The following is a 72,089-nucleotide window of genomic DNA, read 5'->3' as shown; positions in this document are numbered from 1 at the left end:
GATGAGTGGAGTTTCCGGGTGGACGCTCGTGACGGATGGCTGGTCCAACGTTAATGGTGACAGTATCATTAATTTTGTTTTTGTGAATCCTAAATTTCCTCCTGTCTTTTGGAAATCAATTAATACGAGAGCTGAGGTACACACCGGGCGTTATATTGCAGACACTATTCTATCCACTATCCTCGAGCTTGAAGAAGCGGTCGGAGCTGGGCCAGTTACCGCCGTCGTTACCGACAACGCCGCGAATATGAAAAAGGCTTGGAAGCTTGTCCGGATGGAGCGCAAAGGTATGGTGTGCACTGGGTGTGCAGCACATGGAATGAATCTGCTGATAAAAGACATCTTTAAAATGAAGTTTTTTAAAGACGTCCTCGACAAGGCACAAGCCCTAGCTCGTTTCATCAGGGGTCGGCGTGGCCTGTGGTCGCGTTTTCGGGATACTCAAAAACAACTTAAGAAGCGAGGAGAAAAACGCCGTCGTCTCTCGCTGACGGTGGCAACACGCTGGTACACCCATGAGAAATGTATCGCCAACGTGGTTCAAAATCGAGATGTCATTGCTGCTATTTTTTCCGACACAGCCTTTCTAAGGAACTACAAGGGCTCAGACCTGGAAGAAGCGACGAAGACCTTCAAGGATGAGGAGTTCTGGCAAGACGCTGCTGTTACAGTCGCTATAATCCGGCCTATCAACACGAGCCTTGCTGCCTTTGAGCGTGATGATTGCAGTATTTCGCTTGTTTACCACCAATTCAGTTGGCTGCGAACTCACGATGTCTACACAAAATCCTTGGATGGATGTAGTACGGAACTTCAGCTGCAGGTGCTTCGCGCAATCGAGGACAGAAAAAAGAAAATTTGCTGGAAGCCACTGGGGATTGCCCATATGCTGGACCAAACAAAATCGATGGATGGGCACGACTCAAAAAAACTGATAACTGATGCTACTGAACTTGCCAGGAAGCTAGAGCTTGTCGATCGATCTCAGGAGGATACGTTCCACAATGAGCTGCAAGAATTTGTTCTGGAAAAATGTAGCTGGAAAGGGACGGAGCGCTTAGACAACAATCGGTTCAGCCCATTGAGCTGGTGGTCACTTCCTGATACCAAATACCGTCTGGTGCAGTCGTTTGCGAAGCTACTATTATCAATACCGACATCGTCAGCTTCTAGTGAGCGCAGCTGGAGCATCCACGGATTTATTTACACTAAACTGCGCAATCGCCTTACTCCTGAGCGGGTTAGCAGACTCGTTTTCGTGTACACCAATATCGCTCGGAAAACTGAAGTGAACCATATCATGTACCAGCTCTTTCCTGAAGCTTGTGACGGTAGTGACTCCAGCGATAGCAGCGACGATAGCGAAGATGATAGTGGGGAGCTCACAAACGACTACCAATCGCCATCACCCACAACAAGGCATCTGCGGACAAAACCAACTGGCTCTGGATCACCAACAGCAGTACTTCACGAGGTAAGTCTTAATGATAGATTCACCACTCCAGTTTTCAATGGACGAGAGCAACCGATATGCCAGACAAGATAGATTGAGCTGCAAAACAAATAATATATATAATTCCCTTCTCAAAACACTACCGCACACACACAAGATGATAGTCAACACCGTTGCATCCACAAACACACTCGAGACGAGCCGGTATTGGCGCTCGCCGGGCCCGGTGCACCATTTCAATGCAGAAAGCTGACCGATCATAGTTCGCCACTCAGAAAATTAAATTCATCCATGAAAGGGAGTCTCAATGACTGCACTGTCAGCTCTCCTCACTGAGTGTATGCAACTTTGAGCACGAGGCAGTCTTCTTTTCATCAATTTTCCCTTCTTCATGACCACGACTTCATTTCCAGATCAGCGTTTAGCGCAAAATCATCTGTAAGCTGCAAAATTGTTGCTCCAGTGCATTACCTCCTAGCGTTTCCAAGTTATTGATCATTTTGCAATTTGAAATGCTAGACTATCACAATAGAAGCAATAGAGTTAGCAAGACTCACGCACAGCTATGTCGACAAATATTGTAGTGCTACTGATCGCGATATCTTTAGGGTTTCAAACCGCTAACTGATGTTTCGGCTGCACTTGACCGCAATACCTTATCCTCTTCCCGGCTCGGATCTTCCAACCATCTCAGGTAGCGGTGCTTGCATTGCACCAAACATTCACAGATTTTTCCGTGAAAGAACCAATCCAAAATTGTGCCTGGCCACCTCCGTAAAGACTCCATCATCCCATAGAAATTATCTCGGAATGGCAGTAGCTAGCGTCGTGACCGATGTGCGTACTCTTGGCTTCTTGCTCTTGCGTTATGAGCTCCGTCAACTAATCTCCCTCATAATTACTGGTACCTCACGATAATAACTGCTCGAGTGCCGCAGACACATCAAATTTCTAAGAAACAATAACACATAGTCACCTGCGTTTCCTCGAAGAATACGTTGTAGCCTCTCAGGCTGTCCACTCGAACGATCGCCTTCCTCGAAGCCTTGGGAGCGCATTATTTGACAGTCTGTACCGCAAAACATGCAGCAGCAGGCGTTGAGCTTGATCTCTACGGTGAACACGAGAAGTAGTCGAAGACAATGCCCCGGTCTACTGCGGTGCAAGAGTACGCCGTAGTTGAGGGAGCAGAGTGCATTGTGGTCGCACTACAGCCGCTGTCTTCGGCAAACAGATCCAGGTAGCTACCGCATAGCTTCGGATTTGTAGCGCTCTCCGACTAGTGCATACCCATGCTCAATTCTCCTTGCCATAACCGCTTCGCTATGCGAGTGGAAGTCGGTTGTACAGTAGCCCGATTGTTTGTTTGAATTGTCACTGTGAAAATTAGTTATTCATTGTTATTAGCGATTAATAACCCATTCAGCTAATTTAGCTGATATTAACGGTGAATATCAATTGCCAACACTAGTGCCCACCAAAAAGCTTAGCACACTCTGAACCAACGAAGTGATGATTCTCATCCTCGTCAATGATAAGGAAGTGTCGCTTGAAAGGGGTGTTGCAATAACACCGCGGGTTCGATAGCCAGCGGCACGGAAAACTTGCGTTTTACCTAAAGCCATCCATTTACCCTTGTCCTTTGCCGCATCACCCAGACGGGCTAAGGTCGCCGAGAGCATCCTTCGAAATCGTCAGCGTGGTGGTCAATCAGTGTCTGTCTATATGTGGCTTGACTTTCTATGTGGTAAAAAAAATACTTCGAAGTAATTAATTAGCCAAGTTCGGTTAATGTCTTAAGTTCGGCTTCGTTGCTGTTAAGTTCGTCTTTCGGCTTCCGCTTTTTGCGCGTACGAATTTGGTCCCTATTTCTATCGTCGTACCTTTTGTGATAGGTTAGACGAGCTTCGCGTGGTGCGCTGCTTTGATGCTCTTTAGCGAAAGGGTAAATACGTCATATTTATATGCTATACCTTTATATTTGTCAGGATTATTGTGGGAATGTCCATCCGTTTTATATCCTAGATCGAGTATGGTCCATAAAACCACGCGTAAAAATGAGATGGGAAGAGACAGGCTATCGAATTACCATTTCAGAGCGTCGATTTACAGGATATGGATGTGGAATCGATCCGAAGCGGTCGATTCTGCCGTGGCTCGATTTATCAGACTGTTTAGTTAGATCGATTTGTACTTTTTATAGACCTCGATTTAATAAACCGACCTCTTTTTATTGTACACCGAGCATCAGGCTATTAATATTAGTGAAAAAAAGAAGAAAAGAATTGAAATACACAATAAAAATACATTTATAAAGCGTCTCACGCAAAAGTAAGTTTATTTCTACCACCATTGCAGAAAATTTCACGTGGATTCACTTCCACTGGCGCTATACAGACTATAACTCATTCTTTGTTTCACCTTCGGTATCAGGCGGCAACGAAGACGGTAATTCGGGGATTAATCCTTGAAATGTGAAGGCATAGGATTGATACTGCTTGTTCTTCATTGAGCCATCAAGTCCACCAATATATCCCACTGGTACTCCATATTTGGTGCATACAAGCGCGCTTCCAGATAGACCAGGAGCTGACAAAGATGAGAGAATCATTTGGTTTCCACGCCAACCGGTGATTTTAGCTGGAAAGGATGCGTAAGCGTGACCAAAATGTTGGTCTTGAAGAGCGCCAGGGAATCCGAACACGTCAACATTCTTCGTGTCATACGCCTTAAGGGACATTTTACATCGGACGAGCTTGTTATCTCGTGGCACAGCAACTTTGAAGATTGCGAAGTCGAACGCAGCCGAACTACACCAGCATGTGTCCTTGTCGAGGCTAAATCGAATGACTTCTTCCGGCTTCGTCGTATCGGGAAGGAGCTGCTCCACCACAACTAGAGGCTTGCCGGATAAAGTTGGTGTTTTCATCGCTGTCGTCCGTGGAGATTTACGACGTGGTTGCATTGCAACATTCGCATCCTTCACATCAGCATCTTTCCTTTTCCTTCCACTTGTTTTCATTGAGGGAAAGAGTCTCAAATACCATTTGATTTCAGACTTGAAGTGACCACTCAAGTGATCAGTGAATGTAGCGTCTGTCCACATGTGCAAGTTCGTCATAAGATACAAGTGCGTCGGCGTTTGATCCACAACCAGCGCCGTTCCTGAGCACACATCTTCCGAAGAAACTCTCACAACTGACTTCCACAGATTCAATTGAACCTTAGGATCCATTGGGCTCCATGCGTCATCGTCTCCCGTAGACCGTGGAACCACCACCAGCACGTGGATTTGGGAAGTTGATGGAGGATCCATTCCAATCAGCACGTCCTCCAACGAATCTTCTCCCTGTAACTCTTTGTCTTCACTCGTGAGCGCTTCGATGAGAGCAGTCTTTTCGCCCTTCTTCAGCTTCGTTACGTCTTCCAAGCGAGAAGAGAGCCACTTGCTGTCCGCTGTCTTGGCCAGGAAGAGCTTCAGCTTGTATGCATCAACGTCCTTCAAGTCGTTCTTCTTCTCCGCCTTGACCGCCTTCTTCAAGTCAACCACCGAGTCGCTCTCGTCCACTCGCACTGACGACACGCTTTCCGCCACACCCACCACAGCACACAAGAGTTTCACCATCTTTCCTTGAGGCGGCAGATTCGAGTCTAATGCGAGAGCTCTCGCACTATTTTTCCAACCCGCACTAGACATTTTTCGGAGAACGGTAGACATAATTTGACACGACCGAACACTTATGCCTCGAAGCATACACTTTTCTGATGAATAGCAGAGAAAGGACGTGGGATGTGGTCCACATTATAACCATCTTTCCAGATTCTCGAATGAGAGAAAAGGCCTAAGCGGGAAACGAAGGCGGTGCCACAAAAAAGACCTATCCCCTGCGATTCGAATAGCGAGAACTTGAAATCTGCATCGGATGCGTCCTCTCGCTCAGCGGGTCGAGAGGTTGCCATCCGTTTAGAGGACTTGAAACCTACTTGAGACGCATTGACTCAATTACCAGTCGAGAGCGTGAGGACACACTCAATGGCATTGAGCGCGTCCCCACGCTCTCGATTGGCCAAGCGGTCGGCTCGTTGACCTGGCGCGGTTAAACCTACTCTCCTTGTGAAAAAAGGCTACGAAAAAAAACTGCCGGTGTAATGTGCCGGCTCTCTCTACTCGCAGCTACTACATGTACAGTAATACGCGAGCTCTAATGGCATCAGAGATGTGTCTCGCAGACTATTATTATAATACGTAGACCTCTTGTTATTACACTACTCGTCATAACGATCTGCGATACAACCTCGGCCATTGCGGATACCGCTACAGAGCAGACGAGCTTTGCCAACGATGCGTCGATCGACGCTGTACCTTTATTCCCAGCCGGCCACCATGACAGTGCCATCATGGCAGCCATGGCCATTGACATGACACGTCAGAATCGCTTCGTAGAAGTCTATACATTGTATAGACTTCTACGAAGCGATTCTACCACTGCTGAAGCGCACAAGACCTCGGCCACTGACGAAGAGAGGGAAATTATACTCGCGAGCGTGCGGATAGCGATCAAAAGACTGGTGACAAAAGATGACACGACCTATACGCATGAAAGAGGTAATGGACTCAAGAAGGAATGGTGGGTTACATTATTAAAAAATCAACCGAAAATCGAAGGCCAAACAACAACTACGTCCGACCTCTGTACTGGGCAATCCGATTCACGGTCTGGATTGTGAATAAGCGAACCCCAGCGATGATGTACAACAAGCTCAACGTTATCTCGTCAACATGCATTGGCGATAGGAATATCGCATCTACATCAACTACTTGCGGTTCTATGAGTACTTTAAGAGCCCGACGTACATCCCCCTTTTCGTGCATGGACCCAAGTTCAACACTTTAAAAAACAAGGAATTAAACGGACGATAAATTTGATGTATAACATGTATGAACACTAGAAGGACCACAGAGAGGTACTGAAGTAGTAGCTGCCAGCTCATGAAAGCCAAAGCTGTGTCGCATGAAGCCTTCTGCTCGAGATAGTTGGTGATCTCAGCACTAAATACGCGTGTTAGGATCAAGATCAATGCTGCTAGCATAGGTATCAGTATCGTTGATTCTTCACCAGGTCGATATGAAATTAAAGTGCTCCTGTATTTCACACTTAACTAATGAGTTCTTCAGTGCAAATTAAAATGCTAGTGCTGGAACTGGAGAGGCAAGACTTGAACTACAAGTTGCTTGATTAAATGAACAAACAAACAAATTGGACCAAAACGTTTGTATTATTAATACTTAGTATTCCGATAGGGAATTTGGTTTCAGTCCTGATGCTGCGTAACATGTAAATACACCAGTATGCTAAAAAGTTCTGGTTCAACGAAGGATATATTAGAGAACTTATTAATGGTTTCTAGACTACCGGTAGCTCAAGATTTTGGAGCAACAAGTGTCTGAAAAAGGGTCAAGGCCGATGGTTCATTAATATATTCCAGTGGAACATCGAGAACCTTCGTTACATGTATTCCACTGAAGGAGCGTCCATTGATTTTCTTTTTCGCGCTATTCCAACAACCAAAGCTCGTCATTTCTTTTTCATTGGCAATGTGCCACACGAGCTCGGATAAACGTGTACAGTAGACGACAATTGGTGTCTGACAGGCTAATTGAAAAGAGATATCTGCTTAACTATAATGGCGATAATAACTATCCCCCAGAAATTAGAATTTCGAGAGCTAAAGAGACTAAGAGGGAATACCAGGATAATTTTTCTCTGAAATTTATACCAGATGGTCCAAAAACAGCTTGTACATGTATTGTATTTTTTCGACTTTGAATATAAAATAACAAATATGGTTTACAAATTCTAAGAAACTTAGAAACAGATACAAGAAAAACTTCGAAAAACAAAAAAAATGACTGGAGTAGCTAAAAAGGCTGGGACAAGCTAATTTGTTGTTGAAGCCGGTAGAAATTGGTAATGGAGTCGGGTTTAGCAAATCCACAGTCAAACAAAAAAATGTTTGTTGTTAACGGTAAATGCTGAAGTGAGTAGATTAAAGTCAATTAAATCTGTCCTCTAAACTGCTACTCTAGCGTTGTCCTCCTTGTTGTCCTCTTGTCAAGCGCCCCTGGCCTCCCACCAGATTAACCGGTTTGAAACGGTCCATCCTGGAACGTTCACCCGTCCAACTGAACCGTGCAGGGTCGGTGTGAATTAACACTCCCACTCACCGCTATTGCACGGCGTTCGTCTTCGTTAAGGATCGCGGCGTTCCTCTTCTTGATCCCGCTTGCCTCGCGAAGGAACGCTAGCGACTTCGTTCCAAGCGCCTTCGTCATCATGTCCGCAAGTTGGCGCTTCGTGTCGACGTAGTCCACCTTGATCATAGAGCGTTCCGCATTCTCCCAAATGAAGTGATGTCGGATATCCACGTGCTTGGTCCTAACGTGATACCCAGCGTTACTTGCAAGTGCGATAGCACCTTGATTGTCCTCCCAGACCTGCGTCGCTCCCACTTGCTGGTGACCCATGTCCTTGAGAATAGCACGTGTCCACAGTACCTCTTGCGTACACAGACTCAGAGCCATGTACTCTGCTTCCGCTGAGCTGAGTGCAGCCGTTCGCTGGTACTTGGACTTGAACACAGCCGGAGCGTTCCCAATCATGACCATGACACCTGATACGGAACGCCTGTCGTCAATGTTGCTTCCCCAGTCTGCGTCCGCGAACGCCTCTGCCTTGACACCTTGCGGTACACTTTGGTAGACGATATCGTGCTGCCGAGCTGTCTTCCAGTACTGCAGGACCCGTATCGCTGCCTTCCAGTGTTGCGTTCCAGGATTCTCCAGGAAGCGTGACAGCTGCGTTACAACGAACGCAATGTCCGGTCGAGTGCATGTTGTGATGTACATCCGGCATCCGATGAAGGACCGGTACGGTCTTGACTGCATTTCACGTCGCTCCTTCTACGTGGCTGGCGACATCATCTTTGACAGCTTCATGTTTGACGCGCATGGGTTATCCAACATCTTGGCGTTCCGTTGGTTGAAAAACTCTACAATATCGTCAATAGACCGAGTTTGCTTGATCATCAGCGTTCCAGCTGCCTTATCATGATCAATCGCCATCCCCAGGATGAACTTTGCCTCGCCAAGCTCTTTATTTTGAAGGCACTCTTCAGAGCGTCCTTTACTTCGCGAATCACTTCGCGTGTCTTCGCCGTAATGATCATGTCGTCCACATACAGGCACACGTACACGAATGCGTCCCTGGAACGCTTGACGTAGACACACTGGTTGGCTCCATAACTCTTGAAACCGTTCCGCAGGAACACACGATGGATGGTCTTGTTCCATGCACTTGCAGCTTGTTTCAAACCATATTTGGCCTTTAGAAGCTTGAGCTTCTTGCCTTCAGGGTTCTCGAGACCAAGTGGGACGTCCATGTAGACCAAATCCACCAAACCACTGTTTAGGAACGCTGTGTCGACATCCAGTTTCTCCATAACGTAGTCGCATGCCACACACACAGCGAGTACAACTCAAATCGAGTTTATGTTTGCAACAGGAGAGTACGTCTAAAAAAATAAACGATTCCAAACTTCTGCTTGAACCCTTGAGCTACTAGGCGTGCCTTGTAACGGATAACACGACCGTTCTCGTCACGCTTCTTGGTGAACACCCAGCGACATCCAATAAAACGCGTAGGCATTCCACATGGAACCAACGTCTACGTTCCGTTCTGGGAATGAGAGTGTAACGCAGCCTTCATCGCCCGACGCCTTTCAGCTGCTTTATCATGACGATAACTTCTGCGAACGTGTTCGGCGTATCCGGGACACCTCCGATGCTGGCCGCATATGCCAACACTGTCTCTGCGAGTTAACAGTTTTCATCGATCCTAGGACGCTTAGGAGACGGCGGTCCATCACTACCTCGTTCAGACTGACGTTTCATATCGTCATCGTAGCCGTTCCCAAGCAGAAACACCGGTTCCCGAGGTCGGGTTGAGCGTTCTGTTGCAGTATGGAAGATTATTCGGTCCTCTTGGAACGCAGGAGGTTGTCAGCGGTACGTTGCCAGTTCCAGTCCACTCGACCGGCGCTCCTCCGGTGCGGGTAGCTGTGGTAGCTCTGCGTTCCGTTCCGGCTCAACATCGTCCATCTCAATGTCTTGAGCAGGTTCTTCCGCTTCTTCCATCGGTTCATCTTGAACAGACTGTCATTCCACTTCTGGAGCTGGAACCACGGTATCGTCATCGCTCCTTGTCACATGGATGATTGCTCCAGAAGCTGGCGACGGCGTGTCATAAATACCGCCCACCTCACGCTCGTCCAGCTTTACCGATCGTGACAGCTTGACCTTGGATGCATCCAAGTCGTAGACACGATACCCTTTTAAGTTCTCTGCGTATCCGAGGAACGCGCACCTGAAGCTCTTGGGTTCCAACTTCGTTCTCTTCACGGCATCCACGTGAGCGTACCCTTGTGATCGAAACACGCGTAGGTGCTCCATCCGTGGCTTCACTAGGAACGTCAACTCATATGGCGTGACATCCGAGTTGGATGTGTTCGTGGAGCGGTTGATAAGGTACACTGCAGTACTCACAGCTTCAGCCCACCACTCCGTCGACATAGACTTGTAGTGTAGCATGCTTCGTGGCTTCTCCATGATGGAACGGTTCATGCGTTCTGCAACACCGTTCTGCTGAGGGCTGTATGGAACGCTGCGTTGATGAACGATGCCATTCCGCTGACAGAGTTCCAATACCGTCTTGTTTACAAACTCCGTTCCATTATCGGAATGCAGGCACTTCAATCGTTCCCCCCCCACTGATTTTCATACAGCGCCTTGAACTCCTTCAGCTTGCTGCCCACCTCACTCTTGTGCTTCATGAAGAATGTCACGACATACCTTGAGTAGACGTCTACAAAGGTCAGCACGTACTTGGCACCCCCCTTTGAGAGCGTTCTCGTTGGTCCCATAACGTCCGTGTATACTATTTCCAACACATTCGCTGTCTTCGTCAGTGATCGTGACGGGATCGCCGTCACGGTCTGCTTTCTCTTCATGCATCCACCGCACAGAGTCTTGCACCCCCTTTTACTGGCGGGATACCGGTCGTGGAACGCTGGGTCTTCGGCGGTGCGTCCTTGTTGGGGTGACCCATGCGAGCGTGCCAAAGCTCCCACTATTCCACGAAACGGGCCTCCTCCTGCTGACAGTCCAACAGGAATGCCTTACCGATTTTCTTCCCGGACGCTATTGCAGCGTTCCGTCCCCAAATTACACAACTGGAACGCTGGAACTCCACACTCTTACCGCGTTCCGCGAGCTTCTCGACTGACAATAAGCGTCTATCGAGCCCGGGGATGTGGAGCACGTCCACCGTACGGATGCGTCTACCGTTCAAACCAGTCAACTAGACCGTTCCAGTTCCTGCGACGTGCAGCTTCTTTCCGTCTGCAATCGTCACCTCCATGCTAGTGTCCAGCGACTTGTACTCAAACAGGTCGTTCCGGTGAGGGGTCATGTGCGACGTCGCACCGCTATCAATCAGCCACCCGGCCGAGCGTTCCCCACCAACTGCAAACACTGCATCGTCTTGGCTACCCTTCTTTGTAGCAGGACAGTCCCGCTTCATGTGGCCCACGTGGTCACAGTTGAAGCACTTGCCCTTGAAACCAACATTCCGCTTCGGAGCGGTCCACTTCCGACCGTTCTCTCGGCCATTTCGGAACTTGCCTGCGTTCCCCTTCATTTGGAACGCCTTCTCCGTGGTTTCCTTCTTCTCGAGTCGCTCATACTCCTTCAACAGCTTCTCATTGGCCTCGATGAGCGTCACACCCTTGGCGTTCTCCACGATAGACGATATGAGCTCGTATTCGGCGGGGAGGCTGCTCAGCAGTACCACCAGCTGACGTGCCTCGTCCATGGGTTCTCCCAGCGTCTGCAAACCGACGATCAGCTCATCGAACGCATCCAGATGCTTGGTCATAGACGGGCCGCTCTCCATCTTGAGCTCGTGCAGTCGACGCGTTATCATCACGCGGTTGTGGAGCGTGGTGCGATTGTAGAACTCGCGGAGCGTTTCCCATGCTTCCATGGAGCGCGTCGCCGACCGGATCTTGGTCTGGTGCTGGTGTTCCACACCCTGGGCGATGATGCCAAGCGCCTTGGCATCGTTGACGAGCCACGCTTCTGTGATCTCGCTCTCAGGCTTGACGACTTGAATATGCGCAAGCAAGCCCTTCCTGGCTAGCGTCATGCGCAAAATGTACTCACTGGAAGTAGTTCCCACTCCCGAGGAGGGCTTCGGCACGCTTGGTAGTCGTGAAGCGTTCTTGCGTGGAGCGTTCGGGTCGTGTTGAGGTTGCGGCTGTTAACCTGTTGTTGTTGTATGCGGTAAATGCCGAAGTGACCTTTTAAAAAACACTTTGCTAAAATCAATTATATACATGTAAGGGTTGTCTTACAGTTTGAACCAAATGTCACAGCTCCGGTTAAGTGCGAAAATTACTTAAGCTCGATAATCTCGATATTGGAATTTACGGCTTTTATGCAACCGGTGTAAAAAGTACCTTTCAAGTAAATACCGTAAAAGCGGCGGAAGGCGAAAAATCTCGCACAAGATACCCCTGTCCATTTGAAACCGTCGGTTTGTTCACAGTATTGTTGAAACGGCGCTTGAACTAGGACACTGTTTAATGCCAAACTCATTAACCCAATCCTTATCCCCATACATTTCCTGTTTAACCCTTCTAGAACGGCCTCTTATTCTGTATCCTACAGAATACGAAAATACCTTGATTAAAGTATGCCAGAAAACCTGCAAAAAGTATGCTGTGGTGAGCCCTTTCGCGCCTGTTGTAAATAAACGGAGCAGATTGAACGCAAAGAAGCCTCAGAAGTAGGCATAGATCCCACAATGTATCCGCCATCAGATCAAATAGCGATTTTCTATTGGCTCCCGATTGAACAGAACACGGTCAAAACCTCCTACCAAGCAATACCCGTCATTTTCGGTACTATCACTGGAAGTGGCCATCTCTAGGTTTCAGCCACCCATCTTTGGCGCCAAACCTGGGCCGCGCGCAGTGGAAGAATTTGCCCAGCTCCTAACTAACGGATTAGTGAGGAGGCACAGGGCAATTTCTTCTCTGCGCGCGCCACTACGAAGGCGCTATACGCCTTGTAAGTGTTCTTATCTTATAAGCCTTACGGTTATCTAATTCCTCAGTCTCATTATCGCTTTTACGCTTACGGAATCTTATCTTCTTTTTTAGAGCTGGCGGAATGCACTTACCATCGTTCCAAGTGGCGTGCCAAATCTGCGCACATGTTAGCGAGTTACCGCTTTCGACGCTCCGTACTTGACGGCAAAGCGGCACACGTCCACCAAACGTGTCACTGCATTCCTGGCAGAAGAAGCTGGCCTCAAATGACTTGGTATTGGCATCGGAGTACGCGGAGCACACTTTGCACAAGTATTGTCTTCGTTTGTGCTGCGTTCCCTTTGTGTAGTAATCGTCTATGTTCACTAACGAGTGTTGTTGGCGGGGCATCGGCCCTGAAACTAGATCCTCTGCGTTGATATGCGTCTCGAAGTTGATTGTACGCAGCGCCAGTAGCTGTACGTGCAAGCGGCGCAAGTATTCTGCGTGTGTAGGTGGCTTCTCCCCTCTTTTCTTGACTGTAATGCAGTGAACAATGTAACCATTGACAACGGCCATGTCTACGATACACAGGTATAGCTGCTTGTAATACTTCCGGAGAGAAATGCACTTTTGAATACTCTAGCGGTGAAGTCGTAGCTGGTCGTGGACATCAACTCCACCCCTACCGAGGCGTAGTCCACGACCAGCTGTGGACACGGAACTGGAGTAGGTTCCATCCTTCTGCGTGTGGAGAACACTGGTGCGACGCGTGCTTCATCCTGTAGAGCATGTTCACTGGCTTGAATTCCATCCAGCTCAGTGCGACGAGATCGGGGTGGTCTCGCGCTTGGGCAATACGGTAGGCTCCGCGTGGCATGCGCTGTGGTCTTTTCTTTTGCGTGGAGTGAACTGGACACCAGCCTGACCTGTCGGTCCGTGTAGTCCCGACGTGGTACAAGTTCATGTCCAGCAGCTTCAGACTGAGCGATACGGTCGAGTAAAAAACTGTCGGTAACAATCAGTCGCTTCTTCGGCTGGTCCATCAACACCTTCGAGATGTTCCTTACGGCAGTTTTTGGGCCAAGTCCCAGTGTGTCTGTTGGTGCTTTTCTCTTCTTCTGCTTCGATTCGTCAGCTCCACAGTAGATTTCCACTCTAAGATATATCACATACAGAATATCAAAGTACACACCATGTTAATCTGTATCCTCCAGAATAGGATGTTCGGTAATATTTAGAATAGCATGTCTTACCTTGAGCAGTACGCGGTGTCAACACAACACGTCATGTAGAATTTAATGCCATACTTGCGGGGCTTGTCTGGCATAAAGACGCGCATTGGGTTGTATTTGCTTCGATTAGCCATCATACCTTCGTCAAAAGAGATTACTTTTCCGAGGCGATATCCACGGCGAAACGTTTTCTCAACAACTTGCAGTAGCGGTCGAACTTCCCAGGCCGTATCCACAAGCACTCCACCTTGTTCATTGTTGTTGAAGTGAAGAAACTTCAAGATCGCTACGAAGCGATAACGGTTCATGAAGCGCGAGAACGTTCCTCGTGGAACGGCACCATCTTCATCGGTAGACAAATGTTTGGCAAGTCCATCTCGAATCGGTGCTATTGCGCGAGCAAAGAGTAATGCGACGATGTGAACGATCTCATGGGGATGCATATCCTTGAACTGCTGCATCAACTTGAAACTCCTCTACATTGTTGCAAATATGTCATATACAGATTTAGTTTATATGCGTTTTAAGTTATTCTGTGCTATCCGGGCTTACCGCTATGGTCTTCGTCATACGTCACCCATTCATTCCCAGCGATTTCACGTAAACCATCTTCCGTAAACCCCAACAGTTCAGCTTCAGAGACGTCTTCAGTCATTGGGACATCTTCAACATCGTTGGCACCTTCTAGAGAGGACGTAGTCACCTCATTGCCTTCCAATACCCCATCATCGTCTGCATCTGAATCGGAACCGAAGAAGTCAGCGCTATCCACGAAGTTCACATCGTTATCAGCTGTCGGGCCAAACAGCGGCTCCTTTCGGAGACCCTCCATGAAGTTATCGCTGTCGAACATATCCAAATCAACGAAGTTTTCAGTCTCGTTCCGATCGTCGCTCTCCGTTTTGCCTTCTTCTTCATCTGTCGCATTCTCCTTGGGATAAAATTCTGTATCATCCTGAACAATATGCGTGTCATCAGGTGCTGAACCGAGGGAAGCCGGCAAAGAAACAATCGCGACCAATTCTCTACTCGCAGTTGTGGCCGGCGCCACTGAAGCCTGGTTTGTCGTGGGGGATGGAACGCATGGGGGGTCAACACCGATGACTGCATAAGCTAATTGCTTACCAATGGGTCGTCGGACGACAGAGCCCACCGATGCGCGGGAAGGTTGGTGATCCAGGAGGCCTGAGAGACGAGCAAACGCCATAAGATCCTTCTCACCTGGATTAAAGCTGATATTAGTACAACGAAAATTATTAGCTACAATCACATCCACCCACCTTCAAAGAAGTCTAATCCGCGTCGTGATTCATCGAGGCGACCCTTGATTCCTGGCTTTACGTAGCGGTGGCCTTTAGCGATACCGGTGGGCTTACGAGCCTTCCATCCTTCCTTGCACAGGTCACGCCACAGCTGCGTGAACGACTTCTCTCCAGAAGCGTTCAGCTTTCCGAATGGGGAAAGATGGAGTGGCTGACACGCGTTTGTGTGGACTGTCACCTCGATTTTTAAACCTTATACTCGTCTTTCTATGCCAACACGCTAATCCCTGGCTATCTACCCAGCGCAGATCTATTAGGAGCGGTCGACTGATCAGCACACATGCAAAAAAATAGATGCGAGATTCGACAGCGCATCCAACATTTCTGGATATTAAATACTGCAAAACGCTTATTCTGTAGGATACAGAATACCGTTCTAGAAGGGTTAATGGGTCACCATATAAACGTTATGGTAAAAAGACCAAAAGCATATACCTGAAGTGTGATTTTAAAAAAATAGTTCTGCCAAGAGACGAACCTCCAGTCTATAAAGGATGCAAGGTTTATGAAAGATTTCTTGCGGAAAGGTACCATAGGTAGATTTTCGCGTACCGCGACGTGATTGGCTTACCAACAAAAAATGGTATCTTCAAAGCGATGTCTACTGTAAAAATGACGTGAAAAAAGACGGAACGAGCAGTACCGTGAGGAACATTCACTCAAATTTCGCTTTTGTCCCATCGGTCTCTCGTGCTAGCCGCGCAAAGTAACACTCACTGTTGTTTCTATACATCGATCTGCGTCGTGCTAGCGATATGAATTATCAGTACGGTGTAGAGATGCAAGATGTGGCGTCAGCACCTGTGCTGTATCGATTTAATTGCTCATGCATGCATTCACAGCGCGCGCCACTGAATCGGCACCATTAGCATCTCCAGCAAGCACGACAAACACGACCCAATGAATGCAGTGGCTGTCTGCTGTAAAGTGGCGGGTTGGTAAGTGCATCGTTGTGATTGATGCGGCTGTCTCGTCATTGCAAGATGAAGGGCCGTAAATGCTGCCACTTAGACCGCAACGCGTTCCTGGGAAAGCCGTGAATGGGACGCTTTTTGCCAGGTTGCGCACAATAACTGTGAGTCGGTTAGGATAGCTGTTACAATGAAATCATAAATAAGGCACCTTATTACCGTATACAGCTGGTTACTTTTTAACGGGTTTAGGAAACACTTGAGAGTTGAAATGGTCTGTCCGATTTAGTACGATGTAGCTACTACATGCATAGTACTGCTTGACTTGGGGCTGAATCGGGCGCTTTTATTTACCAAAATTATTCGGCATGACACACAGAAATACAAAATACTTGAATCCAAAAAGGTGTTATTCAAACTTAAGGATTCATTCAACAAGCTACACTTGGTGTATCCTCGTGTACTTACAGACGAAAAGGGAACCGCTTTGACGTCAACGTCTTTGGAGTCAAGTCCTTCGGCTTCACCTTCAGCCACGCTGGTGACCGATAGTAGGTACACCTTTCGCAGTCGCAGCTTCTCCACCGAGGTTCGTATTTTAGTAAGTCCGCAAATTGGTCAATAAGATTCATCGCATGGACAAGCCACACGATCATGTCGTGTCGTTTTTCTATGCGAAGACCTTGACGTCGATGGCCCTCGATGGTAGTTCTGTCAGCTGCTGAATCGGCCCGCATTACTATGAGCTACTGGGTGCTCTGGTCTTGTTTGAACCAATCTCGCAGAATGAAGTCATTCAAAAATTGGATGCGAGCACAAATGTCCCAGCGAGCAATCTAAAGCACCAACGGAAGCGTAATCAGTGAAATATAAAGCTAAACATTTATATGCGACGTACCTCCGATAGCTCCATACACGTCCTTAGCCACCTCATCATCCACAGGTAATCATGAAGATAATTCTCTCCGCGGAGAGAGAGGTTCTTGTCAATATCTCGCATTTCTTTAACAGGGAGTGCGGCTACAAAATCGTCTACATCTGCAGTGGATCTAAATTTCGGCTCGACTTTCTATCATGATCGATCAAAACACGACATAGCTATCGTGATCACACTGAGTACTTAATCGCCCGCGTGGGTTAACTAACACAGGATATGTCGAGTCAAATTCGACATTATCACCAGCACTGAAGTGTGATAGTATCTAAAAAACGAAGGCGTCAAGGATTAGATCGAAATAAATTTAAATTGAATTACATTTCATACCGGCTCCTCACGTTTCGCTTTGTAAATGCCTTTCCCGTTTGATGCAAGGGTCATTCCCGGGCCTGGCAGCTGTCATCATTGTGAGTGGAGTATTATTCATAATCTGCGGTCATTTCCGTACCTCAACAGCTTAACTATCAGAACGGTAATCCAGCATCTGCGTTCTACACGTCGTTTTCTGAACTGGTGGCTTGCACGTTGTTCAAAAAGCATGCATCTTCAATTGGACCAAATATATTGGGGTTTGTATGTGTTGATTTGAGCCTAGTGGATCGTTCTACGCCGTCGGCAGCCTAATGTGAAGGGTACGCATACGTATCGGTACCAGCTTCATGTATACTGAGCCAGATCGATACCACGAGCTTGAACGTTACAAAAGATGGTACTTCAACAGAAGATAAGTGCTGGTATCATATCAAACTGTACTTAAATAATAGCTTAGCTACCGTATCTAATACAACTTGAACACAATCGTCTCCTACGCTTGAGTCGATATATCGCTGTCCTCGCAGCTTCAACAGCGCGCCAATGGTCCTCGGATCGGTCGTTAGAACCGTCATGCACTCGCATAGCTACCAACGTTTCGTGATGGTCGTCGTAGCAACGAAGCAAATCAGCTCATGTGCAGCTACTATGGCGGAGCGGGGAGTCGCATCTGGGAAATTCACCAACAGCTATGCGGAGAAGGCTGGTGACGCTTTTTAGCTCGGTTCAATACGTCATAATGACGTCCATATACCCGTCATCGCTGTCAACAGAATACTGGGATCGGTTTTGATCTTGTTGACGGGATACTCCCGGACTGCATGCTATTGAGTTAGTAAGGGTAGCGTCATGGACGTGGGTACACTTTTGTTGGGTTGAGCGAAGCGTGGCATTGTGACACCAAGCCGATCGTTCGTGTTGACTTCTGTGCGGTACGACGACTGCACGGAGAACGACACATACATGGCGTATGAGACGTGCACACATTGCACGCTTCCACGCAGACCGCCGCCAAAAATCCCGACATACACGCGAACGGCCCCATCGACGCTAACGGGTTTTGCAAATCAGCGACGACATCGGCGCCATGATATCCGGCGAGGCCGTCGCCACGTCCAACAAGGTCGGCGCTGCAGAGCTACTCGACACCACCGCGGACCCCGGCAACACTAACGGGACGGTAGGGTACGCTTGCCATCAACTCGACTTAAGCGTACGATGAGTTCAATATATGCTTGTGAGAGTCATGGGCAGCACCGCGTACGTCGTTTGCGTAGCCTTCGCGTAAGGTTGACCAGCCACATCGGGCTTGGCGATGGCTTCCAAAAAACAGCCAGTTGTAATTGGCGCTGACGGTCATTAGAGCGTCGTCCGCCCGGGCCGCCATCCATGGAGAGACTCAGTATCTCACCTGCGTGTTCATACTGACCAGTGCGCTCATTGCCGGTGCTCATTGACTCGCACGTCTGGTATTTATCACCAGCAACAGCAGTGGCATTGGTTGTAGATCCATGCGCTACAGACGCATATAGAAGCTGATTGGGCAGGGCAAAGAGTCGCACTATCAGGGTGTCGGTATCGAGCATCACACCAGCCTGCAGCCATACTGAAAGTGGATGCTGGAGCAGCGACCCACGCTCATTTTGTTTTATATTAGGTGGTGATTGCCGGGGAGTTCTTCTTGGAGGATGACGTCTGTTGTCGTCATCTAGGTGATCGCAACAACAGCAGATCTCGTTGAGTCGAAGCCGCCCTCCCGATTCTGGCGTAATGTCGAGTGGACAAGACCGTCACTATACAGGTAGCCGTCAGCGTTCGAGAGCGAGGTGTTGAAGACGAGTTAGCCGAAGCTGGCAATCCAAAAATGACAATTGGGTTTGCTGCCACTCCGCAAAAAGCGCGTCAAATCTCGGTGCCATTCTAAATCCGCAGTAAAAGTGCAGATACGCACAAGTTCAACATGGCTAGCCAATCGTTCGACAAGAAATTTCGGAATGAAGTGTGATTGGCCGCTTTTACCGGAAGCGCAGACATCCAAAAAAATCTCAACTTTGGAGATGGGAAGCCCAAAAGAGAGCCGACATCCCTGAATATCCACGCTATTGATGGAAACATCGTTGGTACCTGAATTGATATGCCTAATATCCCAAAACGATGTTAGAGAGGTGTGGACCAAATATCTTCAGTAGAGTATTTGATTGCACGTGTAACCGATGAATTCGATGCTACGATGTCGTTTTTTTTCAGACGCAGCGGACGTGATTTTGTATAAGCTTGCGAAAGCTCAAGTCGACGGCGGACGCGACATTAGCTGGCGAGACATATGGGTCAAGCTATCATATTTCGGTAGGACGCAGCACCAGCCTCGGCTTCGGCTAAAGACCCTGAAGCGAACCCACGGAGCAAACTTGGACAAATTCCCAAAGCGCGTTACGGATGCTGTAAGAAAACAAAGCCGATCAGCTCCAAAAATGACAATGGCGTTGGACACTAGACAGGTGGTCAGTGCTAATCAAGCAATGACTCGCCTCCTCCGTTATGATACGAGTCGTGAATAGTATGTACGAGGCCACCACCCCGACCATCACGCTGGACGAATTGTCCGGACCGGTGTGGCGCTAATCTTAGCCACATTTCCACCGCTTCAATCAAGCGATAATTTCGTTGATATTGGATCTGGAATCGGGAATGTCGTAGCGCAGGTTGCCCTGGAGAGTTGAGTTGGGAAGTGTGTGGGCATCGAGCTCCAGAACGACCTAGGACAGCTGTCGGAGATGCAGATCCAGGCTGCAAAGTGCCATTGTCTGAGAATATCAAAAGATATCGATTTTCAATGCTGATCTATGAAAGTTAAGTGAAATCGCCCAGGCGGAAATACAGGACATGAGTGTACTGTATTCGAGCAACATTGGCTTTGATCCAACGAGCAATGCGGCACTCGAGAAGGTGGCAACCGCGGTTCCTACGCTGACCCATTTAGTTGTGATGGGCAAAATTTGCGGTCGTCATTGAGCGAACTGCCGTCGCCGCTTTTGCGCAACCTGGAGACTGAAACGGTCAATTACTGTTCCAGTATCCTGAACCTCAAAACCTCATGAGGCCATCTGGTACACAAGGTCCTCCTCTATGGTAGTAGCCCTCGATAAGCCGTCATCATAAATACACAATGCGTGTGCGTTTTACAATATTCATCAGTGCAAAACACCGTAAAATCTGCTAACCACGCAACGGATCGTACGGGATGCTTATGTCTACAAGCCGCATCATTGGCGAGCGCAAAACGGTCATCCATTCCATGCGTGCCACCACAGCATGTAAGCGGACAGCCTCACAGACCCTACGATCACCAGCACAACCAAATCGGACGATGAGAGCCTGATGTAGGGTGAGAACCTGGTGGACCACGCGTACACGGTGTACGAGTGGTACACATTGTACTTGCTCACGCAAGTCATCGACAAGAGCTCTAGCACGACCTCAAATGGACCCACCAACGCTAACGGTATCGCCGAGTTCAGCGAGGACATCGGCACCACGGTATCTGTCGTAGCCGTCACGATGTCCGACGGGCTCAACACCGCCGTGCCACTCGACACCACCACGGACTCCAGCAACACTACCGGGACGACAGGTGATACCTGCCACCAATTCACTCAAATCGTGCGATGAGAACCTGTCGAAGGGTAAGGATATGGTGTACGACGAACGCATAGTGTACGAAGCGTTCATGACGTACGAGACGTACATATTGTAGTCACCAACGTTCGCCACCGACAGCGGATCTAGAACGCATTCGAAAGATCTCACTACTGAACCTAAGGTTTTTTTTGGAGTCCGGCGAGGAAATCAGCACCACGGTTTCCGTCGTGGTCGTCACGATGTCCGTTGGGTTCGGCGCCGCCGTGTCACTCGACACCACCACGGACCCCGGCAACACTACCGGGACGGCTAATGATGCCTGCAACCAACTCACCCAACTTGTACCATGAGAACCGGGCGCTGGGACGAAGGTATAGTGTACGAAGTGTTCATGACGTACGAAACGTACATATTGTACTCACCAACGTTTGCCGTCGACGGCAGATCTAGCACGCATTTGGATGACCTCACTACTGACACTAACGGGTTTGTGGAGTCCAGCGACAACATTGGCATGCCAGTTGGCTTTGTGCTACCACCCGTGCCGAATGTGCTCGACCTTGTATCTCTCGCAAATGGCAAAACAAATCAGCTTCCAGTTGCACCTGTAGCAGCGATTACAAGAACAGCTAAGCCATAAATCGCCGAGCAAAGCAATGCGACGTACTTTGTGTTGGAATGGCTTCATTATAATACGGGATCTGAATAACAATTAAAAATTTGAGTAGGTCGTGGAAGTTTTAACGTTGGTTCGATACGTGCAGTCCAGTTTGAGTTTTTCAGATGTCTTCGCTTCCGGTAAAAGCGGCCAATCACACTTCATTCCGAAATTTCTTGTCGAACGATTGGCTAGCCATGTTGAACTTGTGCGTATCTGCACTTTTACTGGGGATTTAGAATGGCACCGAGATTTGACGCGCTTTTGCGGAGTGGCAGCAAACCAATTGTCATTTTTGGATTTGCCAGCTTCGGCTAACTCGTCTTCAACACCTCGCTCTCGAACGCTGACGGCTACCTGTATAGTGACGGTCTTGTCCACTCGACATTACGCCAGAATCGGGAGGGCGGCTTCGACTCAACGAGATCTGCTGTTGTTGCGATCACCTAGATGACGACAACAAACGTCATCCTCCAAGAAGAACTCCCCGGCAATCACCACCTAATATAAAACAAAATGAGCGTGGGTCGCTGCTCCAGCATCCACTTTCAGTATGGCTGCAGGCTGCTGTGATGCTCGATACCGACACCCTGATAGTGCGACTCTTTGCCCTGCCCAATCAGCTTCTATATGCGTCTGTAGCGCATGGATCTACAACCAATGCCACTGCTGTTGCTGGTGATAAATACCAGACGTGCGAGTCAATGAGCACCGGCAATGAGCGCACTGGTCAGTATGAACACGCAGGTGAGATACTGAGTCTCTCCATGGATGGCGGCCCGGGCGGCCGACGCTCTAATGACCGTCAGCGCCAATTACAACTGGCTGTTTTTTGGAAGCCATCGCCAAGCTCGATGTAGCTGGTCAACCTTACGCGAAGGCTACGCAAACGACGTACGCGGTGCTGCCCATGCCTCGCACAAGCATATATTAAACTCATTGTGCGCTTAAGTCGAGTTGGTGGCAAGCGTACCCTACCGTCCCGTTAGTGTTGCCGGGGTCCGCGGTGTGTTGAGTAGCTCTACAGCGACGACCTTGTGAACGTGCGACGGGCTCGCGGATATCATGGCCGTCGTATATAGACGCTGAATTTGCAAAAACCCCGTTAGCGTCGATGGGGCCGTTCGCGTGTATGTCGGGATTTTTGGCGGCGGTCTGCGTGGAAGCGTGCAATGTGTGCACGTCTCATACGCCATGTATGTGTCGTTCTCCGTGCAGTCGTCGTACCGCACAGAAGTCAACACGAACGATCGGCTTGGTGTCACAATGCCACGCTTCGCTCAACCCAACAAAAGTGTACCCACGTCCATGACGCTACCCTTACTAACTCAATAGCATGCAGTCCGGGAGTATCCCGTCAACAAGATCAAAACCGATCCCAGTATTCTGTTGACAGCGATGACGGGTATATGGACGTCATTATGACGTATTGAACCGAGCTAAATAGCGTCACCAGCCTTCTCCGCATAGCTGTTGGTGAATTTCCCAGATGCGACTCCCCGCTCCGCCATAGTAGCTGCACATGAGCTGATTTGCTTCGTTGGTACGACGACCATCACGAAACGTTGGTAGCTATGCGAGTGCATGACGGTTCTAACGACCGATCCGAGGACCATTGGCGAGCTGTTGAAGCTGCGAGGACAGCAATATATCGACTCGAGCGTAGGAGACAATTGTGTTGAAGCTGTACGACTGTACATAGCTAAACGATTTTTAGTACAGCTCGGTTTTCAATCTATAGGGCTTGATCAACTTCCTATCGTTGTCGTGCTTTTCCGTTGAGGTACTTGTAAAGTCTTCAGATATCTTCTGGGGTGGCTCCGGCACTCATACGAGTAGCAATGTATGAAGCTTTGGATATACTGAGTTATTGTTTTCCAACTTCGCACTTCTGAGAAGCCCAAAGGGGGCGGGCTTGCGCGATCCATTCTGGTTCTTGCAAAGTTCTATACATTTAGTCCACTAAAGTGTCATGCAGTAAGTCAACATTTCAGCAGCTTTCACTCAAGAATTTGGCGTCGAGGTCCTAGCGAGAGCGTCGCAAGCCTGGTAGTCTTAAAGGAATGACGCAAGCGGGGCAGGAGAACGGTAAATAATCGATGGCTTACGAGCGACTCGTAGTTCGAAACACACTGGGTCCAAGTTGCTCGCTCATGGTACGAGATAATGTGAACAGCTCTTTTTCAGTTTGTTTCTTACTTTCCTACTTCGTAAACATATGCCAGAAGACCGATCCGTGGTTAAATTGGTCTGGCGAATTCTTCGTCAGGATGGCTGGATGGCCAAGCCTCCACCGGTCCGCAGTGTATCCGATCAATATCGATACATACGTCCCGGAGAGAGCCCGGACGGACGGAATGGTGTGGACTACTTATTAGTAGAGCAAGCGCTTATCGCGCACTACCAACAGGCATACATTGGATTCGAGAAATCCAACACCATGTTGGACGGGTGTGTATCATTACGTAGAAAATGTGGCGAAGGTGATTCACCCTGCATCAGTGATAATGGAGAGGACAGTAACTGCGACAGAAGTTTAGGATGACACTAAACACAATCGTAACCGAAATGTTATCAGGCTCACCGCTCTGACATAAGAAAATGACCGTAGCGACACGGTTTGTCTACGTAATGGTTTTTCTGGTGGCAATAGGGATCATAGAACGCTTGGTAAACAGGCCTCTGTGGTCACCGACACGGGTGATCTTTCGGACCAATCGACGCCTTATTTATTGGGCACAGCCCCGAGCCCGGACGTTGCCAGTCGTTTTGTAGGTTTTAAGTGTGCTGTTTGCAGCTCAACAGGCTCTTTAGATCGCCAGTGCTCAAGGTGTAAAAAAACAATGCCTCACGTTTGCTCTCATGACGTGTGCAAGTCACTGAATACTCGTGGTGCAAACGGCAAACGCATGGAAGATTTTGACGATAGCTGCTATTGCAGCAAGCAGCGCTACCTAAGCGCAATCACTGTATCTGATGTAGATTTTGATGGAATCCACAGTAAGGGCGATGTTGCATCTACAATTTCATTGGATGCAGCTGAAACCTATAACGGCGTTCTTACTTCCACATTGGGGCTTGCTGCTCCGACTAGTTCAAACAGTACGTCGTCTACGAGGCCATATCCAAAACGTAATCAGTCGGACGCAAGTCAACGCCAGACGAGTCAAAAACGACAAAGGACAACTGCTCCAAATGCCAAACAATCGTCAGTGCTGAACAAGAAGACCAAGACTGCCAAACAAAACAATGCTTACGTGAGAAAAAAAGGACGCTGTTACAGACATGCGCGATGAGTTAGAACGTAGAGCGCGGGCCTCGGCAGACAAGTTTATTGATGCAAAAATGTTGCTTTTTCTCCTGGTGAGGAAACGTGGATGCCACGATCTCGATGCCGTGATGTTGGGGATGCGTTTTCGGTGAGTATTGTCACGCGATAAAACGTGGAGAACGTAAGCAATGACGATAACATCAAGGTTCCGTCAGTAAGATTTCAGCTGAGATGGACAAACACTAAATACCAGACACGGGAGCACGTGCACGACATCGTAGAAAACGTTCGCGCTCGAGTGATCTGCCAATTTGCCAATATACAGAAGAACAAACTACAGGAGGCGAATCATGGACATCCCTATGTACTATGGCTCCCAATTTTCCAATCTGCCAGCATTAACTGAAAATTTAAAGAAGTGGAAGAGCTGGAATATCGCGAGTGGGCTACGTTTCGGGGACAAAGGGGACTTCAGATCCTGATAAACCCCACGGAAGTCGAAGCTATCGAAGCCATGACCTTTTCTTCAACTGCCTCTCAAGTAGAACCACTTGGTTTGTATTCACAGCATGACGGCTTGCTGGCAACCGTACTACGAGATGAAAGTCGTGGGCTGTTTGGTCACTCTGCTACCTTTAGTTTTTTTTGCGCTGTCTTTCTGGAACCAAGTCGTAGTTTTTACGAATGAATATGCCGAAGCCAGTGGCTCCCCATCACGTCGAAGTGTGGATTTAGATAATCTCATGAAGTTTCTGGGGATTTTGTGGTACAAGGATGAGACTTTATTGGCTTTATAATAATGAAGCAAGTATTTTTCCTGGAGCTCGCTCAACATGTTTGGAGTGTGTGATGATATGGAAACGATTCCTTTACATTTGAAAAAACGTATGTTTTCGATCGCAAGTTACGACATCCGACATCCAGCGAGATCCTGCTGCACGAATACGGCCTCTCGTTAATATTCTCACGTCACGTTGCACGCATCATGTGATTGTCGGTCGAAATGCCGCTGTCGATGAAGCCAGCATTGCTTGCAGGTCACAGTATGCCCGTCACGCTATAGCTTACAACCCTCGTAAGCCTAGTGGCAAGTATCATTTCAAGCTTTACGCTTGTTGCTGTTCAACGTCGTGTTATGTTGGCTTCAAATTGCACTGTGCCAGTGAGCTCCAAGACCGCCTGCATGGGGTTGTACCGGGAGCTGAAATACGAGAGCTACAATAGCTCACAAAACTGTCATCCGATATTCGCCCGCACGTCATTGAAGTCACGGCATCACTGCAAGGATCGCGAAGAATTGTCAATACAGACAATTTCTATAATTTGTGTCTACTTTTGGAGAGCCTCAGAGCAATTGGACTGTATGGTCGTGGAACAGTGCGGGCATCCAGTAAGGATTTCCCCCATTTTACTATGATTCAGCAAGGTGACTCAAAACCAAGAGGGTTCATGAAGCAAGGGGTTTGTTTAGCAAATCATATTGTTGCTGCTAGCTGGATTGATGGCTCTATCCTCAATATCGTATCCAACGCTGACGCGTCTACCTCTTTAACAGTGTACCAACGCATCCAAGCAACGAAAGAAGCATTTAAAGCTCCGACCTGTGTTAGTGAATATAACTCAGCAATGCAAGGCGTCGACCACCACGACCAACTACGTGGAAGGTTCTCTCTCGCCGGAGGCCACCCTGTCAAGAAGTGGCATAAAAAACTAGCTATGGCAATGCTTGATATTGGCAAGTGCAACGCGTGTATCTGCGACGAATGAGCGCGCGGTAAGAGCCCAACGAGCGATGACGCCTCACAGACCTGTGCCGCCAACCCCACACCGGCCTGTCGTGACCGGCACCGAGCGTTCTTCGTATCTCTTGTGCGTGAGTTAGTCAATGGTTCTTGGAAGAAATGGATTGATAGAGAAGCTGGAATAGTGTATGCAGCGAGTACGCCCAGTTCGGCAACAGCTCAAGCAAATGACACTCGAACCAAAACGAGTAAGCTATCAGCAGACGCAGTCCACCCACAGACGTGTGTCTCTCAGGAAGTCGTGCATTTTGCTATATGGAAGGAGCAGGTCAATGCGAGAAATGCTCCATTTTGCAAGTTTGAGTGTCGGGAGACGACTAAAAAAACCGACTCGTGCGAGACGCACCATGTCGCTCTCTGCAAGCGCGAATATCCAGTGGACCCTGCGAAGTCTCATCTATGTCAGGAAAAGCGGTGGTCTTGCTGGCAAAAATTTCATTTTTCTACTTTCCCAAGGGTCTTTACACATTTGACGGTAACTTGAAGAGAAGTTCTCCGATTTATAAAGCCCAAGCCACAGCTTTAAGGGAGTGGAAAGAGCGAAGGCCTGCAAGCACCAATTGCACATCACAACCATCGAACAGCACAGTTACGTAGGAGTTCTTCGCGTTAGCAATGCTTTTTTTCTAAACGTTTATTATAGAATACTAAGTAATATCTCCACATGCATTACGTGTCGCCTTTCCTCAGCGGCGACCTAACCGAGCTCTTATAGCATACATTTCGGAATCCTGAGCAAATTTTTCTAGTAGCATACCATCGTCTGCGATTCGTAGAATCTGGCTCGGTATCAAGGAAAGCGAGCCAAATCAGCCAGATTTCCATGATCGCTGCACCTATTCATCATCCTTGTCGTCGTCGTCGTATTCGACCATAACAACGCACTGACAACAGGAAATACGACTGCCAAAGCGGTCTTGATCTGGGCGCGCCACTGCAATCTAGTTAGCGCTATCAGTGCTTTGAACGTTATCGTAAGGATACGCTAGGCGGCATTTACATGAATTGCACACGGTCAAAACTTTCAGGCATCGGCAGCGCCTCTTTCTCCATTTCGAACAGGTGGCTGCTCCTCGAGGCTGCAATGAAAAGGTTCATCGATTAAACAGTCAGTAAATAATTATGCAGACGCGCAACCAGCCTTCCGATACAATGGAGTGACAAATCGGCGTTGGTATGGAGCCAACCGATCTTGTCAAGTCCATCTTAGTGTACATATCAGTCGTGAAGAGTGCAAGCCTCGCTGATATCCGCAAAGGTCCGAGCCTCGCTGATCATCGAAAATCTCCGAGCTATGTATTGTACCCTGACACCCGCCTCACGAGAAGAAAGAGGCGATCTCTATCGCTCGCACGCAGCATCTGTCGGTATCGCCGACTAGCGTGCCTTAGCACCCGCCACATGAGAAGAAAGAAGCGATTAATATCGCTCGCACGCAACACCTGTCGGTCCTTTCTCATTAGCGCGAGCTTGTCGTGTAAAATGAATTGAGACAAAATACTTAGAGATACGTGGAAGGCAATAGTTCGGTTTCTTTGCTGATGTTTATTCCCTTACGATTGGCTGAATTAAGATCTAGCTCGCAGAATTGCAGAGTACCAGATTGCGGTAGGGTTGATGAAAACATCTTAGTTTCAGTAACAGCTAAGATATCCATTCACCTTCTTTTGCAAAAAACCTACAGCTTGTACCATTTTGGTAAGGCCAGGATTAATATTGCTAGTGCTGCAGACTTTTTATAAACCACTGGCTGCAAATAATCGATAGGTTGCAAAAATATCGTAAATTCTGGGTAACGTAAAATGGTTCGAAAGTTTCATGTTGGTTGACGCCGTCAATATGACCTGGTCAAGCGACCGGTTCGATGTTCGTGAAGATCCCTGCTACTTATGGTGTGTTTTCTCTAAACGTTTAAAACACACACCAAACGGAGAGCATACGAGACCGGCGCAGCAGTGAGAGAGTCGTGCGAGCATGAGTGAGCAGGGCTGACAATAACAAAAAGGAACGATCGGCAGCAGGTCTTTGGTAGTGTATAGAGCAGATGCTGCAGCTTTGTAACGGCAGCAGGAGATGATTATTTACATGCATGAAAACATTAAGAATAGCGATCCTTTTGTCATAGCGTCTTGTGAGCTTATCACAATTGTTGCTCTTTTTGAGTTAAGGATGCAAGCTTACGTTCGGTACGGTGAACACGATGTGGCGTACGATCAAAGTTTAGCTGTACATACATACGTAGAGAGTTTGACATCGTCGATTTTCCTTTCAAAGAGTGGAAACAGTGTGGATTATCTAATTTAAGAGTGTTGTTTCAGTCCCCTAGCTCAGCACGAGATATTATCAGCCAATGCCAAGCGCTAGTGCTTCGCAAAAGGAGCTGGGTCCTTCACAATACTTTAACACACTGGATCTTAAAACTACATGCCGTGAAGATTAAGCTCTAAAAGAAATCTTGCAAAAATACTGGACATCGAAATGTTTTATGTCCGTGGGAGTTGCTATTAATAACCATCACACGTCATATTAACAAGCGGATTGTGCGGCGGCGGAGCAGGGGCGGGCAATGCTCAAGCGCGAAGCTTTTGTGACCTTTGTGGTCTGTGCTTTTAGTTACCTGGTTCGGTATATCGGTATGTGTATCGCTGTGGAACGAAAATCCATACACGGGTATATAAGTGAGAAGGATAGACTAGACAATCGACCAAACACGCCACAGCAGAGTGGCATAAGCTAACCACGTTGGGTATCCGGTACGGAATGCGCTATACTTACTTGACGCGGGTTTTGACCGTCCACTACAAGGCCTTTTGTCCATTCACAACAAGACGCGGGTTTAAGTCGCTATAATTCAGCTGGTTCGTGTCAAGATGGAACTAGACTACGTCACCTATATACAAACAATGATGTGGCATCACCGTTGCATGTGGTATCCTTCGAGGGGTTCTTCGTCGACAGCTAGTACGGACGTAAGTCGTTCGTGTTACGTTTCCCGCGCTCTCCGTTGAATGCGTGGTGAGGAATCACCGGCGAAACATCACGAGCGCCTAAAGTCAGACCCACCGTTTGATGCTGTACGTGCCGTATGCTTTACCGGATAAGTTTGAAACTGATGTATTTGTTGAAGCTAGTACTACTCGTCAATCCCAAGGAGAGCACAGCGGTAGCTAACCTAAGCAAATCCATGATGCATTCTTAGAAGTCCGCTTAGCAATACTTATCAACTATGACGAACAACCACCTCAACTATCAGAGCGATATTCTATGCGTTTTAGAAAACTACGCCGTTTGAGGTACGGTATTCGCTTTTACGGCGGCTCGGAATGGAACGTGGCAGCGAAATTGTTGATCGTCTGCTCCAATGTAGCTTTTTTTTGGTCGTGACATGGTATAAAACATGCGCTTTGTTAATAACTGGAAGAAAATTATAGAGTGGCACGCCGTAGCTCTTCAAGGCTAAATGGAATACGCGTTGCCTTGTCCGGAAATACAGTATTCTCGGTGCAGGTATCTGCAGAACCACTCTTTGCCCATGTAGTTTTTGCTCCCTTTTTCCGGTGCCGACGCAACGTAAAATCCACTAGTTGCAGAATCAATCGTGGCTAATGATCTAAACTTCTTGTCAGGCCTTGGGTGCGTATAAGGACCTAATTTGTCGACTCACACCACCTTCCACGTCTGGGTCACAGGCTTTGTGGCAGGTAATTTATCTTTTCTATATGTTCCGTTTTCAATTCTGGCAGGTTTCGCAGCGATTAACGAGCCTTTAAATCGCATGCTTGATTTTCGACCAGATGAAGTGCTGGTGGATCGTCCGATTTGCCATACCGGGATGCTTGAGCTATTGGTGATACCGTCGAATAATCCGAAGACGCAAAAGGTTGGCATCAGAATGCTCTTGTCCTTGCACAGCAACGAACGTTATGTTTGTTGTTGGTCCTTAAGCCTACCTTGACGTTCTTGCTGCTTCAATTGCTTGCCTGTCTCTTAGGCCTCAAAGATAGCATCAAAAGTCAGCGGGAAGTCCTCGCCATCTGGGTCAACTTCGTAGCACTCCTCGCTATCAGCATATTTGCTTTGAGAAAGGCGGCTAAGTGCATTGGCAACAATGTTGCTCTGGCTTAATATAGATAATTCTCGATGCCAGCCCTTTCACAAAAGGACGCCAGCGATCTACACAATATCATATCACTGAAAGTTCGAGAGCGATAAGTTCTTGTGGTTCGTGTAGACAATAACACGGTGCCCAAGTAAAGCATTTCGGGTCTCGCAAAGCACTTCCACAATGAAGAGCAACTCAAGCTTCATCATTGCGTGTTTTCATTAAGCTTTCTGCTGAAGAACGCCAGTGGACGTTCTTGCTAGCTGACGCTGCCCCCCCCCGCCCCCCGACAAATTGTATGGGCTTATAGTCATCTGCGGTAATACTTGATCCACGGAGCTTGCTATCAAAAGCTGCATTAGGTGGAATTGTAGTCTGATTCAATACATTGAACGCGGTGATGTACTCATACAGGAAAAGACCCTTGCCAAACCACAGATTCGTCTAATTTTGTCATCACATTAGCAACCACCCAGATACGTTGTAAGATACTTATCGTAGCTCGTACCAGCCGGCACATAGTTTCTAATATCGAGTATTTTTATATCCGATGTAGCAATGCACATTTAACTTGGCTTCTTGATGACAGATTTGATATTGTCGGTACCGATGGCAGCAAACAAGTCTTTCTTAATCAAGTTGATATCGTACCGACCCGAGTTGAACTCGAATACTGGTCAAGCTGCTGTTTAACCTTACTATAGTCAGACCGCTGCTCACTAAAGCCGAAAATGGTATGGAAGTCGAAGAAGCAGGCATACTTTCTCTTCCTTAATCCAACAGTCCACATCAGGCATCTTGTAGGTCTCACCAAGTACAGCACCAGGGATCGCCATACCAGTCAAGCCGTAAGCATCAATGATTTTTTGTAGAAGCGACTTGTACATATCGACATCGTACTGTTGAATCTTCACGGATACACTACCGATGTATTCAAACATATCCGTGAGCAACAGTTTTGGATTATCATTTATAAAGCAACGTAACGCCTCAGCTATCAGCTACTGATACTGACACAGGAATATGCTCGTTCGTGAAGACAGTATTTTCACCGTGGTGAGTAACGGTAGATTTAAGAATGGCCTCAAAGTCGTAAACGATGAAGTGATCGATGTACTGGCCAGCATTCTTGATCGAATACTTTGTTAGCACTGATCGAATAGTGTTCTGAGCTGGTCTATAGATAGTCGGTTCAGCTGGGAAACTTTCGATGTTTACGAGCTCACACTATTTTTTTGTATGGTCTCGTAGCTTAAGGCAAACTGTCAGTTTAGTAGCCTCGACCAGTTTAGTAGCCTCGATTGTTTTAGCCTGTTATATTAAGCTAGATCACTGTCAACGATCATAACTGGCTTATATTAAGCTAGCGAGCTTTCATCTGGTCTCCTCCAGCAGTTTATACTGTACTCTGGCCTCACTTTCGTTTCTCCACCGTGCGGAAAATACGCGCCAAGTAGAGCGAAGCAGAGCTCCATTGTGCCGTCCAAGCCGTTCTTGTCGGCGCAGAGCTAAAGGCAACAAGTTAATAACCGAGAATACCGCATAGAACACTAAAGAAATACGTGACTACTGCACGCAAAAACAATCCTCACGAGCCCAAGCGCCGAGGGCCGCCTCCAATGCTTTCGAAGAGTGCCGAAAATGGCATTAGAGACTGGAACCTTCAGCGACAGGTGACTGACCGTCCTGTCGGATGGCAATATGTCCTGCACAAGTCACAGCAGATTGCTGAGCTCGTGTGTGGTGTGAGTGTAGGTGAGGGGTGGTTGCAGCGCTTCATTTCGCAGCTGTGGTATTTTACCGCTTTCATGACCTAACATGCACACCAAGTTAGTTATCTTTAAGCTTATGGTTTGCCTCAATCTTACTGATATACAGCGTTCGTCATCTGTGATATTGTGCACCAAGCGATTTATGTGCTTGCTGCACCACGATTGAGCAATACAAGGAAGCGGAATAGATACTTACTCGTGAAAGACTTGAGAAAGATACTGAAGTGCGGAAGACGAAGCCTTCGCGAAGTAAGAAACCTGTAGGACAAAAACAAAATGGCAGTTGAGGCACTGCCGCCCTTGTTAGAGGCGTAGATTCAACCTCAACAGGAAGCCTGGGTCAAGTGGGCCTGTACAAACAAATAAACCAATTTATGTCATACACTTTCATCCTTATGATGTTGAAGATATCTTTTTCCCAACATGCCTGGCACCTGTACCGCACTTTCTCGTGAGCAAATGCATACTATAATTAAGTCAAGGAGGCTACTAAACCGGCAAGACCACACATTTGTGAAACTGGAAATGTAACGGGGTACGTAGCCCTAAGTGTACCCTGGTTACATGAAGTGTGACACTTCACACTTCAGGTGTATGACACGTCATACTCCGGGATATTTGGTACAAGGTACCAAGGTCGTTCAAGCCAACCATTGGTCAAACGACATTGCATTTCTATAGGTAACTTCTAGTTTGTATTAAACCCAAACTTAACCTACCTATAAATATACTCAGTTTACAATCTACCTTATTTAGGTCACTTCGCTCTCTTTAAATAAAGAGGGGACCTGCGACCTGCCGTTCACGGAGAGTTTGTATACTCTCGGAAGATAACTTCCTCTAGCGCAAGGTGCTGTGTGACCCCGTCACACTTGGTAGCACTAGTAGTCAATCCACGCCACCGCGGGTAGACTATCTGAACCTCTCCGAAGTTCGTTGCCATGGATAGGAACGACTTCTCCCAAATGAACGACTCTCAGTTCGAATCGGCTCGGAAGATGACAGGCAACTTCGGGATGGAGGCCTTGCAGAGCCTGGTGGTGTCAACACCGGCTGGGCAGCTCGAGCGCGTCAATGCGTTCGACGCGTACGAGCAGGGCCTCATCGCGCATGTGCGGGAGAACCTGCAGGCTCCGGCGGCGGAAGCAAATCCGCCTCACCCGAAGCCAATACGGCTGAAGGTTAAGCCGTATGAAGGGAAGGAAGGCGAGAACCTTCACTTCTAGGTCCGAGAAGTAGAGCTCGCGATGGACGCGGCTCTGATCTCGACCGAGCAACTGCGTGTTGCCTTTGCACTCTCCAACCTTAGCGGCCGTGCTAAGAGTTGGGTGTACACACGGGAAGCAACATCCCTTGGATGTTTCACATCCCGGGCTCAGCTGTGCGAACAGCGCCAAGCCGCGTTCCTCCCGGCGAGCTACGAGTACCGCCAGCGTTCGCGCTTCCTCTCGTGTAAACAAGGGAGGTGCGAACTGCACGAGTATGTGCAAGAGATACGGAGGCTCACGGCGTCCTTAGTGGGAAACCCACTCAACGAACACATCAATATGACTGTGTTCATGGACGGCCTTCGAGTGGGCCCCGCACGCACTCAGTTGTTCCGGGTGCAGCCAAGCACCCTTGAAGAGGCGATTCAAGTTGCTCTTCAAGAAGAGTACAGCCATCGGCAGGCGCGTACGCCAGCCTCAGCATGGCCTGGGAGTTCCTTGTCTGCTCACGGTCGAACAAGCCCCAACGGACCAGTTCCCATGGAACCCGGGTCCGCCGAACAGCGTGACATCCGCTGCTTCGGCTGCGGGAAGATGGGCAGCTTCAAGCGCGACTGTCCCGCGGAGAATCTCCGCAGACGCTCCTTCCCCAAGCCCGTCCTCAAGAATCGCTGACAGAAGCCAGGATTCCGGGGACAGGGGAACGCCGGGAACCAGTAGGGGCGGAGCGCCCTACTGGGGAAGAACTAAGTCTTCGTGATTGGTCCGCGGGTGGCGCGTACCACGGGGATTTAGCCCCTGAGAGTCTTCGCACTCTTGAATCGGCGAAGAGCAGCGGCGGGTTGCTCGTCGTACACGGATGTGTACGGGGATACGATCATCCCTTTAGAATCTTGATCGATTCTGGGGCGTCGAAGAATTTCGCACGCCGCCAGACGGTTGCTCGCAACAGCAACAAGCTGTCCGATGCTTTGAGAGAAAGCAAGGGCAAAGGGACGGTGTCAGTGCGACTGTCCGACGGGAAGGTCGTCACTGTTCCCAACGTCCAAGTGGATCTGTCCGTCAAGTTTGAAGACTTTGACAGCCTCGAACAGTTCACTGTTCTTGATATGGATCCATATGATATGATCCTGGGTATGCCCTGGCTTGAGAAACATGAGCCCTGGATCGACTGGCGAGGCCAGGCAATCGGTGTCAGTCGCCCTGCGCAGTCCGACAGAGCATTGGTGAGTCATGTTCCCACCTCTGTCAGGACCCGGGGTGCCCGTAAGGGCTGCCAGGGTACCCAAGCAATTGGCAGATGCTTGGGAGTCGTCGACGTATTTGACGACTCCGAGGATGTTTTTATGGTGGCCGCGCCCAGAAGAGGCGCTGGCCAAGTGGGTACTTAGGTCCACAGGCGGGTAACTTAGTTCCGCAGACAGCTGCAGCTGTCACGAACACTGAGAACAGCGTGTTCAGAGTGGGTAACACAGTTCCACTCACGGTCGCCCAGACCTTAACTGAAGAGGAAGACGTCGGATACGCTTCCTGTGTAAGTAACACAGTACCACACGCGGTCGCCCAGACCTTAACTGAAGAGGAAGCCGTCGAACTCGCTTCCTGTGTGGGTACCACGGTACCACACGAGGCCACAAGTGCCTAGGATGTCGTAGCGCCGACATCCCTAGACGTGGGCAGCAAAGCTTGACGTCACGGTCGCCGTCGTCAACGACGCCGCCGCCGACTGAAGTCGTATCCGAACTTCGTTCAGATCGACGTCGCTTCAACCGACTCGGAGTCCAGGGCCCGGGCTCCTCCGACAAGGCCGGTGGAAGAGTGTTGTCACATCTTCGATGGCGAGACCGGTTTTAGCCGTCAAGGCATCTGGTGTCCACTTGGAACCGTTGCCAGAGGTTGCAGAGATACTGAACCTCGAGGAAATGACGGCTGAGTCTTTCCTGGTCAACCTCAAGGCTGGAGAGATTGCTAAGATGGTACTAATGAGACCTGAGACCACTCGGGAGGAGCTGAACGCCTCCTCTGTCTTGGACGAGAACGTCCTGAAAGACCTGAACAAGCAGCGTCAGACGCGCTTGGGTTCTGAGATCCTTAAGAACCCCAAGGATCCGGTGTATCCTTTGGTGACGGAGTATGCGGACGTGGTGAACAAACACCCACCGACCCAACTCCCACCGGATCGAGGCGTACGGTACGAGATTGATTTCGTGCCCGGCACAAAATATTGTGTCACGAGGCAATAGCCTCTCCCGTGCGAGCAGTGCGAGGTCATTGATGCCTTCTTCGCCGCGAAAGCGAAGGCAGGCATGGTGCGGGAATCGAAATCCCCGCACTCGACGCCGCCTTTCTGCGCTCGGAAGCCGAACGGAAAGTGGCGTCTCGTTTACGCTTATAACAAGCTGAACAACGCAACGGTGTCGGCCCAAACACCAATCCCACGTAAGGATGTGTTGTTGAACAACATGGCCGGGAGCGTGCTGTACAGTGCGCTGGGTTTGGTAGACGGATACTACCAAATCCTGATGCGAGAGAGCGATATCCCGCTCACCGCGGTAAGAACTCCAAGCGGCATGCTTTGGTAGTGGCTCGTCATACCGCAGGGCTTGTCTAACGCCCCGGCGACGTTCAATCGCCTGGCGACGCAGCTGTTCCGCCCTTTGTGTACCTTCGTACAGACGTACTTCGACGACATATTCGTCCATAGCCGTGCCGAAGGAGGCAAGACGGCCATGGAGGTGCATCTAAGACACCTCCGTCGGGGTTGGACGTAATGCGAGCGAACAAGCTCTACGCCAACATCGACAAGTGCGTTTTCGCGTCACCAGAGATTAAAGTTATCGGTTGCTTCGTAAGCAACGTGGGCGTTCGGGCTGACCCAGACAAGGTCAAGGCCATAGCAGCATGGTCGACGCCCCGATCCGAGAAGGATCTTTGAAAGTGGTTGGGCTTGGCCAACTACCTTCACAAGTACAGCGCAGGGTACGCGGGCTTCGCTAAGCCCTTGTCGAGCCTCCTTTAGAAGGACGTCGACTGGCGCTGGGAGCAAGAGCTCCAGGATGCTTTTGACAGCATCAAGGCCAGTCTCCAAGAGGCCCCTGTCCTGGTCCTGCCGGACGAGACGAAGCCGTTCTGCGTCGTCTGCGATGCCTCCGATTACGCTATCGGGTGTGCATTGCTGCAGGCCGACACGCCTGGACACGAACGAGTCATCTCGTTCCAGTCCAGGCAGCTCAAAGCCGCCGAGCGGAACTACCCTGTCCACGACAAGGAGCTCCTGGCAATGAAATATGCCCTTGTGAAGTTTCGTGTTCACCTTCTGGGCTCTAGGCCCTTTGTGATCTACACAGACCACGCGTCCTTGAGGACGGCGACTAACGCGCCAATCCCACGTAAGAATGTGTTGTTGAACAACATGGCCGGGAGCGTACTGTACAGTGCGCTGGATTTGGTAGACGGATACTACCTAATCCTGATGCGAGAGAGCGATATCCCGCTCACCGCGGTAAGAACTCCAAGCGGCATGCTTTGGTAGTGGCTCGTCATGCCGCAGGGCTTGTCTAACGCCCCGGCGACGTTCAATCGCCTGGCGACGCAACTGTTCTGCCCTTTGTGTACCTTCGTACAGACGTATTTCGACGACATATTCGTCCATAGCCGGGCCGAAGGAGGCAAGACGGCCATGGAGGTGCATCTAAGACAACTTCGTCGGGGTTGGACGTAATGCGAGCGAACAAGCTCTACGCCAACATCGACAAGTGCGTTTTCGCGTCACCAGAGATTAAAGTTATCGGTTGCTTCGTAAGCAGCGTGGGCGTTCGTGCTGACCCAGACAAGGTCAAGGCCATAGCAGCATGGCCGACGCCCCGATCCGAGAAGGATCTTTGAAAGTGGTTGGGCTTGGCCAACTACCCTCACAAGTACAGCGCAGTGTACGCGGGCTCCGCTAAGCCCTTGTCGAGCCTCCTTTAGAAGGACGTCGACTGGCGCTGGGAGCAAGAGCTCCAGGATGCTTTTGACAGCATCAAGGCCAGTCTCCAAGCGGCCCCTGTCCTGGCCCTGCTGGATGAGACGAAGCCGTTCAGCGTCGTCTGCGATACCTCCGATTACGCTATCGGGTGTGCATTGCTGCAGGCCGACACGCCTGGACACGAACGAGTCATCTCGTTCCAGTCCAGGCAGCTCAAAGCCGCCGAGCGGAACTACCCTGTCCACGACAAGGAGCTCCTGGCAATGAAATATGCCCTTGTGAAGTTTCGTGTTCACCTTCTGGGCTCTAGGCCCTTTGTGATCTACACAGACCACGCGTCCTTGAGGACGGCGACTAACGCGCCTCACCCCTCCCAAAGGATGGCGAGGTGGCTGTTCTTCTTCGTGGAATACAACTTCCGCGTCGAATACAAGCCGGGCAAGCTCAACGTGCTTGCGGACGCCCTCTCTCGGCGTCCTGACTATGAGTTGACTCACATCACGCGGGTGACAACGGATCTATATGATCGGATACGCATGGCGTATCGGGACGATGAGGCTGTCGCGCCTATCGTCAAGTTTCTTATGGCAGGAACGAGCGCGAAGTCCGACTGACTCTCGTCGCGACAGCGCTCACGGCTCCACCGATATGAGTGGAAGGATGGACTCCTCTATTACCGGGTGAAGCCCAATGATCCTCCACGGGTGGTCGTACCCAACGACGAGGATCGGAAGTTCGATATCCTCGCGGAGGCGCACGACGCGCCCTCCAGCGACCACTTGGGCCGAGAGAATACATTTCTGTCGGTCTCTCAGACCTTCTGGTGGACCCACATATACAAGTGGGTCGCCCGGTATGTTACGACATGCGAAACATGTCAGCGAGTCAAACACGGAGGGCACGCTTCGGCTCCACTACGAAGCCTGCCCGTACCGGCTGACTGTTGGAAGTCGATGAGTGATGACTTCATCTTTGGGCTTCCCGCCGACGGACACGGCAACACCGGAATTTTCGTCTTCGTGTGTCGGCTGAGCAAGATGGTACATCTTGCTCCAGTTCCCGTCACTGTTACGGGCGAACAAACCGCAAGGTTGTTCGTCGATGGCGTGTTCCGCTATCACGGTCTCCCGGAGACAATTGTCTCGGACCCGGACCCGCGGTTCACTGATGCGATTTGGAAACGCTGTTCCCTTTACTGGGGACTCGTCTGCAGATGTCCACTGCGGACCATCCGCAGACAGACGGCCAAACAGAGCGCGTCAATCGAGAGCTCGAGGACACTCTGCGCAGTGTGTGCGCGGCAGCACCACGTACGTGGTCGACGCAGCTTCCAGTTATTTAGTTTGCGCTCAACAACGCGGTGCACGCGTCCACGGGGTTCACGCCGTTCTACTTGAACGGCTTCCGCCACCCCAGAGTGCCTCTCATTCTTCGAGGAGATACTGACTCCTCTATTCTAAGTGGGTGAGACGGTCGGAAAGGCCTTTTACTCCCAGGTCTCGGATGTGAGACCAGTTTCGTTGCGGAAACAGGTGGAAACCTTTATATATACCAAGCTGAGCATTGTCAACAGGGTCCGCGATGCCATTGCAGCGGGCCCAATATAAACAAAAGGAGTACTCAGACAAACATGGGAGAGGGAGCTTAAGTATATTTGAGGTTGGGGACTTAGTGTTGCTAGACACGAGGAGCCTACCGCTTGACACTGTCAGCTCTGTCGGCAGCAACAAGCTGAAGCACCGCTTCATCGGATCATTTGCGATCCTTGCCAGACATGGTGCGTCGTACACCATCGACCTGCCAGAGTCAATGACGACGCTCTCGATGTTCTATGTTGGACGTCTTAAGCGGTACTTTGACCCGCAGGGGGTTGCTGACTCGCAGACCCCCTTGACCCAGCTCCTCGAAGCGGGAAGCGGTCACAGTCGTTGATGAGGGCGTCGGAGAAGGCACCCAAGCCTCGGTCGGGACGGCAAGGCTGCGGTCAAGACCGTACGCCGGAGGGCTCCATACGAACGGACCCCGGCGCCATACGCCGAGTACGCTGAGTACGCCGGGTACGCACCATACGCGTACGTCTGGGAGTGTGCGGCAGGCGGCTCCGGACGTGGCAACAAAGCCTCGATCCGTCGAATCATCCGAAAGGCCTCGTCCAGATCGGACGAAGAGACCCGGCGATCCACTCGCAGGTGCAGGCTCGCGACCTCACGCTCCAACAGGTCCAAGCGGCCTGCAAGACGAGCGAGCTCGCCCTGATTCCCGGCCTGAGCGGCCGCATCACCGCCAGTCCCAAGGCCAAGTGCAATCTCAAGCGCGAGGACACGTTGGCGGAGGCGGTCAACCTCAGGGCCCTGTGTCGGACCCGCAGTCGGAGCACTCGGACGAGAGTGGCTTTCGGGAGGCGCCGAGTACTCGTACTCGTACGAGGGCACCTCCGCCCCTGCTTGACCGGAATGAAGAGGTCCACTTTCACGTGGAGGGGATCCTCAAGGAGCAACGGCGTCGCGGTAAGCGACAGCTCCTCGTGAAGTGGAGGGGTTATGCCCACTCCGAGAACTCGGGGGAGCCGATTGAACGACTCCCGATTGACTGCCCGAAGGCTGTCGCAATCTGGGAACAGAAGCGGCGGCAGCTTCATAAGTAGTCCGGGGCTTCTTGCCCGAACGGGGTACGGACGATGAATACATTCCGTATCCGTGCGCATTGTGAGCGCTAGAAGCCGCGCGCTTCAGGATGTCCCTTGGCAGCATGCGCTTGTTGACCAAGTGGGCAAACCTCACACGAAGATCACGCTGGTATAGGATGCGGGACAGCAGCTGATCTTCATGGAGTTCCCGTAACTCCGTGGGTGAGTACTTAAGCGTCGACACCCATGTCCATAACATGTCCTCACAAGTACTCCACGTGGGACAGTTCTCGGGCATAACCCAGGGGTATCCCCAAAGAGGATAGATACCACCCCGGGTCTCGGGCTTCTTACGACAAGTCGTGAAGTCCTTGAGAGGGATGCGGTGTGGCGCGAGAAGCACACACCGAGCAGCCTCCATGTTGTCAGCGAACAGCTGTTCTTTCTACACAAGGGCACGTTCGTAGATGCCCCTAGAAGTGTGGTCGCCCACAAGGCCACGAGGAGCGACGAGAAGCTCTAAGAAGAGGTCAGCCCCAGAGCTCTCCTCGGGAGGCCAATACCCTCTTGAGTTGATGGCAGCTCCCTGGCTGACGGGTGCCACCACCGAACCCCCACACACACGCTGGGCAGCTTGGAACTCCTCCTGCTGCTGGTCGAGGTCATTCGAGACCTCCCCGGGCTCAGCGATAGCACCCTCCTCCTCTTCTTCTTCCTCCTTCTCCTCCTCTTCTCCCGAGGAGTCGAAGATACTCTGATAGGAGTGGAGACTTAGAAGCTGTACGCTTCTTTGAGGGCTCGGCGCCTTCGGCTTTAGAGGCCTTAGCACGCGCAAGACCCTCGGCAAGCGAGAGACGTTTGCGAGAATTCTCTTCCTCATCGCCACCGGCTTTGGAAGAGCACTTAGCCTTGACCGCCGGACTCTCCGAGCGCACAGACGGTCTGGGACTGTGATCACCTTGATCACTAGCGAGCGACTGCACGCTGTCATCCTTGTGCTCACTGGGCACTGGGCTATGCCCTCCCACAGAGCCCACAGGAGCATCGTGCGTGCTCTCGAACTCGGCATCGTCCTCACGGCCAGAGTTGAACTCACGTTCCACGAACCGAGGTTTCGGACGATTGTCCGAGGCCGAGGGCGACGGACTGCGGCGCTTGCTTGTTCGCTTGGCCACAGCCGCGTCACCCGAGGAACCGATCGCCTCGGAGGCCACCTGAGTAGCCTTCTTGAGTGCGAGCCTTTGCCGTGAGGCTTAGTGCTCTTGGCTTGCGCCTTACCGGCCGCAGTCTTGGAGCGTGTCTTAGCACCGCTCTCTGCAGCCACGAGGCATGGTAACGGTCGAATAGGAGACCTAGACGAAGAGCGCACAGGTTGCTGCTCGAGGCTCCAACTGTGAAGTGAGCCTCCGCCGCGCTCGCGCGGCCAAGTCAATGGTTTTCGACTTTGAGAATGAGAGTTTTTGACGAACACTTCTGATTGGTCGGTAAACAGAAACTAAGTGGGGGAGGATGTAACGGGGCACGTAGCCCTAAGTGTACCCTGGTTACATGAAGTGTGACACTTCACACTTCAGGTGTATGACACGTTATACTCCGGGATATTTAATACAAGGTACCAAGGCCAAGGTCGTTCAAAACCAGCCATTGGTCAAACGACATTGCATTTCTATAGGTGACTTATAGTTTGTATTAAACCCAAACTTAACCTACCTTTAAATATACTCAGCTTGCAATCTACCTTATTTAGGTCACTTCGCTCTCTTTAAATAAAGAGGGGACCTGTGACCTGCCGTTCACTGAGAGTTTGTATACTCTCGGAAGATAACTTCCTCTAGCGCAAGGTGCTGTGTGACCCCGTCACAGGAAAGATAGCTTTATAAAAAACGTTTTACCTGTTATTTATTTGTTAAAAATCTCAAAAATCGGCCTGTTACTCCTCATTTCAACGCTACCTCATATGTGTCAATTGGAATATTAGATGGCGAGTTATCGCAGATTTAGTAAAATCACTCAATCGAGGCTACTAAACTGACACTTTGCCGTAGCAGAGCTAACGAAAATCATCTCACACTTTGAGCATTGATACTTAGACTGGAGCTGATCAATGTTCTTTATGTGCAATGCATGGCTCTCATGGGAAAGGATATCCATAGATACCCCCTCTTTCTCCGAGCGACGGGTACACTCAGCTTTACATCCATAGAGTAGACGCTAATAGCTAACAACGAGCTGTAGGAGATCAATCGGTTTGAAGCCACGGAGCAGGCTAAGCGTAAAGCTGATACCCTTATGAGCAGTATCTCTTAAAAACTTCCTTAACATGAGCCTGGATCCGACGAGGATCATTATTAGCATGCTGATTCAAGTTCCACGCGATACAGGGAAACACACACTTGTTTGTTGGTCTTGGGGAAGTTGATTACGTACTTGTTGTCGCGTATAATCTTAGGGATAACAACTTCACTATCACCAAGTGCATGCCCACGGAAGTATATGTAAATCTTAAACCCGGTAATCGTCTTCAGCTTTTAGCCAGATTTGGGGTAGTTTAGCGTATTAGCCAGCTCCATTGACCTTATTTTTGAGATAATTTTCTTTAGGATGTCAGATCGCCTGTTGAGGGTCTCAAATACGTAAGTGGTAGCCAGATTCGGGTGCCAGTACTGGGTAAAATTTCCATCCGTTAGACTTATGAGATCGTACCCAAGAGCAATGTTTACCTTGAAGGCGTTAGTCTGGGTAGCAAGCACGTTCTCGAGCTTGTCATAGAACTCAGCAGTCTGGATACCTTCATACAGATGGGACTCCATGTGCTTGCCGTTGTAAAAACGATACTTGGGATCCTTGTAATAGTCCGGGGAAATGTGCTTCTTCTAGGTCTCGACGGAGATCTTGTACTGCCTCGCAAATAGCTTCTGATTGGTCGGATGGGAAACGTTGCTAACCCAGTTCTACCACGCACCTTAACGCGGTAAGGTACTACCCCAGCAAATGGCATCAATATTTAATACCTTCGAGCTCGCATTGCCTGTATACTCTTGTCTCTACCATTCCTGTGGAAATGACTTTATAATTTTTGGATCTTGTATCAGGATCGACTTTATATCTAACCCCTATACAACAAATTTCAAAATTAATTAATTAAAATACTTTGTGTACGATCTGTCGAGCGTTTGCAAAACCAGCGATAATATTTTGAATCGTGAGACTTGATCCAATTGAACGTCTTATCAATGTACTTGATTTTGATTCCAATAACCGTTCTTGGGAGTAAATTAAGTGCCAAATCCTGCCTGGAGGCCTCAGATACGATATCACACTTAAATAGGAAGTGGGTATAGGAGTCATCCACTCCCACTAACGACTCTGGCTTTCGATTTCTGTACTTGCCAAATTCTAGCATCGTCTCGCTTAAAGAAGTAAGACCGCGGTCTCGACAATCCTTACAATATTTGTAGAAACCCCTGTACCGGCGTTGGCAGCCGAGGCACACCTTATAGTGCCCACTAGGGTTGGCAATTCACGACTATTAACAGGTATATTAGCGATTATAATCGTTTACATTCCCAAGTTAACATTAATATTAACTGTGAATATCGAATGTTCAATTTCTGGCGTATGGTGATGCTGCCAGTAGGTTGAAGTCCCGCGAGATCGCTCTGCTCGAGCAAAGATCTCGCGTGAGACTCACAACACAACTAGCGCCCCCACCCCGACGTCTTTCCCTGCCGTGCAAGCTCCGTTCATCTCCACAAAAGCTCAGCCCGACGCTGCTGGATATAGCCCCTTCTGACGGTACACCAATTCTCGCGCGTGTGTGCGACGTTCAAGTCGCTTTCAAACATATTGACACAGTCTGATACAGGGTGTGAGCTTAATACGAGCGCTCAACAGTATGGCACCGTCACAGCATGAGATATGGAGGCTTTACACCGTTGCAGTTGCCCGCGTCAAAGGAGCTAAGCCCCACCCGGACGCCAGCTGCAATGCATGTGGCGAGGTGCTGAAGAATGCGCAGCCTTCGCGTAACATGCTCACACACGTGTTGAAGTGTGACAAGGTCGACGCTGAGTCGAAACAGCGGTGGCTTCGGTATGACTCACAGCGTCGTCACGAAAAAGCATCTAAGCTGCTGACCCCAGCAAGACGCTCAGCTAAAACTCCGTCGTCTATTAGTAAGCGCTTATTCCATACACCCCAGAGTGGGTCTCCACGCACGGGCTCACGCAAGAGACCACGCAGTTCTTTAAACAAGTCGATCAAGCAGAGTGAGGAGGACAATTTCTTACGGGTTGCTATGGGGTTCATTGCTACCGGTATTCCTTTTCGAGTGATTGACGACCCTCATTTCCGCGCTATGTTTGATTATCATCTCGCCGGCAGCTTTCAGAGGGCCCTGTTGGATTTAATTTTCAAGCGTGAGATGGACCGGATAATTGCTTTGATGAGTGGAGTTTCCGGGTGGACGCTCGTGACGGATGGCTGGTCCAACGTTAATGGTGACAGTATCATTAATTTTGTTTTTGTGAATCCTAAATTTCCTCCTGTCTTTTGGAAATCAATTAATACGAGAGCTGAGGTACACACCGGGCGTTATATTGCAGACACTATTCTATCCACTATCCTCGAGCTTGAAGAAGCGGTCGGAGCTGGGGCAGTTACCGCCGTCGTTACCGACAACGCCGCGAATATGAAAAAGGCTTGGAAGCTTGTCCGGATGGAGCGCAAAGGTATGGTGTGCACTGGGTGTGCAGCACATGGAATGAATCTGCTGATAAAAGACATCTTTAAAATGAAGTTTTTTAAAGACGTCCTCGACAAGGCACAAGCCCTAGCTCGTTTCATCAGGGGTCGGCGTGGCCTGTGGTCGTGTTTTCGGGATGCTCAAAAACAACTTAAGAAGCGAGGAGAAAAACGCCGTCGTCTCTCGCTGACGGTGGCAACACGCTGGTACACCCATGAGAAATGTATCGCCAACGTGGTTCAAAATCGAGATGTCATTGCTGCTATTTTTTCCGACACAGCCTTTCTAAGGAACTACAAGGGCTCAGACCTGGAAGAAGCGACGAAGACCTTCAAGGATGAGGAGTTCTGGCAAGACGCTGCTGTTACAGTCGCTATAATCCGGCCTATCAACACGAGCCTTCTGCCTTTGAGCGTGATGATTGCAGTATTTCGCTTGTTTACCACCAATTCAGTTGGCTGCGAACTCACGATGTCTACACAAAATCCTTGGATGGATGTAGTACGGAACTTCAGCTGCAGGTGCTTCGCGCAATCGAGGACAGAAAAAAGAAAATTTGCTGGAAGCCACTGGGGATTGCCCATATGCTGGACCAAACAAAATCGATGGATGGGCACGACTCAAAAAAACTGATAACTGATGCTACTGAACTTGCCAGGAAGCTAGAGCTTGTCGATCGATCTCAGGAGGATACGTTCCACAATGAGCTGCAAGAATTTGTTCTGGAAAAATGTAGCTGGAAAGGGACGGAGCGCTTAGACAACAATCGGTTCAGCCCATTGAGCTGGTGGTCACTTCCTGATACCAAATACCGTCTGGTGCAGTCGTTTGCGAAGCTACTATTATCAATACCGACATCGTCAGCTTCTAGTGAGCGCAGCTGGAGCATCCACGGATTTATTTACACTAAACTGCGCAATCGCCTTACTCCTGAGCGGGTTAGCAGACTCGTTTTCGTGTACACCAATATCGCTCGGAAAACTGAAGTGAACCATATCATGTACCAGCTCTTTCCTGAAGCTTGTGACGGTAGTGACTCCAGCGATAGCAGCGACGATAGCGAAGATGATAGTGGGGAGCTCACAAACGACTACCAATCGCCATCACCCACAACAAGGCATCTGCGGACAAAACCAACTGGCTCTGGATCACCAACAGCAGTACTTCACGAGGTAAGTCTTAATGATAGATTCACCACTCCAGTTTTCAATGGACGAGAGCAACCGATATGCCAGACAAGATAGATTGAGCTGCAAAACAAATAATATATATAATTCCCTTCTCAAAACACTACCGCACACACACAAGATGATAGTCAACACCGTTGCATCCACAAACACACTCGAGACGAGCCGGTATTGGCGCTCGCCGGGCCCGGTGCACCATTTCAATGCAGAAAGCTGACCGATCATAGTTCGCCACTCAGAAAATTAAATTCATCCATGAAAGGGAGTCTCAATGACTGCACTGTCAGCTCTCCTCACTGAGTGTATGCAACTTTGAGCACGAGGCAGTCTTCTTTTCATCAATTTTCCCTTCTTCATGACCACGACTTCATTTCCAGATCAGCGTTTAGCGCAAAATCATCTGTAAGCTGCAAAATTGTTGCTCCAGTGCATTACCTCCTAGCGTTTCCAAGTTATTGATCATTTTGCAATTTGAAATGCTAGACTATCACAATAGAAGCAATAGAGTTAGCAAGACTCACGCACAGCTATGTCGACAAATATTGTAGTGCTACTGATCGCGATATCTTTAGGGTTTCAAACCGCTAACTGATGTTTCGGCTGCACTTGACCGCAATACCTTATCCTCTTCCCGGCTCGGATCTTCCAACCATCTCAGGTAGCGGTGCTTGCATTGCACCAAACATTCACAGATTTTTCCGTGAAAGAACCAATCCAAAATTGTGCCTGGCCACCTCCGTAAAGACTCCATCATCCCATAGAAATTATCTCGGAATGGCAGTAGCTAGCGTCGTGACCGATGTGCGTACTCTTGGCTTCTTGCTCTTGCGTTATGAGCTCCGTCAACTAATCTCCCTCATAATTACTGGTACCTCACGATAATAACTGCTCGAGTGCCGCAGACACATCAAATTTCTAAGAAACAATAACACATAGTCACCTGCGTTTCCTCGAAGAATACGTTGTAGCCTCTCAGGCTGTCCACTCGAACGATCGCCTTCCTCGAAGCCTTGGGAGCGCATTATTTGACAGTCTGTACCGCAAAACATGCAGCAGCAGGCGTTGAGCTTGATCTCTACGGTGAACACGAGAAGTAGTCGAAGACAATGCCCCGGTCTACTGCGGTGCAAGAGTACGCCGTAGTTGAGGGAGCAGAGTGCATTGTGGTCGCACTACAGCCGCTGTCTTCGGCAAACAGATCCAGGTAGCTACCGCATAGCTTCGGATTTGTAGCGCTCTCCGACTAGTGCATACCCATGCTCAATTCTCCTTGCCATAACCGCTTCGCTATGCGAGTGGAAGTCGGTTGTACAGTAGCCCGATTGTTTGTTTGAATTGTCACTGTGAAAATTAGTTATTCATTGTTATTAGCGATTAATAACCCATTCAGCTAATTTAGCTGATATTAACGGTGAATATCAATTGCCAACACTAGTGCCCACCAAAAAGCTTAGCACACTCTGAACCAACGAAGTGATGATTCTCATCCTCGTCAATGATAAGGAAGTGTCGCTTGAAAGGGGTGTTGCAATAACACCGCGGGTTCGATAGCCAGCGGCACGGAAAACTTGCGTTTTACCTAAAGCCATCCATTTACCCTTGTCCTTTGCCGCATCACCCAGACGGGCTAAGGTCGCCGAGAGCATCCTTCGAAATCGTCAGCGTGGTGGTCAATCAGTGTCTGTCTATATGTGGCTTGACTTTCTATGTGGTAAAAAAAATACTTCGAAGTAATTAATTAGCCAAGTTCGGTTAATGTCTTAAGTTCGGCTTCGTTGCTGTTAAGTTCGTCTTTCGGCTTCCGCTTTTTGCGCGTACGAATTTGGTCCCTATTTCTATCGTCGTACCTTTTGTGATAGGTTAGACGAGCTTCGCGTGGTGCGCTGCTTTGATGCTCTTTAGCGAAAGGGTAAATACGTCATATTTATATGCTATACCTTTATATTTGTCAGGATTATTGTGGGAATGTCCATCCGTTTTATATCCTAGATCGAGTATGGTCCATAAAACCACGCGTAAAAATGAGATGGGAAGAGACAGGCTATCGAATTACCATTTCAGAGCGTCGATTTACAGGATATGGATGTGGAATCGATCCGAAGCGGTCGATTCTGCCGTGGCTCGATTTATCAGACTGTTTAGTTAGATCGATTTGTACTTTTTATAGACCTCGATTTAATAAACCGACCTCTTTTTATTGTACACCGAGCATCAGGCTATTAATATTAGTGAAAAAAAGAAGAAAAGAATTGAAATACACAATAAAAATACATTTATAAAGCGTCTCACGCAAAAGTAAGTTTATTTCTACCACCATTGCAGAAAATTTCACGTGGATTCACTTCCACTGGCGCTATACAGACTATAACTCATTCTTTGTTTCACCTTCGGTATCAGGCGGCAACGAAGACGGTAATTCGGGGATTAATCCTTGAAATGTGAAGGCATAGGATTGATACTGCTTGTTCTTCATTGAGCCATCAAGTCCACCAATATATCCCACTGGTACTCCATATTTGGTGCATACAAGCGCGCTTCCAGATAGACCAGGAGCTGACAAAGATGAGAGAATCATTTGGTTTCCACGCCAACCGGTGATTTTAGCTGGAAAGGATGCGTAAGCGTGACCAAAATGTTGGTCTTGAAGAGCGCCAGGGAATCCGAACACGTCAACATTCTTCGTGTCATACGCCTTAAGGGACATTTTACATCGGACGAGCTTGTTATCTCGTGGCACAGCAACTTTGAAGATTGCGAAGTCGAACGCAGCCGAACTACACCAGCATGTGTCCTTGTCGAGGCTAAATCGAATGACTTCTTCCGGCTTCGTCGTATCGGGAAGGAGCTGCTCCACCACAACTAGAGGCTTGCCGGATAAAGTTGGTGTTTTCATCGCTGTCGTCCGTGGAGATTTACGACGTGGTTGCATTGCAACATTCGCATCCTTCACATCAGCATCTTTCCTTTTCCTTCCACTTGTTTTCATTGAGGGAAAGAGTCTCAAATACCATTTGATTTCAGACTTGAAGTGACCACTCAAGTGATCAGTGAATGTAGCGTCTGTCCACATGTGCAAGTTCGTCATAAGATACAAGTGCGTCGGCGTTTGATCCACAACCAGCGCCGTTCCTGAGCACACATCTTCCGAAGAAACTCTCACAACTGACTTCCACAGATTCAATTGAACCTTAGGATCCATTGGGCTCCATGCGTCATCGTCTCCCGTAGACCGTGGAACCACCACCAGCACGTGGATTTGGGAAGTTGATGGAGGATCCATTCCAATCAGCACGTCCTCCAACGAATCTTCTCCCTGTAACTCTTTGTCTTCACTCGTGAGCGCTTCGATGAGAGCAGTCTTTTCGCCCTTCTTCAGCTTCGTTACGTCTTCCAAGCGAGAAGAGAGCCACTTGCTGTCCGCTGTCTTGGCCAGGAAGAGCTTCAGCTTGTATGCATCAACGTCCTTCAAGTCGTTCTTCTTCTCCGCCTTGACCGCCTTCTTCAAGTCAGCCACCGAGTCGCTCTCGTCCACTCGCACCGACAACACGCTTTCCGCCACACCCACCACAGCACACAAGAGTTTCACCATCTTTCCTTGAGGCGGCAGATTCGAGTCTGGTGCGAGAGCTCTCGCACTATTTTTCCAACCCGCACTAGACATTTTTCGGAGAACGGTAGACATAATTTGACACGACCGAACACTTATGCCTCGAAGCATACACTTTTCTGATGAATAGCAGAGAAAGGACGTGGGATGTGGTCCACATTATAACCATCTTTCCAGATTCTCGAATGAGAGAAAAGGCCTAAGCGGGAAACGAAGGCGGTGCCACAAAAAAGACCTATCCCATGCGATTCGAATAGCGAGAACTTGAAATCTGCATCGGATGCGTCCTCTCGCTCAGCGGGTCGAGAGGTTGCCATCCGTTTAGAGGACTTGAAACCTACTTGAGACGCATTGACTCAATAACCAGTCGAGAGCGTGAGGACACACTCAATGGCATTGAGCGCGTCCCCACGCTCTCGATTGGCCAAGCGGTCGCTGGCGCGGTTAAACCTACTCTCCTTGTGAAAAAAGGCTACGAAAAAAAACTGCCGGTGTAATGTGCCGGCTCTGCAGCTACTACATGTACAGTAATACGCGAGCTCTAATGGCATCAGAGATGTGTCTCGCAGACTATATACGTAGACCTCTTGTTATTACACTACTCGTCATAACGATCTGCGATACAACCTCGGCCATTGCGGATACCGCTACAGAGCAGACGAGCTTTGCCAACGATGCGTCGATCGACGCTGTACCTTTATTCCCAGCCGGCCACCATGACAGTGCCATCATGGCAGCCATGGCCATTGACATGACACGTCAGAATCGCTTCGTAGAAGTCTATACATTGTATAGACTTCTACGAAGCGATTCTACCACTGCTGAAGCGCACAAGACCTCGGCCACTGACGAAGAGAGGGAAATTATACTCGCGAGCGTGCGGATAGCGATCAAAAGACTGGTGACAAAAGATGACACGACCTATACGCATGAAAGAGGTAATGGACTCAAGAAGGAATGGTGGGTTACATTATTAAAAAATCAACCGAAAATCGAAGGCCAAACAACAACTACGTCCGACCTCTGTACTGGGCAATCCGATTCACGGTCTGGATTGTGAATAAGCGAACCCCAGCGATGATGTACAACAAGCTCAACGTTATCTCGTCAACATGCATTGGCGATAGGAATATCGCATCTACATCAACTACTTGCGGTTCTATGAGTACTTTAAGAGCCCGACGTACATCCCCCTTTTCGTGCATGGACCCAAGTTCAACACTTTAAAAAACAAGGAATTAAACGGACGATAAATTTGATGTATAACATGTATGAACACTAGAAGGACCACAGAGAGGTACTGAAGTAGTAGCTGCCAGCTCATGAAAGCCAAAGCTGTGTCGCATGAAGCCTTCTGCTCGAGATAGTTGGTGATCTCAGCACTAAATACGCGTGTTAGGATCAAGATCAATGCTGCTAGCATAGGTATCAGTATCGTTGATTCTTCACCAGGTCGATATGAAATTAAAGTGCTCCTGTATTTCACACTTAACTAATGAGTTCTTCAGTGCAAATTAAAATGCTAGTGCTGGAACTGGAGAGGCAAGACTTGAACTACAAGTTGCTTGATTAAATGAACAAACAAACAAATTGGACCAAAACGTTTGTATTATTAATACTTAGTATTCCGATAGGGAATTTGGTTTCAGTCCTGATGCTGCGTAACATGTAAATACACCAGTATGCTAAAAAGTTCTGGTTCAACGAAGGATATATTAGAGAACTTATTAATGGTTTCTAGACTACCGGTAGCTCAAGATTTTGGAGCAACAAGTGTCTGAAAAAGGGTCAAGGCCGATGGTTCATTAATATATTCCAGTGGAACATCGAGAACCTTCGTTACATGTATTCCACTGAAGGAGCGTCCATTGATTTTCTTTTTCGCGCTATTCCAACAACCAAAGCTCTCCATTTCTTTTTCATTGGCAATGTGCCACACGAGCTCGGATAAACGTGTACAGTAGACGACAATTGGTGTCTGACAGGCTAATTGAAAAGAGATATCTGCTTAACTATAATGGCGATAATAACTATCCCCCAGAAATTAGAATTTCGAGAGCTAAAGAGACTAAGAGGGAATACCAGGATAATTTTTCTCTGAAATTTATACCAGATGGTCCAAAAACAGCTTGTACATGTATTGTATTTTTTCGACTTTGAATATAAAATAACAAATATGGTTTACAAATTCTAAGAAACTTAGAAACAGATACAAGAAAAACTTCGAAAAACAAAAAAAATGACTGGAGTAGCTAAAAAGGCTGGGACAAGCTAATTTGTTGTTGAAGCCGGTAGAAATTGGTAATGGAGTCGGGTTTAGCAAATCCACAGTCAAACAAAAAAATGTTTGTTGTTAACGGTAAATGCTGAAGTGAGTAGATTAAAGTCAATTAAATCTGTCCTCTAAACTGCTACTCTAGCGTTGTCCTCCTTGTTGTCCTCTTGTCAAGCGCCCCTGGCCTCCCACCAGATTAACCGGTTTGAAACGGTCCATCCTGGAACGTTCAGCCGGTTAACTGAACCGTGCAGGGTCAGTGTGAATTAACACTCCCACTCACCGCTATTGCACGGCGTTCGTCTTCGTTAAGGATCGCGGCGTTCCTCTTCTTGATCCCGCTTGCCTCGCGAAGGAACGCTAGCGACTTCGTTCCAAGCGCCTTCGTCATCATGTCCGCAAGTTGGCGCTTCGTGTCGACGTAGTCCACCTTGATCATAGAGCGTTCCGCATTCTCCCAAATGAAGTGATGTCGGATATCCACGTGCTTGGTCCTAACGTGATACCCAGCGTTACTTGCAAGTGCGATAGCACCTTGATTGTCCTCCCAGACCTGCGTCGCTCCCACTTGCTGGTGACCCATGTCCTTGAGAATAGCACGTGTCCACAGTACCTCTTGCGTACACAGACTCAGAGCCATGTACTCTGCTTCCGCTGAGCTGAGTGCAGCCGTTCGCTGGTACTTGGACTTGAACACAGCCGGAGCGTTCCCAATCATGACCATGACACCTGATACGGAACGCCTGTCGTCAATGTTGCTTCCCCAGTCTGCGTCCGCGAACGCCTCTGCCTTGACACCTTGCGGTACACTTTGGTAGACGATATCGTGCTGCCGAGCTGTCTTCCAGTACTGCAGGACCCGTATCGCTGCCTTCCAGTGTTGCGTTCCAGGATTCTCCAGGAAGCGTGACAACTGCGTTACAACGAACGCAATGTCCGGTCGAGTGCATGTTGTGATGTACATCCGGCATCCGATGAAGGACCGGTACGGTCTTGACTGCATTTCACGTCGCTCCTTCTCCGTGGCTGGCGACATCATCTTTGACAGCTTCATGTTTGACGCGCATGGGTTATCCAACATCTTGGCGTTCCGTTGGTTGAAGCGCGCTACAATATCGTCAATAGACCGAGTTTGCTTGATCATCAGCGTTCCAGCTGCCTTATCATGATCAATCGCCATCCCCAGGATGAACTTTGCCTCGCCAAACTCTTTATTTTGAAGGCACTCTTCAGAGCGTCCTTTACTTCGCGAATCACTTCGCGTGTCTTCGCCGCAATGATCATGTCGTCCACATACAGGCATACGTACACGAATGCGTCCCTGGAACGCTTGACGTAGACACACTGGTTGGCTCCATAACTCCTGAAACCGTTCCGCAGGAACACACGATGGATGGTCTTGTTCCATGCACTTGCAGCTTGTTTCAAACCATATTTGGCCTTTAGAAGCTTGAGCTTCTTGCCTTCAGGGTTCTCGAGACCAAGTGGGACGTCCATGTAGACCAAATCCACCAATTTACTGTTTAGGAACGCTGTGTCGACATCCAGTTTCTCCATAACGTAGTCACATGCCACACACACACAGCGAGTACAACTCGAATCGAGTTCATGTTTGCAACAGGAGAGTACGTCTAAAAAAAATAAACGATTCCAAACTTCTGCTTGAACCCTTGAGCTACTAGGCGTGCCTTGTAACGGATAACACGACCGTTCTCGTCACGCTTCTTGGTGAACACCCAGCGACATCCAATAAAACGCGTAGGCATTCCACATGGAACCGACGTCTACGTTCCGTTCTGGGAATGAGAGTGTAACGCAGCCTTCATCGCCCGACGCCTTTCAGCTGCTTTATCATGACGATAACTTCTGCGTACGTGTTCGGCGTATCCGGGACACCTCCGATGCTGGCCGCATATGCCAACACTGCCTCTGCGAGTTAACAGTTTTCATCGATCCTAGGACGCTTAGGAGACGGCGGTCCATCACTACCTCGTTCAGACTGACGTTCCATATCGTCATCGTAGCCGTTCCCAAGCAGAAACACCGGTTCCCGAGGTCGGGTTGAGCGTTCTGTTGCAGTATGGAAGATTATTCGGTCCTCTTGGAACGCAGGAGGTTGTCAGCGGTACGTTGCCAGTTCCAGTCCACTCGACCGGCGCTCCTCCGGTGCGGGTAGCTGTGGTAGCTCTGCGTTCCGTTCCGGCTCAACATCGTCCATCTCAATGTCTTGAGCAGGTTCTTCCGCTTCTTCCATCGGTTCATCTTGAACAGACTGTCATTCCACTTCTGGAGCTGGAACCACGGTATCGTCATCGCTCCTTGTCACATGGATGATTGTTCCAGAAGCTGGCGACGGCGTGTCATAAATACCGCCCACCTCACGCTCGTCCAGCTTTACCGATCGTGACAGCTTGACCTTGGATGCATCCAAGTCGTAGACACGATACCCTTTTAAGTTCTCTGCGTATCCGAGGAACGCGCACCTGAAGCTCTTGGGTTCCAACTTCGTTCTCTTCACGGCATCCACGTGAGCGTACCCTTGTGATCGAAACACGCGTAGGTGCTCCATCCGTGGCTTCACTAGGAACGTCAACTCATATGGCGTGACATCCGAGTTGGATGTGTTCGTGGAGCGGTTGATAAGGTACACTGCAGTACTCACAGCTTCAGCCCACCACTCCGTCGACATAGACTTGTAGTGTAGCATGCTTCGTGCCTTCTCCATGATGGAACGGTTCATGCGTTCTGCAACACCGTTCTGCTGAGGGCTGTATGGAACGCTGCGTTGAAGAACGATGCCATTCCGCTGACAGAGTTCCAATACCGTCTTGTTTACAAACTCCGTTCCATTATCGGAATGCAGGCACTTCAATCGTTCCCCCCCCACTGATTTTCATACAGCGCCTTGAACTCCTTCAGCTTGCTGCCCACCTCACTCTTGTGCTTCATGAAGAATGACACGACATACCTTGAGTAGACGTCTACAAAGGTCAGCACGTACTTGGCACCCCCCTTTGAGAGCGTTCTCGTTGGTCCCATAACGTCCGTGTATACTATTTCCAACACACTCGCTGTCTTCGTCAGTGATCGTGACGGGATCGCCGTCACGGTCTGCTTTCTCTTCATGCATCCACCGCACAGAGTCTTGCACCCCCTTTTACTGGCGGGATACCGGTCGTGGAACGCTGGGTCTTCGGCGGTGCGTCCTTGTTGGGGTGACCCATGCGAGCGTGCCAAAGCTCCCACTATTCCACGAAACGGGCCTCCTCCTGCTGACAGTCCAACAGGAATGCCTTACCGATTTTCTTCCCGGACGCTATTGCAGCGTTCCTTCCCCAAATTACACAACTGGAACGCTGGAACTCCACACTCATACCGCGTTCCGCGAGCTTCTCGACTGACGATAAGCGTCTATCGAGCCCGGGGATGTGGAGCACGTCCACCGTACGGATGCGTCTACCGTTCAAACCAGTCAACTAGACCGTTCCAGTTCCTGCGACGTGCAGCTTCTTTCCGTCTGCAATCGTCACCTCCATGCTAGTGTCCAGCGACTTGTACTCAAACAGGTCGTTCCGGTGAGGGGTCATGTGCGACGTCGCACCGCTATCAATCAGCCACCCGGCCGAGCGTTCCCCATCAGCTGCAAACACTGCATCGTCTTGGCTACCCTTCTTCGGAGCAGGACAGTCCCGCTTCATGTGGCCCACGTGGTCACAGTTGAAGCACTTGCCCTTGAAACCAACATTCCGCTTCGGAGCGGTCCACTTCCGACCGTTCTCTCGGCCATTTCGGAACTTGCCTGCGTTCCCATTCATTTGGAACGCCTTCTCCGTGGTTTCCTTCTTCTCGAGTCGCTCATACTCCTTCAACAGCTTCTCATTGGCCTCGATGAGCGTCACACCCTTGGCGTTCTCCACGATAGACGATATGAGCTCGTATTCGGCGGGGAGGCTGCTCAGCAGTACCACCAGCTGACGTGCCTCGTCCATGGGTTCTCCCAGCGTCTGCAAACCGACGATCAGCTCATCGAACGCATCCAGATGCTTGGTCATAGACGGGCCGCTCTCCATCTTGAGCTCGTGCAGTCGACGCGTTATCATCACGCGGTTGTGGAGCGTGGTGCGATTGTAGAACTCGCGGAGCGTTTCCCATGCTTCCATGGAGCGCGTCGCCGACCGGATCTTGGTCTGGTGCTGGTGTTCCACACCCTGGGCGATAATGCCAAGCGCCTTGGCATCGTTGACAAGCCACGCTTCTGTGATCTCGCTCTCAGGCTTGACGACTTGAATATGCGCAAGCAAGCCCTTCCTGACTAGCGTCATGCGCAAAATGTACTCACTGGAGGTAGTTCCCACTCCCGAGGAGGGCTTCGGCACGCTTGGTAGTCGTCAAGGTCTTAAGCGTTTTTGCGTGGAGCGTTCCGGTCGTGTTGAGGTTGCGGCTGTTAACCTGTTGTTGTTGTATGCGGTAAATGCCGAAGTGAGTAGATTAAAGTCAATTAGATCTGTCCTCTAAACTTCTACTCTAGCGTTGTCCTCCTTGTTGTCCTTTTGTCAAGCGCTGCTGGCCATCCACCAGGTTAACCGGTTTGTAACGGGCCATCCTGGAACATTCAGCCTGTTAACTGAACCGTGCAGAGTCGGTGTGAATTAACAAAAATGTTACTTTCGAACCTAAGTACGAAATTTGATTTATGCACTCTAAACGAAAGCGGGGCGTCTCCTCTATCTATTGAGCACTTACAAGCTACGGAATGCATAAAACTGAAGAAGTTGTGGTCGCCCAAAAATATTATCTTCATTATCGGGCCCTCGAAATGACGAAATGTTTAGGAGTGATGTGGACTCAATATTTTTTTTTCAGATTTTGATATCCAAGTGCTTTTTTAAAAAGCCCTTTGCTAAAATTAATTATATACATGTAAGGGTTGTCTTACAGTTTGAACCAAATGTCACAGCTCCGGTGAAGTGCGAAAATTATTAAGCTCGATATTCTCGATATTGGAATTTACGGCTTTTATGCAACCGGTGTAAAAAGTACCTTTCAAGTAAAAACCGTAAAAGCGGCGGAAGGCGAAAAATCTCGCACAAGATACCCCTGTCCATTTGAAACCGTCGGTTTGTTCACAGTATTGTTGAAACGGCGCTTGAACTAGGACACTGTTTAATGCCAAACTCATTAACCCAATCCTTATCCCCATACATTTCCTGTTTAACCCTTCTAGAACGGCCTCTTATTCTGTATCCTACAGAATACGAAAATACCTTGATTAAAGTATGCCAGAAAACCTGCAAAAAGTATGCTGTGGTGAGCCCTTTCGCGCCTGTTGTAAATAAACGGAGCAGATTGAACGCAAAGAAGCCTCAGAAGTAGGCATAGATCCCACAATGTATCCGCCATCAGATCAAATAGCGATTTTCTATTGGCTCCCGATTGAACAGAACACGGTCAAAACCTCCTACCAAGCAATACCCGTCATTTTCGGTACTATCACTGGAAGTGGCCATCTCTAGGTTTCAGCCACCCATCTTTGGCGCCAAACCTGGGCCGCGCGCAGTGGAAGAATTTGCCCAGTTCCTAACTAACGGATTAGTGAGGAGGCACAGGGCAATTTCTTCTCTGCGCGCGCCACTACGAAGGCGCTATACGCCTTGTAAGTGTTCTTATCTTATAAGCCTTACGGTTATCTAATTCCTCAGTCTCATTATCGCTTTTACGCTTACGGAATCTTATCTTCTTTTTTAGAGCTGGCGGAATGCACTTACCATCGTTCCAAGTGTCGTGCCAAATCTGCGCACATGTTAGCGAGTTACCGCTTTCGACGCTCCGTACTTGAAGGCAAAGCGGCACACGTCCACCAAACGTGTCACTGCATTCCTGGCAGAAGAAGCTGGCCTCAAATGACTTGGTATTGGCATCGGAGTACGCGGAGCACACTTTGCACAAGTATTGTCTTCGTTTGTGCTGCGTTCCCTTTGTGTAGTAATCGTCTATGTTCACTAACGAGTGTTGTTGGCGGGGCATCGGCCCTGAAACTAGATCCTCTGCGTTGATATGCGTCTCGAAGTTGATTGTACGCAGCGCCAGTAGCTGTACGTGCAAGCGGCGCAAGTATTCTGCGTGTGTAGGTGGCTTCTCCCCTCTTTTCTTGACTGTAATGCAGTGAACAATGTAACCATTGACAACGGCCATGTCTACGATACACAGGTATAGCTGCTTGTAATACTTCCGGAGAGAAATGCACTTTTGAATACTCTAGCGGTGAAGTCGTAGCTGGTCGTGGACATCAACTCCACCCCTACCGAGGCGTAGTCCACGACCAGCTGTGGACACGGAACTGGAGTACGGGTTCCATCCTTCTGCGTGTGGAGAACACTGGTGCGACGCGTGCTTCATCCTGTAGAGCATGTTCACTGGCTTGGAATCCATCCAGCTCAGTGCGACGAGATCGGGGTGGTCTCGCGCTTGGGCAATACGGTAGGCTCCGCGTGGCATGCGCTGTGGTCTTTTCTTTTGCGTGGAGTGAACTGGACACCAGCCTGACCTGTCGGTCCGTGTAGTCCCGACGTGGTACAAGTTCATGTCCAGCAGCTTCAGACGGAGCGATACGGTCGAGTAAAAAACTGTCGGTAACAATCAGTCGCTTCTTCGGCTGGTCCATCAACACCTTCGAGATGTTCCTTACGGCAGTTTTTGGGCCAAGTCCCAGTGTGTCTGTTGGTGCCTTTCTCTTCTTCTGCTTCGATTCGTCAGCTCCACAGTAGATTTCCACTCTAAGATATATCACATACAGAATATCAAAGTACACACCATGTTAATCTGTATCCTCCAGAATAGGATGTTCGGTAATATTTAGAATAGCATGTCTTACCTAGAGTAGTACGCGGTGTCAACACAACACGTCATGTAGAATTTAATGCCATACTTGCGGGGCTTGTCTGGCATAAAGACGCGCATTGGGTTGTATTTGCTTCGATTAGCCATCATACCTTCGTCAAAAGAGATTACTTTTCCGAGGCGATATCCACGGCGAAACGTTTTCTCAACAACTTGCAGTAGCGGTCGAACTTCCCAGGCCGTATCCACAAGCACTCCACCTTGTTCATTGTTGTTGAAGTGAAGAAACTTCAAGATCGCTACGAAGCGATAACGGTTCATGAAGCGCGAGAACGTTCCTCGTGGAACGGCACCATCTTCATCGGTAGACAAATGTTTGGCAAGTCCATCTCGAATCGGTGCTATTGCGCGAGCAAAGAGTAATGCGACGATGTGAACGATCTCATGGGGATGCATATCCTTGAACTGCTGCATCAACTTGAAACTCCTCTACATTGTTGCAAATATGTCATATACAGATTTAGTTTATATGCGTTTTAAGTTATTCTGTGCTATCCGGGCTTACCGCTATGGTCTTCGTCATACGTCACCCATCCATTCCCAGCGATTTCACGTAAGCCATCTTCCGTAAACCCCAACAGTTCAGCTTCAGAGACGTCTTCAGTCATTGGGACATCTTCAACATCGTTGGCACCTTCTAGAGAGGATGTAGTCACCTCATTGCCTTCCAATACCCCATCATCGTCTGCATCTGAATCGGAACCGAAGAAGTCAGCGCTATCCACGAAGTTCACATCGTTATCAGCTGTCGGGCCAAACAGCGGCTCCTTTCGGAGACCCTCCATGAAGTTATCGCTGTCGAACATATCCAAATCAACGAAGTTTTCAGTCTCGTTCCGATCGTCGCTCTCCGTTTTGCCTTCTTCTTCATCTGTCGCATTCATCTTGGGATGAAATTCTGTATCATCCTGAACAATATGCGTGTCATCAGGTGCTGAACCGAGGGAAGCCGGCAAAGAAACAATCGCGACCAATTCTCTACTCGCAGTTGTGGCCGGCGCCACTGAAGCCTGGTTTGTCGTGGGGGATGGAACGCATGGGGGGTCAACACCGATGACTGCATAAGCTAATTGATTACCAATGGGTCGTCGGACGACAGAGCCCACCGATGCGCTGGAAGGTTGGTGATCCAGGAGGCCTGAGAGACGAGCAAACGCCATAAGATCCTTCTCACCTGGATTAAAGCTGATATTAGTACAACGAAAATTATTAGCTACAATCACATCCACCCACCTTCAAAGAAGTCTAATCCGCGTCGTGATTCATCGAGGCGACCCTTGATTCCTGGCTTTACGTAGCGGTGGCCTTTAGCGATACCGGTGGGCTTACGAGCCTTCCATCCTTCTTTGCACAGGTCACGCCACAGCTGCGTGAACGACTTCTCTCCAGAAGCGTTCAACTTTCCGAATGGGGAAAGATGGAGTGGCTGACACGCGTTTGTGTGGGCTGTCACCTCGATTTTTAAACCTTATACTCGTCTTTCTATGCCAACACGCTAATCCCTGGCTATCTACCCAGCGCAGATCTATGAGGAGCGGTCGACTGATCAGCACACATGCAAAAAAATAGATGCGAGATTCGACAGCGCATCCAACATTTCTGGATATTAAATACTGCAAAACGCTTATTCTGTAGGATACAGAATACCGTTCTAGAAGGGTTAATGGGTCACCATATAAACGTTATGGTAAAAAGACCAAAAGCATATACCTGAAGTGTGATTTTAAAAAAATAGTTCTGCCAAGAGACGAACCTCCAGTCTATAAAGGATGCAAGGTTTATGAAAGATTTCTTGCGGAAAGGTACCATAGGTAGATTTTCGCGTACCGCGACGTGATTGGCTTACCAACAAAAAATGGTATCTTCAAAGCGATGTCTACTGTAATAATGACGTGAAAAAAGACGGAACGAGCAGTACCGTGAGGAACATTCACTCAAATTTCGCTTTTGTCCCATCGGTCTCTCGTGCTAGCCGCGCAAAGTAACACTCACCGTTGTTTCTATACATCGATCTGCGTCGTGCTAGCGATATGAATTATCAGTACGGTGTAGAGATGCAAGATGTGGCGTCAGCACCTGTGCTGTATCGATTTAATTGCTCATGCATGCATTCACAGCGCGCGCCACTGAATCGGCACCATTAGCATCTCCAGCAAGCACGACAAACACGACCCAATGAATGCAGTGGCTGTCTGCTGTAAAGTGGCGGGTTGGTAAGTGCATCGTTGTGATTGATGCGGCTGTCTCGTCATTGCAAGATGAAGGGCCGTAAATGCTGCCACTTAGACCGCTACGCGTTCCTGGGAAAGCCGTGAATGGAACGCTTTTTGCCAGGTTGCGCACAATAACTGTGAGTCGGTTAGGATAGCTGTTACAATGAAATCATAAATAAGGCACCTTATTACCGTATACAGCTGGTTACTTTTTAACGGGTTTAGGAAACACTTGAGAGTTGAAATGGTCTGTCCGATTCAGTACGATGTAGCTACTACATGCATAGTACTGCTTGACTTGGGGCTGAATCGGGCGCTTTTATTTACCAAAATTATTCGGCATGACACACAGAAATACAAAATACTTGAATCCAAAAAGGTGTTATTCAAACTTAAGGATTCATTCAACAAGCTACACTTGGTGTATCCTCGTGTACTTACAGACGAAAAGGGAACCGCTTTGACGTCAACGTCTTTGGAGTCAAGTCCTTCGGCTTCACCTTCAGCCACGCTGGTGACCGATAGTAGGTACACCTTTCGCAGTCGCAGCTCCTCCACCGAGGTTCGTATTTTAGTAAGTCCGCAAATTGGTCAATAAGATTCATCGCATGGACAAGCCACACGATCATGTCGTGTCGTTTTTCTATGCGAAGACCTTGACGTCGATGGCCCTCGATGGTAGTTCTGTCAGCTGCTGAATCGGCCCGCATTACTATGAGCTACTGGGTGCTCTGGTCTTGTTTGAACCAATCTCGCAGAATGAAGTCATTCAAAAATTGGATGCGAGCACAAATGTCCCAGCGAGCAATCTAAAGCACCAACGGAAGCGTAATCAGTGAAATATAAAGCTAAACATTTATATGCGACGTACCTCCGATAGCTCCATACACGTCCTTAGCCACCTCATCATCCACAGGTAATCATGAAGATAATTCTCTCCGCGGAGAGAGAGGTTCTTGTCAATATCTCGCATTTCTTTAACAGGGAGTGCGGCTACAAAATCGTCTACATCTGCAGTGGATCTAAATTTCGGCTCGACTTTCTATCATGATCGATCAAAACACGACATAGCTATCGTGATCACACTGAGTACTTAATCGCCCGCGTGGGTTAACTAACACAGGATATGTCGAGTCAAATTCGACATTATCACCTGCACGGAAGTGTGATAGTATCTAAAAAACGAAGGCGTCAAGGATTAGATCGAAATAAATTCAAATTGAATTACATTTCATACCGGCTCCTCACGTTTCGCTTTGTAAATGCCTTTCCCGTTTGATGCAAGGGTCATTCCCGGGCCTGGCAGCTGTCATCATTGTGAGTGGAGTATTATTCATAATCTACGGTCATTTCTGTACCTCAACAGCTTAACTATCAGAACGGTAATCCAGCATCTGCGTTCTACACGTCGATTTCTGAACTGATGGCTTGCAAGTTGTTCAAAACGCATGCTACTTCAATTGGACCAAATATATTGGGGTTTGTATATGTTGATTTGAGCCTAGTGGATCGTTCTACGCCGTCGGCAGCCTAATGTGAAGGGTACGCATACGTATCGGTACCAGCTTCATGTATACTGATCCAGATCGATACCACGAGCTTGAACGTTACAAAAGATGGTACTTCAACAGAAGATAAGTGCTGGTATCAGATCAAACTGAACTTAAATGAAAGCTTAGCTACCGTATCTAATACAACTTGAACACAATCGTCTCCTACGCTTGAGTCGATATATCGCTGTCCTCGCAGCTTCAACAGCGCGCCAATGGTCCTCGGATCGGTCGTTAGAACCGTCATGCACTCGCATAGCTACCAACGTTTCGTGATGGTCGTCGTACCAACGAAGCAAATCAGCTCATGTGCAGCTACTATGGCGGAGCGGGGAGTCGCATCTGGGAAATTCACCAACAGCTATGCGGAGAAGGCTGGTGACGCTTTTTAGCTCGGTTCAATACGTCATAATGACGTCCATATACCCGTCATCGCTGTCAGCAGAATACTGGGATCGGTTTTGATCTTGTTGACGGGATACTCCCGGACTGCATGCTATTGAGTTAGTAAGGGTAGCATCATGGACGTGGGTACACTTTTGTTGGGTTGAGCGAAGCGTGGCATTGTGACACCAAGCCGATCGTTCGTGTTGACTTCTGTGCGGTACGACGACTGCACGGAGAACGACACATACATGGCGTATGAGACGTGCACTCATTGCACGCTTCCACGCATGCCGCCGCCAAAAATCTCGACATACACGCGAACGGCCCCATCGACGCTAACGGGTTTTGCAAATCAGCGACGACATCGGCGCCATGATATCCGGCGAGGCCGTCGCCACGTCCAACAAGGTCGGCGCTGTAGAGCTACTCGACACCACCGCGGATCCCGGCAGCACTAACGGGACGGTTGGGTACGCTTGCCACCAACTCGACTTAAGCGTACGATGAGTTCAATATATGCTTGTGAGAGTCATGGGCAGCACCGCGTACGTCGTTTGCGCAGCCTTCGCGTAAGGTTGACCAGCCACATCGGGCTTGAAGATGGCTTCTAAAAATAAGCCAGTTGTAATTGGCGCTGACGGTCATTAGAGCGTCGGCTGCCCGGGCCGCCATCCATGGAGATACTCGGTATCTCACCTGCGTGTTCATACTGACCAGTGCGCTCATTGCCGGTGCTCATTGATTCGCACGTCTGGTATTTATCACCAGCAACAGCAGTGACATTGTTTGTAGATTCATGCGCTACAGACGCATATAGAAGCTGATTGGGCAGGGCAAAAAGTCGTACGATCAGGGTCTCGGTATCGAGCATCGCACCAGCTTACAGCCATACAGAAATAGGATGCTACAAGTAGAAGAACGATAACATCAATCTTATTCACTTCGGTTTTTACCTGCAAACCAACAGGTTAACAGCCGCACGCTCTACCAAGCACGCCCCACCACCTTCATTCTACCATGACGTCCAAGCGAGCCGAAGCCCTCCTGGGTAGTGGAAACTACTTCCACTGGGAGATTAATATGCGCATGACGTTGGCGCGCAAGGAATTGCTGGCGCACGTCCAAGTCGTCAAGAAGGAAGCGGAGGTGACTGAAGCGTGGCTTATCAACGACGCTAAGACACTGGGGATCATCGCCCAAGGCGTCGAGCTGCAACACCAGACAAGGATACGGTCTGCGACGACTGCTATGCACGCTTGGAACACTCTGGGTGAGTTCTACTACCGTACCACTCTGCTCATCCGCGTCGAAATGACACGCCGTCTCCATGAGTTCAAGATGGAGAACGGTTCGACCATGTCCAAGCATTTGGACGCATTCGACGTACTTGTTGTTGGTCTCCAGACGCTAGGAGAGCCGGTCGACGACTCAAGACAGCTAGTTGTACTGATGAGCAGCCTTCCGACGGAGTATGAGCTGATTGCGTCTATTGTGGAGAACGCTAAATATATCACGCTCATTGAGGTCAAGGAGAAGTTGTTGAAGGAGCACGAGCAGTTGCAAAAGAAGGAGACGACGGAGAAAACGTTTCCTGTGAGCGGTAGCGGTGGACGGTTCAAGGGAGGCCGAAGTAACGGTCGAAAGGGGAACAGTCCAAGGAAGAACGGTGGTAGCTTCAAGGGCAAGTGTTTCAAGTGTAATCGAGTTGGTCACGTGAAGCGGGACTGTCCGGGAGGGAGCAACGGTGCTGAAGATGACGCGGTATTTGCTGTGGGCGAAGAACGGTTCGCTGGATGGCTAATCGATAGCGGTGCGACCTCCCACATGACACCGTACCGTGAAGATCTGTTCGACTATGAGGGAATGGTCTCGGGCATCGATGTTACAATTGCAGATGGGAAGAAGTTGCAGGTCGCAGGCAGAGGAACTGTCAAGGTGACCGGTATGGATAGCAAGTGCATCGAGATGGTGGAAGTGCTGTACATCACAGGACTTGGCAGACGGTTGCTGTCGGTTGGGAAGCTTGCGGAACGCGGTTTTAGTGTGGCGTTCCAGCGTTCCTCGTGTGTCATCTGGGGCAAGAACAGTGCTGTGGTACTGGGCAAGAAGGTTGGCAAGGCGTACGTGCTTGACTGTGAACAAGAAGAAGCACGGTTCGTGAAATACGCCGGGGTTCACAACCAGTGGGAGCTTTGGCACGCTCGTATGGGGCATCCCAGCGAGAACGGTATGGCCAAGACTCAGTCTGCCACGAACGGAGTGCCAGTCGTGAGCCGTAGCATCAAGCCTTTATGCGGTGGATGCATGAAGGGGAAGCCGACTGTGACACCGTTCCCGGCACGGTCAACGCGCAAGACAGCACGTGTGTTGGCGTTAGACCGCATGGATGGAATGGGGCCTATGCGAACGGTCTCCAAATGTGGAGCACGGTATGTGCTGCCATTTGTGGATGATTTCGCACGGGTCGTGGTGGTGGTGTACTTCATGAAGAACAACAGCGAAGTCGCCACTAAGCTGGCCGAGTTCAAAGCGCTCTGTGAGAACCAATGGGGGGAACGGATCAAGTGTCTTCGCTCTGACAACGGAACGGAGTATGTGAACAAGAAGGTTACGCAGCTATGGGCTCGAAACGGTATCATGCATCAGCGTACTGTGCCATACAGCCCTCAGCAGAACGGTGTGGCTGAACGGATGAACCGTACGATAATGGAAAAGGCACGGGGCATGCTGCACTACAAGGGTGTGTCGACGACATGGTGGGCAGAGGCTGTGAGTACCGCAGCGTACCTGATTAACCGTTCGGTGAACACGGAGCGGTCAAACATGAACCCGTACGAGGTGGGGTTCAAGGAGAAGCCACGGATGGAACACGTGCGTGTGTTCGGGTCTCATGGGTACTCTCACATCGACAACGCAAAGAGAACAAAGCTTGATCCGAAGCGTTTCAAGTGTGTGGCTCTCGGAAACGCAGAGAACACAAAGGGGTACCGTGTCTACGACTTGGAAGCGTCCAAGGTCAAGGTGGCACGGTCAGCCAAGCTTGATGAACGTGACGTAAACGGTATATACGATACACCCCGTTCGGGACAAGGAACGGTCATTCACGTGACCAAGGACACTGATGTAGCAGTGACCCCAATTACGGTTGAGCGTCCCGTAGTGGATGAACCTATAGAAGATGTCGAAGAACCCGTTCAAGAAATCGAGATAGACAACGTGGAACCGGATCAGGATATCAGTGTACAACAATCACTGCCACTGGAAGGTGAGACCTCCACTGAGCTGGAACTGGCAGAGTACTATGACCCGCAACCGTTCCACGAGGATCGCTTAGTATTTCGTCCGGAAGTAGAACGCTCAAGGCGTTCTCGAGAGCCAGTGTTACTTTTGAAGGTCGGTCTGGAGCTTGATGGCAAACGGAAGTCGGAAGGAAGTGACAGTCCACCAACACCTAAGCGTCCAAGAATCGACGAAGGTGGCCTTCTTGCAGAAGCAGTGTTGGGGTATGCGGCAAGGATCAACGGTGTACCTGACACGCCGAACTCGTACGCTGAAGCAGTTGCAAGCAATGAAGCAGCCGAGTGGCGGAAGGCGATGGAGGCAGAACTTCTATCGCACAAGAAGAACGGTACTTGGACACTTGTACCGCGAAAAACGGTCCGTGCCATTGGGTGTCGCTGGGTGTTTGCCAAGAAGCGTGATGAGAACGGTCGAGGGATTCGTTACAAGGCACGGTTGGTGACTAAGGGGTTTAAGTACGGAGTTGACTTTTTCGAGACGTACTCCCCTGTGGCGAACATGAACTCAATCCGTGTAGGCTTGGCTGTGTGTGTTGCGGACGCATACGAGATGGAACGATTGGATGCAGACACAGCGCTCCTGAACAGTGAGCTGAAGGACCGTGTCTATATGGAGGTACCGTTCGGCATTAAGAACGCCCAAGATCACGTCTGTTTGCTGAACAAGGCCATCTATGGGCTGAAGCAGGCTGCGAGCGCCTGGAACAAAACCATTCACAGAGTCTTCATGAAGAACGGTTTTAATAGTTGCGGTGCAGATCAGTGTGTGTACGTGAAGCATTCCAAGAAAGGTTACATCTATGTTTGTCTCTATGTGGACGACATGATCATCGCTGCCAAGACCCGCGATGAGATCTGTGAAGTCAAAGAGGCCCTCAAGAACGCTTTCAAGATGAAAGAGCTTGGCGACGCGAAGTTTATCTTGGGGATGGAGATTGACAACGACAAGAGCGCCGGAACACTGATGATCAAGCAAACGCGGTACATCGACGACGTAACGGAACGGTTCGGGCAGCAAAACGCTAAGGGTACCGACAACCCTTGTGCTTCCAATCTCAAGTTGTCGAAGGAGCAGTCAACAGGAACGAAGACGGAGTGTACGGAGATGCAGGCAAGACCACACCGCTCCCTAATCGGATGTCTGATGTACATTACGACGTGTACTTGGCCGGATATTGTCTACGTGGTGACGCAGCTGTCGCGATTCCTCGAAAACCCTAGTCTACCGCACTGGCGAGCTGTGATACGTGTGCTTCGGTACTTGAAGACGACACGCACACTTGGGATCGTGTACAACGGAGAATCGGGCGAGGTCACGGTTGAATCTTTCACGGACGCTGACTGGGGGAGCAATATCGATGATAGGCGTTCCGTGTCAGGTGTGATGGTGATGATCGGGAACGACCCAGTGGGTTTCAAGTCGAAGTTTCAGAGAGCGGTAGCGCTGAGTTCTGCAGAAGCTGAGTTCATGACATTGAGCCTGTGCACGCAAGAAGTACGTTGGTCGCGCGCGATATTGAAGGACATGGGAAAGGACCAGGAAGAGGCTACGCAGATCTGGGAAGACAACCAAGGGGCGATAGCACTGGCCCTGAACGCTGGCTATCATGCCACAACTAAGCATGTCGACATCAAGCAGCACTTCACGAGGGAAAGTGTAGCGAAATGAACGGTCAAGATCGACTACGAGGACACTAAGCACCACCTCGCGGACATGCCCACAAAGGGGCTTGGCACCAAGACGCTCAAGTATTTGCGGAGCGCTAGCGGTATCAAGGAGAAGGTGGACACCGTGCAGTAAGCGGTGAGTGGGAGTGTTGAGCAGTGCACCGCTCATGCTTGGTTCGGGCCGTTGGACCGGTTCAGTAGTGAACCGTCCTGTGATTGGTCCATATAATACAACACCTGCATGGTTGGTAGCGACGGTTGGTTGGAGCAGGTAGTGCACAAAGGACAGGAAAGATAAGTAGAAGAACGATAACATCAATCTTATTCACTTCTGTTTTTACCAGCAAACCAACATGAAAGCCAAAGCTGTGTCGCATGAAGCCTTCTGCTGAAGATAGTTGGTGATCTCAGCACTAAATACGCGTGTTAGGATCAAGATCAATGCGGCTAGCATAGGTATCAGTATCGTTGATTCTTCACCAGGTCGATATGAAATTAAAGCGCTCCTGTATTTCACACTTAACTAATGAATTCTTCAGTGCAAATTAAAATGCTAGTGTTGGAACTGGAGAGGCAAGACTTGAACTGCAAGTTGCTTCATTAAATGAACAAACAAACAAATTGGACCAAAACGTTTGTATTATTAATACTTTGTATTCCGATAGGGAATTTGGTTTCAGTCCAGATGCTGTGTAACATGTAAATACACCAGTATGCTAAAAAGTTCTGGTTCAACGAAGGATATATTAGAGAACTTATTAATGGTTTCTAGACTACTGGTAGCTCAAGATTTTGGAGCAACAAGTGTCTGAAAAAGGGTCAAGGCCGATGGTCCATTAATATATTCCAGTGGAACATCGAGAACCTTCGTTACATGTATTCCACTGAAGGAGCGTCCATTGATTTTCTTTTTCGCGCTATTCCAACAAGTAAAACTCTCTACTTCTTTTTCAGTGGCAATGTGCCACACGAGCTCGGATAAACGTGTACAGTAGACGACAATTGGTGTCTGACAGGCTAATTGAGAAGTGATCTCTGCATTACTATAATGGCGATAATAACTATCCCCCAGAAATTAGAATTTTGAGAACTAAAGAGAGTAAGACGGAATACCAGGATATTTTTTCTCTGAAATTTATACCAGATCTGATAGGAGATCCAATAACAGCTGGTACATGTATTGTAATTTATCGACCTTAAATATTAAAGAACAAACATGGTTTACAAATTCTAAGAAACGTAGAAACAGATACAAGAAAACTTCGAAAAATTAAAAAAAAAATTGTTTTGAGTAGCTAAAAAGGCTGGGACAAGCTAATTTGTTGCTGAAGCCGGTAGAAATTGGTAATGGAGTCGGTTTTAGCAAATTCACAGTCAAACAAAATGATACTCTCGAACCTCAGTGCTAAAATCAAATTACGCACTCTAAACATAAGCGGGGCGTCTCCTCTATCTCTTGACCGCTTCTAAGCTACGGAATTTAAAACTGAAGAAGTTGTGCTCGCCCACAAAATATTATCTTCATTATTGGGCCCTCGAAATGACGAAATGTTTAGGAGTGTTGTGGGCTCAATATTTTTTTCAGGTTTTGATACCCAAGTGCTTTTTAAAAGCCCTTTGCTAAAATCAATTATATACATGTAAGGGTTGTCTTACAGATTTTTCGATGGAAGTTTGAACCAAATGTCACAGCTCCGGTTAAGTGCGGAAATTACTTAAGCTCGGTAATCTCGATACCGGAATGTACGGCTTTTCTGCAACCGGTGTAAAAAGTGCCTTTCAAGTGAAAACCGTAAAATATCGCGCAAGATACTCCTGTCCATTTGAAACCGTCGGTTTGTTCACAGTATTGTAGAAAAGGCGCTTGAACTAGGACACTGTTTTAATGCCAAACTGATTAACCCTTTCCTTTACCCTATACATTTCCTGTTTGAAGGGTCACCATACCAACGTTAGGTTAAACAGACCAAAAGCATACCTGAAGTGTGATTTTGAAAGATTAGTTCTCCCAAGAGACGACCCTCCAGTCTATAAAGGATGCAAGGTTTATGAAAGATTTCTTGCGGAAAGGTACCATAGGTAGATTTTCGCGTACCGCGACGTGATTGGCTTACCAACAAAAAATGGTATCTTCAAAGCGATGTCTACTGTAAGAATGACGTGAAAAAAGACGGAACGAGCAGTACCGTGAGGAACATTCACTCAAATTTCGCTTTTGTCTCATCCGTCTCTCGTGCTAGCCGCGCAAAGTAACACTCACCGTTGTTTCTATACATCGGTCTGCGTCGTGCTAGCGATATGAATTATCAGTACGGTGTAGAGATGCAAGATGTGGCGTCAGCACCTGTGCTGTATCGATTTAATTGCTCATGCATGCATTCACAGCGCGCGCCACTGAATCGGCACCATTAGCATCTCCAGCAAGCACGACAAACACGACCCAATGAATGCAGTGGCTGTCTGCTGTAAAGTGGCGGGTTGGTAAGTGCATCGTTGTGATTGATGCGGCTGTCTCGTCATTGCAAGATGAAGGGCCGTAAATGCTGCCACTTAGACCGCAACGCGTTCCTGGGAAAGCCGTGAATGGGACGCTTTTTGCCAGGCTGCGCACAATAACTGTGAGTCGGTTAGGATAGCTGTTACAATGAAATCATAAATAAGGCACCTTATTACCGTATACAGCTGGTTACTTTTCAACGGGTTTAGGAAACACTTGAGAGTTGAAATGGTCTGTCCGATTTAGTACGATGTAGCTACTACATGCATAGTACTGCTTGACTTGGGGCTGAATCGGGCGCTTTTATTTACCAAAATTATTCGGCATGACACACAGAAATACAAAATACTTGAATCCAAAAAGGTGTTATTCAAACTTAAGGATTCATTCAACAAGCTACACTTGGTGTATCCTCGTGTACTTACAGACGAAAAGGGAACCGCTTTGACGTCAACGTCTTTGGAGTCAAGTCCTTCGGCTTCACCTTCAGCCACGCTGGTGACCGATAGTAGGTACACCTTTCGCAGTCGCAGCTCCTCCACCGAGGTTCGTATTTTAGTAAGTCCGCAAATTGGTCAATAAGATTCATCGCATGGACAAGCCATACGATCATGTCGTGTCGTTTTTCTATGCGAAGACCTTGACGTCGATGGCCCTCGATGGTAGTTCTGTCAGCTGCTGAATCGGCCCGCATTACTATGAGCTACTGGATGCTCTGGTCTTGTTTGAACCAATCTCGCAGAATGAAGTCATTCAAAAATTGGATGCGAGCACAAATGTCCCAGCGAGCAATCTAAAGCACCAACGGAAGCGTAATCAGTGAAATATAAAGCTAAACATTTATATGCGACGTACCTCCGATAGCTCCATACACGTCCTTAGCCACCTCATCATCCACAGGTAATCATGAAGATAATTCTCTCCGCGGAGAGAGAGGTTCTTGTCAATATCTCGCATTTCTTTAACAGGGAGTGCGGCTACAAAATCGTCTACATCTGCAGTGGATCTAAATTTCGGCTCGACTTTCTATCATGATCGATCAAAACACGACATAGCTATCGTGATCACACTGAGTACTTAATCGCCCGCGTGGGTTAACTAACACAGGATATGTCGAGTCAAATTCGACATTATCACCTGCACGGAAGTGTGATAGTATCTAAAAAACGAAGGCGTCAAGGATTAGATCAAAATAAATTTAAATTGAATTACATTTCATACCGGCTCCTCACGTTTCGCTTTGTAAATGCCTTTCCCGTTTGATGCAAGGGTCATTCCCGGGCCTGGCAGCTGTCATCATTGTGAGTGGAGTATTATTCATAATCTGCGGTCATTTCCGTACCTCAACAGCTTAACTATCAGAACGGTAATCCAGCATCTGCGTTCTACACGTCGTTTTCTG

The 72,089-nt window shown here is 48.9% G+C and overlaps 5 protein-coding genes across 5 annotated transcripts; 3 read left to right on the top strand and 2 right to left on the bottom strand.

Annotated features, from left to right (window-relative positions):
• Positions 1-3,851: 3,851 nt before the first annotated feature.
• Positions 3,852-5,078, bottom strand: PITG_18144 (Crinkler (CRN) family protein; the record flags this gene model as incomplete). Its single annotated transcript, XM_002896257.1, has 1 exon — positions 3,852-5,078. One exon carries the CDS (start codon positions 5,076-5,078, stop codon positions 3,852-3,854), a length of 1,227 nt encoding a protein of 408 aa, XP_002896303.1.
• A 39,642-nt stretch (positions 5,079-44,720) lies between these two features.
• Positions 44,721-45,325, top strand: PITG_18142 (uncharacterized protein; the record flags this gene model as incomplete). Its single annotated transcript, XM_002896256.1, has 2 exons — positions 44,721-45,229; positions 45,271-45,325. The coding sequence occupies 2 exons, from the start codon at positions 44,721-44,723 to the stop codon at positions 45,323-45,325; spliced, it is 564 nt and encodes a 187-aa protein (XP_002896302.1).
• A 387-nt stretch (positions 45,326-45,712) lies between these two features.
• On the top strand, positions 45,713-46,167 carry PITG_18141 (uncharacterized protein; the record flags this gene model as incomplete). Its single annotated transcript, XM_002896255.1, has 3 exons — positions 45,713-45,801; positions 45,844-46,093; positions 46,159-46,167. 3 exons carry the CDS (start codon positions 45,713-45,715, stop codon positions 46,165-46,167), a joined length of 348 nt encoding a protein of 115 aa, XP_002896301.1.
• A 2,402-nt stretch (positions 46,168-48,569) lies between these two features.
• Positions 48,570-49,901, bottom strand: PITG_18140 (Crinkler (CRN) family protein; the record flags this gene model as incomplete). Its single annotated transcript, XM_002896254.1, has 1 exon — positions 48,570-49,901. One exon carries the CDS (start codon positions 49,881-49,883, stop codon positions 48,657-48,659), a length of 1,227 nt encoding a protein of 408 aa, XP_002896300.1.
• A 556-nt stretch (positions 49,902-50,457) lies between these two features.
• Positions 50,458-50,961, top strand: PITG_23120 (secreted RxLR effector peptide protein, putative; the record flags this gene model as incomplete). Its single annotated transcript, XM_002896253.1, has 1 exon — positions 50,458-50,961. One exon carries the CDS (start codon positions 50,458-50,460, stop codon positions 50,959-50,961), a length of 504 nt encoding a protein of 167 aa, XP_002896299.1.
• Between the last annotated feature and the right edge of the window lie 21,128 nt (positions 50,962-72,089).

The sequence above is a fragment of the Phytophthora infestans genome, genomic scaffold, assembly GCF_000142945.1.
Source record: "Phytophthora infestans T30-4 supercont1.63 genomic scaffold, whole genome shotgun sequence".
Classification (NCBI taxonomy): Eukaryota; Oomycota; class Peronosporomycetes; order Peronosporales; family Peronosporaceae; genus Phytophthora; species Phytophthora infestans.
The sequence above is the reverse complement of the archived record's forward strand: the minus strand, read 5'-3'. Positions and strand labels throughout refer to the sequence as shown.